The following is a 72,089-nucleotide window of genomic DNA, read 5'->3' on the forward strand; positions in this document are numbered from 1 at the left end:
ACTCACACTTTTAATCCCCATTTTACAAATGAGGTAACTGAGGCACAGATAAATTAAGTGACTTGCCCAAGGTCACACAGCAGACGTGTGGTGGAGGTAGGATTACAACCCACATCCTCTGACTCCCAAGCCCGGGCTCTTTCCACTAGGTCATGCTGCTTCTCCAAACCTACAGCACCAGTTGTGTGCTTAGCACCATGTGAAGCACATGGGAGAGTACAAAAGAGTTGGAAGGCCCATTTCCCATCTTCAAGCCACTTACTGTGTGTAGGTATATGATTTGTGAGCTCGTTGTTAGGTAGGGACCGTCTCTATATGTTGCCAACTTGTACTTCCCAAGCGCTTAGTACAGTGCTCTGCACACAGTAAATGCTCAATAAATAAGACTGGATGAATGAATGAATTTGTGTCTGTTTTCCCGTACTTCACTTCAGTGTCTGTCTTCCCGTGCTACATTGTAAACTCCTGGAGGGCAGGAATCATGTCTGCTAACTCTATTGTACTCATTGTAAAGGCTAGTACAGCGCTCTGCAGACTAAATGCCCAATAAAAGCAGCGTGGCTCAGTTGAAAGAGCCCGGACTCTGGAGTCAGAGGTCGTGGGTTCTAATCCCAGCTCTGCCACACATCTGCTGTGTGCTCTTGGGCAAGTCACTTAACTTCTCTGGGCCTAAATGACATCATCTATAAAATGGGGATTAAGACTGTGAGCTCCACATGAGACAACCTGGTTACCTTGTATCTACTCCAGTGCTTAGAACAGTGCTTGGCACATAGCGCTTAACATAAACCATCATTATTATTACTATTATTGTTATCTACCTAGTGTATGTATATATTCATTTCAGTCATTCAATCGTATTTATTTTGCACTTACTGTGTGCAGAGCACCGTACTAAATGCTTAGGAAGTACAGGTCGGCAACATATAGAGATGGTCATATATGTGTGTGTGTGTTTGTGTATGTGTGTGTGCGTGTGTGTGTGTGTGTGTACACATATATATACATATATATTTTAGAAGTAAAGTATTTATTAAGCACTTCCTGCCTCCAAAGTACTTTACTATTGTGAACCCTATATGGGATGGGGACTGTGTCCAACCTAATCACCTTATCCCTACACCAGCAGTTAGAAAAGTGCTTGGTACATAGTAGGAGCTTAACAAATATTATTACTATTAGTATGACTATTTTAACTATTATTATTATTATTATTACTAAGTTCTGAAGAGAATACCCAGGTGGGAACTGGAAATGGTCCCTCTTCTTTAGGGGGCTCAATAGACTATTAAAATATAGCATACACACACACACACATGCACAGATACATTTAATAATATATCAAACATATATATACATATCAGCATATATAATCTATATCTATCCTATGTGTCTCTATTATTGAATATAGTTTCTTTTTTGCTCTAATAGTTTATCCTGGGATTTTTTTGTTCTACTTCCATTTGATCCTTGTGCTTTCTACTGTAACCATTATTTGCAAATATGTTGCTGTCTGTGTCTCCTCATTTGACCATAAGCTCCTTCTGGAAAAGGAAGGTGCCTCTGGCTTCCGTGGTCCTTGTCCGAGGCTTAATAGAGTGAGCTGCCCTGAATAGCGTCAGCCTTTCTGGGTGAATGTTGGTCACTTTATACAGCTGAAGCTTAATCGTCCCTATAGACCGCTTCCTAAGGTTTGTATTTTGAGCTGGTGTCCCAAATGTCTTTAATGACAAATTTGTGCAGAAATGCTCTGGGCATGTTACTCCCCTCCTCAAAATCTCCAGTAGCTCTGTCAACATAGGCATCAAGCAAAAACTCCTCACCCTGGGCTTCAAGGCTGTCCATCCCCTCCCCGCCTCCTAACTCACCTCCCTTCTCTCCTTCTCCAGCACAACCCGTACCCTCAGCTCCTCTGCCACTGCTAACCTCCTCACTGTACCTCGTTTTTGCCTGTCCCTCCACCGACCCCCGGAAGTCCTCCCCACGGCCTGGAATAGCCTTCATCCACACATCCACCAAGTTAGCTCTCTTCCTCCCTTCAAAGCCCTACTGAGAGCTCACCTCTTCCAAGAGGCCTTCCCAGACTGAGCCCCTTTTTCCTCTCCTTCTCCCCATCGCTCCCACCCTACCTCCTTCCCCTCCCCACAGCACCTGTATATATGCTTGTACAGATTTATTACCCTATTTATTTTACTTGTACGTATTTACTATTGTATTAATTTTGTTAATGATGTGCATTTAACTTCCATTCTATTTGTTCTGACGACTTGACACTTGTCAAGTTTTGTTTAGTTTTGTTTAGTTTTGTTTAGTTGTCTGTCTCCCCTTTCTAGACTGTGAGCCCGTTGTTGGGTAGGGACCATCTCTATATGTTGCCAACTTGTGCTTCCCAAGCTCTTAGTACAGTGCTCTGCACACAGTAAGTGCTCAATAAATATGATTGAATGAATGAATGAATAATGATGCATACATTAATTTCATCACACCCGTCAGATCATCTCTGCTTAAAAGGCCAGTTTGCACCAACACCATTAGTCAGAGGAGTGGCAATATTCCCACTGCTGAACCTTTAACTATCCTTGGGAATAGATTGGAACAAATGTCTGATTCCCCCTTATAAATGGAGAATGTCTAAATCAACACAGTAGAAGAGTGGAAATAGGTGAGGATATATTCCTTTTTATTTGTTAGCTTAAAGTGACCTTCAACACGTCTATGACCGCAGAGAAGTCTATTAAATTGGGGGGATAAACAAAACGGTTGGTTCATTTCTTTGGGGATAGTGTTTTAACTGATGTTTTGTAAAATACTTTAACATATATTATCACCAATCAGCATATGAAAATGACAGACATTAAAACGTATTTTAGAAACCTATGGAAAGATCTAATTTCCATTTGAATGAATGTAAACTGTCTTTTGGATTATGAAATTATCAAATTGAGAAAGAAATCTGTCAAGCATTATTATTTGTAGTTTGTAGCACAACGATTATTAAGCTTAGCATTACTAATGAAAAAAAATACTTTCTTCTCCTGTCGTTTGTTTCTGCTACTTTTATTTATGAAATTTTTGATTCAAAGGCCAAAGCAATTAACATAGACCTGCCCCTAAAAAATAAAACGAGGGTAAAATTAAACCTTCCAAACCTTGCTTAAAAGCTGTGAAAAGCCTTCAAATAAGAATTAATCCAATTGTGTTTAAGGGTGCTGGTTCTCTTCACGCATCTTGAGAATTTGAATTTGGGGAGGAAGACATTAAATTTCTTTCCAGTGTCTTTTCAAATGAGGTGAGGCTAGGAATGAGAGTGGGTGAGCAAAGAATGTTTGCTACTGCTTTATATGAATTGCCTGCACTTCTCTGTTATCTACTGCAGGTATTTGTGACTTCATGAATATTAGCCCATGGAGGCTTCATGGATTTGGGGCATTTTAACTTTCACACTGATTTTCTCTTACACTTTTCAAGGAAAGATTTCTGAATATTGACCAGTGAGGAATATATCACCTTGCCAAGAACAAGGTTGGCAGAGCATCCCTTCAAGGCAGGGCCCTTCGAAACACTCTTAAATGTCCTAACAAACATTTTGCTTGAAAATAAGAAAATGATAGTAATAGAATTTTTCTAGGACAATCCATTTTAGTAAACATAGGAATGAGTTGCTGCTAAATATGATAGTGTGTGCTTTTCCCCTGAGATGCTATTTCTTTTTTCCTATTTCATCCACATCCAGTAATAAGTCATTATCCCAGGGAACAGTAAAATTCTGCTCTTGTTGATTTCACAGTAGAGAAGCAGTGTGATGTAGTGGAAAGAGCCTGGTTATCGGCAGACCTGGGTCTGTCAGGTCCCAGCTTCACCACATACCTGCTGTGTGACCTTAAGCTAGTGACTTTACTTTTCCATGCCTCAGTTTCCTCCTCTGCAAAACGGGGATTTGATACCTGTTCATTACAGAAGCAGCGTGGCTCAGTGGAAAGAGCCCGGGCTTTGGAGTCAGACGTCATGGGTTCTAACCCTAGCTCCGCCGCTTGTCAGCTGTGTGACTTTGGGCAATTCACTTCACTTCTCTGGGCTTCAGTTCCCTCATCTGTAAAATGGGGATTAAGACTGTGAGCCCCCGATGGGACAACATCATCACCTTGTAACCTCCCCAGCACTTAGAACAGTGCTTGGCACATAGTGAGCACTTAATAAATGCCATTATTATTATTATTATTTATTATTAGACTGTGAGCCCCATTTGGGACCTGATTAACTTCTATCTTGTGTTGTTTTATGCGGAGTCACCTCTAACCCACAGGGACACCACGGGCACATTTCTTCCAGAACGCCCCACCTCCATCTGCAATCATTTTGGCAGTGTTGCCACAGAGTTTTCCTGTGAAAAATACAGGACTGATTCACCATTGCCTCCTTCCATGTGGTAAACTCGAGTCGCCACCCTCGCATCTCTCCCATGCTGCTGTTGCCCAGAGCAGGTGAGTCGGTTGAGTTCCTTGGCCAATAGTCAGCATTTAACAAATGCCACAGTTATTATCTGTAGTATTCGCGAGAACTACTTTGCTGAATCTGGGCAATTTGGATAGAGACCGGGCCTGGGAGTAGGAAGGTCGAAGGTTCTAATCCTGCCTCCTCTACTTGTCTGCTGTGTGACCTTGGGCAAATCACTTCACTTCTCTGTGCCTCAGTTAATTCATCTGTCAAATGGGGATCGAAACTGGGAACTCCACATGGGACAGAGACTGTGTCCAACTTGATGTGCTTGTATCAAAACCAGTGCTGAGTACAGTGCCTGGTACATAGTAAGTGCTTAAACATTACTATAATAATATCATTATTATTATTGTTGCTGTTGTTGCTATTACAATGACCTTGATTCCACCATCAATCTGTCTTTGTTCTGAGCAGGTTTCTCACATTCTGTTTAACAACAAATCCTGAATAGGCAGTTTTTATAATTAATTAAGGCACTAATTAAGCAGTTACTATGGATTAGTCACTGGGGTCCTTTTAAACTGTGCAGTTCCCTGTGATGAGATAAAGCAGTAGCTTTCAAAGAGCCTGTAATATCCATAACGTGAAATTGGAAGACCAAAAGCTGGCTACCTGCCTGAATCTCCTTTCACCTGGCACCTCATCTTTTTTTAAATGGAATTTCTTAAGTGCTTAATATGAGCCAGGCCTTGTTCTAAGCACTGGGGTCAATAAAAGCTAATCAAGTTGGTCACAGTCCCTGTCTCACACGGAGCTCACACTTTAAATCCACATTTTAAAAATGAGGTAACTGAGGCACAGGTAAATTAAATGACTGGCCCGAGGTCGTACAAAAGACAAGTGGCAGAACCTGGATTAGAGCCCAGGTCCTTCTGACTCCCAGGCCTGTGAGATAAAATTTATATCACTGCATTTGAGATTGCAAGAAATGATTGAAATGGTCAAGTAGCATGGCCTGGTGGAAAGAGTACAGCGCTGAGAGTCAGAGGACCTGGATTTTTCTTCTGGTTCTGCCACCTGTCTCCTGGGTGACCTTGGGGAAGTCACTTCACTTATCTGGGACTCAATTCCCTCATCTGTAAAATAGGGATTAAGACTGTGAGACACACATTGGACAGGGATTGTGTCCAACCTGACTATTTTATATCTCCTCTCTGATCTCCCATCCTCCTGTCTCTCCCCACCTCAGTCTATACTTCACTCTGCTGCCCGGATTATCTTTTGTGCAGAAACGCTCTAGGCATGTTACTCACCTCCTCAAAAATCTCCAGTGGCTGCCTGTCAACCTACGAATCAAACAAAAACTCCTCACTCTCAGCTTCAAGGCTCTCCATCACTTCACTGCCACCTCCACCTCACCTCCCTTCTCTCCTTCTCCAGCCCAGCCCGCACCCTCTGCTCCTCTGCCACTAACTTCCTCATTGTACCTCATTCTCACCTGTCCTGCCATCAATCCCCAGCCCACGTCATCCCTGTGGCCTGGAATGCCCTCCCTCTGCCCATCCACCAAGCTAGCTCTCTTCCTCCCTTCAAATCCCTACTGAGAGCTCACCTCCTCCAGGAGGTCTTCCCAGACTGAGCCCCCTTTTTCATCTCCTCCTTCCCATCCCCCACTCGCCCTACATCCTTCCCCTCCCTTCAGCACTTCTATATATTTTTACAAAATGTATTTCTCTATTCATTTAACTTGCATAGATTTACTATTCTATTTATTTTGTTAATGATGTGCATATAACCTTAATTCCATTTGTTCTGACGATTTTGACACCTGTCTACATCATCATCATCATCATCAATCGTACTTATTGAGCGCTTACTATGTGCAGAGCACTGTATTAAGCGCTTGGGAAGTACAAATTGGTCTACATGTTTTGTTTTGTTGTCTGTCTCCCCCTTCTAGACTGTGAACCCTTTGTTGGATAGGGACCATCTCTATATGTTGCTGACTTGTACTTCCCAAGCGCTTAGTACGTTGCTCTGCACACAGTAAGCACTCAATAAATACCATTGAATTCATTCATTCATTCATTCAATCGTATTTATTGAGTGCTTACTGTGTGCAGAGCACTGAACTAAGAAGTTGGGAAGTACAAGTTGGCAACATATAGAGACGGTCCCTACCCAAAAACGGGCTCACAGTCTAGAGGGCAGAATGAATCTGCCCTAGGGCTTCATACAGTGCCTGGCACATAGTAAGTGTTTAACAAATTCCATTAAAAAGAAAATCAGAAAATATGACACACTAAACAAGAATAGCAATAATAATGACCTGGAATTTTCAGAAATATGTTACTAAGCACATAATAGGGTCTTAATAAATAGTCTTAAATCACTATTAGTATTTTGTGGTTATAGTGATAATTGTGGTACTTATTATGCCTTAATAACTGTACCAAGTTATTGGGAAGTGTGCCAAGCACTGTGCTAGTTTCTGGGGTGGAGACAATACAATCAGATCAGACATACTCCCTGAGACTGCCAGCCTGACAAAAGGCAGAACAGGTATTGAATTCTACTTTTACAGATGAAGAAACTGAAGAACAGAAAAGTTAAAAGGCTAGCTCAAGATCACAGAGTTGTCAAGTGATGGGACTTGCATTAGAACCCAGGTCTCCTGATTCCTAGTCCTGTGGTAATAACAATAATAATGATGATAATAATAATACTTGTTAAGTGCTTACTGTATGGCAGGCACTGTACTAAGCTCTGGGGTGAAAACAATCAAATTGGGTTGTACACAGTCCCTGTCCCATGTGGTGCTCACGATCTCAGTACCCATTTTACAATGGGTAAAATTGTAAAAAAATATGAGGCACAGAGAAGTGAAATGATTTGCCCAAGGCCACACGGCAGACAAGTGGTAGGTCAGGATTAGAACCCACGACCTTCTGACTCGCAGGCCCATCTTCTATCCTGTTGTTCGGTAGGGATTGTCTCTGTTGTCAGATTGCACTATCCAGGTGCTTAGTACAGTGCTCTGCACACAGTAAATGCTCAATAAATATAATTGAATGAATGAATGAAATTAGGCTATCTTTCCACTAGCCAACGCTGCTATATCTAAACAAGTTAATAGTATATCTGTCACAATATGCTTGGCTAGCATCCATTGATAAAATGCGTAAATATTAACTTAATTTTGAAAATTAAAGACAAAAATATAAAACACTCCCACATCTTATGCCGTGGAGTCGTCCCCGACCTTTATGGATGTCACTGACACATCTCTCCCAGAACGCCCCACCTCCATCTGCAATCATTCTGGTAGTGCAACCATAGAATTTTCTCGGTAAAACATCTGGAAGTGGTTTACCATTGCCTCCTTCCCTACAGGAAAATTGAGTCTCCACCCTTGACTCTCTCCCAGGCCGCTACTGCCCAGCATGGGTGAGTTTTGCCTTGAAGCAGATTGCCTTCCCCTCTCTAGCCACTGCTCAAGCTTGAAATGGAATGGGTACGCCTCTACTAACCTCCCACTCCCATAGCCCAGACTGGTAGAGGACTGGAAATTCTCCAGGTGTGACCCTGAGAGAGGAAGTACTCCCTTAAGAACAGAAAATACAAGTAAGGTGAGATCATTGAGCCGGGGGCCCGAGAGATGGAAATGACAAACATAGACAATGAACTCATTCATTCAATCGATCGTATGTATTGGCTGCTGAATGTGCACTATACTAAGCGCTTGGGAAGTCCAGGTCAGCAACATATAGAAACGGTCCCTACCCAACATCGGGCTCACAGTCTAGAAGGGGGAGACAGACGACAAAATGAAACGAAACAGGTGTCCAAATCGTCAGAACAAATAGAATTATAGCTATATGCACATCATTAATAAAATAAATAGAATAGTAAATATGTACAAGTAAAATAGAGTAATAAATCTGTACAAATATATAAAAGTGGGGGAGGGGAAGGAGATAGGGTGGGGGCGATGGGGAGGAGGAGAGGAAAAAGGGGGCTCAGTCTGGAAAGACTTTCTGGAGGAGGTGAGCTCTCAGTAGGGTTTTGAAGGGATTAAGAGAGCTAGTTTGGTGGATGTGTGGAGGGAGAGCATTCCAGGCCAGGGGAGGACGTGGGCTGGAGGTCGACGGAGGGACAGGCAAGAACAAGACCCAGTGAGGAGGTTAGCGGCGGCAGAGGATTGGAGGGTGTGGGCTGTGCTGCAGAAGGAGAGAAGGGAGGTGAGGTAGGAGGGGGTAAGGTGATGGAGAGCCTTGAAGCTGAGAGTGAGGAGCTTTTGCTTGATATGTAGGTTGACAGGCAGCCACTGGAGATTTTTGAGGTGGGGAGTAACATGCCCAGAGTGTTTCTGTACAAAGATCATCATCATCAATCGTATTTATTGAGTGCTTACTAAGTGCAGAGCACTGTACTAAGCGCTTGGGAAGTACAAATTGGCAACATATAGAGACAGTCCCTACCCAACAGTGGGCTCACAGTCTAAAAGATAATCCAGGCAGCAGAGTGAAGTATAGACTGAAGCGGGGAGAGACAGGAGGATGGGAGATCAGAGAGGAGGCTGATGCAGTAATCCAGTCGGGATAGGATGAGAGATTGAACCAGCAAGGTAGTGGTTTGGATGGAGAGGAAAGGGCAGATATTGGCGACGTTGTGGAGGTGAGACCGGCAGGTTTTGGTGATGGATCAGATGTGTGGGGTGAACGAGAGAGCGGAGTCGAGGATGACATCAAGGTTGCGGGCTTGTGAGAAGGAAAGGATGGTAGTGCCGTCCACAGTGATGATAATGATAATAATAATAATAATAATAACAATAATAATAATGGCATTTGTTAAGCACTTACTATGTGCAAAGCACTGTTCTAAGCCCTGGGAGGATACAAGGTGATCAGGTTGTCCCACATGGGGCTCACAGTCTTAATCCCCATTTTCCAGATGAGATAACTGAGGCCCAGAGAAGTTAAGAGAAGTTAAGAGAGTTGCCCAAGGTCACACAGCAGATATGTGGCGGAGCTCTTTCCCCTGAGCCAAGCTGCAGTCAGGAAGAGGACAGGCTTTGGGAGGGAAGAAAGTAAGAACATAGATATAAGATGTAAATCAGAAATATTTGATGAAGACAATATGTACTTGTAACTCACAAATTTCATTTCACCACATCTCTGAATCAGGAGACAAAAGACAGCCCACTTAGTTGAAATTGGGAGTTTACACGGTAAGCGTAAGTTTAGTATATTCAGCACCATAAAGGGCTTCTTCAGTGACTAAAACTCAACCTGTCTGTGATTTTGAAATAAATTCAGAAGGTTTGTTTCGAATGTGAATGTTGTATTTTCATGTCAGTAATTGAAAATCATCTAGATCGGGTTGTGAGCCAAAAATATTCCATTTTGAACCAAAAAAAAATTTTTTAAACACAATTATCTAAAAAAATGCGTTTATAAACTCAAGAAGTATGCTTATGATGGACAAGAGAATACCATCCTGTGTAATAGAAAGTGAGACTCTTCCTATTATTTCATTTTTGCAGATTTTCCACCATTAGCAATGCTTATTCCTGATACATTTATAATGAAGATGGACTTTCTTCATAAAATGAAATAGTTTGCCTGGGAATTTAAACTAGCCCAGGGAATTTATTATGGAAGACCCATGTCCCCGGAATTTCTTGTTTGTTTGACAGAAGTCAAATTAATCAATCGTATTTATTGAGCCCTTACTCTGTGCTGAGCACTCTACTAAGTGCTTGGGAATGTACAGTATAACAGAGTTGGTAGACATGTGCCCTGACCACAGCGGGCTTATATCTGACTTTTTGGAACCCAAAACAAGACAGCCCCTGGGGATCTAGTCTGTCCAAGTCTTGAGAAACATTGTGGCTCAGTGGAAAGAGCCCGGGCTTGGGAGACAGAGATCATGGGTTCTAATCCCGCCTCCGCCACTTGTCAGCTGTGTGATTTTGGGCAAGTCACTTTACTTCTCTGGGCCTCAGTTACCTCATCTGTAAAATGGGGATGAAAACTGTGAGCCCCACGTGGGACAACCTGATCACCTTGCATCTTCTCCAGTGCTTAGAACAGTGCCTGGCACTTACTAAGCGTTTAACAAATACCATCAACATTCATTCATTCAGACATTCTAGACTGTGAGCCCGTTGTTCGGTAGGGACCATCTCTATATGTTGCTAACTTGTACTTCCCAAGCGCTTAGTACAGTGCTCTGCACACAGTAAGCGCTCAATAAATATGATTGAATGAATGAATGAATACAATTGTATTTATTGAGCGCTTACTGTGTGCAGAGCACTGTACTAAGCGCTTGGGAAGTAAAATCATCATCCAACTCAGTGCATAAGAAGAGTACTCGCTGAAGTTGATTCGTTATAAATGATGTTAACTTTTAATGGATTTTACATACATGAACTTTGCGTGCCTTTGACTTGATGAATATGTCACAATGCCCATGTACTTCATTCATTCATTCACCCAATCGTTTTTATTAAGTGCTTACTTTGTTCAGAGCACTGTATTAAGTGCTTGCAAAGTACAAATCGGCAATGTATAGAGACGGTCCCTACCCAACAGTGGTGGGCTTACAGTCTAGAACGGGGAGACCAGTGGTAAGATATTGAATTACAAAAATGTATTCTTTATTAAAAAATTGTGGTGAATTAATTATAACAAGAATAATAATAATAAATGAATTTATATTCACAAAGTGCTCAAGAAAGGGATGCATTCTCATACCATCATTCTATAAGTATGGCTGAAACTTAGGCTTTTTCACTTGAACTGCATTTGAATTTAGAATTAGGGGTATAACGTTTTAAAATTGAAAAAAGGGTCACCTTGAATCACAGCCATTGTTTTTGTTCCACTTGTGAAACACAGGTTATCCACCTATAGCACGAGACAAGCTGCTCTTTGTGGACACCTTTCTTCCGCTTCCTAGAAACCTCTGAACAAAATGGTAGCCCCAAACCAGACAATGGTGACAGAGTTCATCTTACAGAGTTTCACCGAAAACCCTCGGCTTCAGGCTCTCTTCTTTACCCTCTTCCTGCTTCTCTTCATAATGGCTCTCACGGGAAATGTCCTCATCATCACTGCCATCCACGTCAGCAACAGACTCCACCTGCCCATGTATTTCTTCCTGGCCAACCTGGCCATTCTTGATATCATCTGCACCTCGTCGGTTTTGCCCAAAGTTCTGGAGAACCTGATCTCGGTGAAGAAAACCATCTCCTATGGTGGCTGTATGAATCAGATATTCTTCCTCAGTTGGTCCCTGAGTTCGGAGCTGGTACTCTTCACGGCGATGGCCTATGACCGCTATATGGCTATTTGTCAGCCTTTGCACTACAGCAAGATGGTGAGCAAGACAGTGTGTGTTGGGTTGGCTGCCTTCGTGTGGAGTGTCGGTTGGCTCAACTCTGTAATCTTCACGGGTCTGGTCCTCAGATTATCCTTCTGTGGGCCCAACTTCATCCCTCACTTCTTCTGCGAAATCCCCCCCGTACTGCTGCTTTCTTGTACCCCAACCTACTGGATCGACATCCTGACCATGACGGCAGATATGTTCCTGGTCGGCCTGAATTTCTTCCTCACCATGATGTCCTACAGCTTCATCATAGCCAGCATCATGAAGATCCGCACCAGGGAGGGAAAGAAGAGAGCTTTCAACACCTGTTCCTCCCATCTCACCGTGGTGACCCTCTATTACTCCACTGTGCTTTATACTTACATCCGTCCATTTCTGGGGACCTCGGGACCTCTGGACAAATTGGTGTCTGTATTGTACACTGTCTTGACTCCGTCTCTGAACCCGCTCATTTACACACTGAGAAATAAAGATGTCAAAGTGGCACTAAAGAAACTCTTCACATTTCCACCACCATAGCTGGAGTGTTTTGTGCAGAAACGCTCTGGGCATGTTACTGCCCTCAAAAATCTCCAGTGGTTGCCAACCTACGCATCAAGCAAAAACTCCTCACTCTCGGCTTCAAAGCTCTCCATCACCTCAACGCCACCTCCTACCACACCTCCCTACTCTCCTTCTAAAGTCCAGCCCACACCCTCTGCTCCTCTGCTGCTAACCTCCTCACTGTGCCTCATTCTCGCCTGTCCCCGCCATCAACCCCCGGCCCACATCCTCCCCCGGGCCTGGAATGCCCTCCCTCTGCCCATCCGCCAAGCTAGCTCTCTTCCTCCCTTCAAAGCCCTACTGAGAGCTCACCTCCTCCAAGAGGCCTTCCCAGACTGAGCCCCTTTTTCCTCTCCTCCTCCCCATCCATCCCACCCTACCTCCTTCCCCTCCCCACAGCACCTGTATATATGCTTGTACAGATTTATTATCCTATTTATTTTAGTTGTACGTATTTACTATTGTATTAATTTTGTTAATGATGTGCATTTAACTTCCATTCTATTTGTTCTGACTACTTGACACCTGTCCAGATGTTTTGTTTAGTTGTCTGTCTCCCCATTCTAGACTGTGAGCTTGTTGTTGGGTAGGGACCATCTCTACATGTTGCCAACTTGTGCTTCCCAATCTCTTAGTACAGTGCTCTGCACACAGTAAGTGCTCAATAAATATGATTGAATGAATGAACGAATAATGATGCATACATTAATTGCATCATACACTTCAGATCATCTCTGCTTAAAAGGCCAGTTTGCACCAACACCATTAGTCAGAGGAGTGGCAATATTCCCGCTGCTGAACCTTTAACTATCCTTGGGAATAGATGGGAACAAATGTCTGATTCCTCCTTGTAAATGGAGTAGAAGAGTGGAAATAGGTGAGGATATATTCCTTTTTATTTGTCGGCTTTAAATGACATTCAGCACGCCTATGACCGCAGAGAAGTCTATTAAATGTAGTGGATAAACAAAATGGTTTGTTCATTTCTTTGGGGATAGTGTTTTAACTAATGTTTTGTAAAATACTTTAACATATATTATCACCATTCAGTATATGAAAATGACAGACATTAAAACGTATTTTACTAACCTATGGAAAGATCTAGTTTCCATTTGAATGAATGTAAACTGTCTTTTGGATTATGAAATTATCATATTGAGAAAGAAATCTGTCAAGCATTATTATTTGTAGTTTGTAAGACAACGAGTATTAAGCTTAGCATTACTAATGAGAAAAATACTTTCTTCTCCTGTCATTTGTTTCTGCTACTTTTATTTATGAAATTTTTGATTCAAAGGCCAAAGCAATTAACATAGACCTGAACCAAAAAAATAAAATGAGGGTAAAATTAAACCTTCCAAACCTTGCTTAAAAGCTGTGAAAAGCCTTCAAATAAGAATTAATCCAATTGTTTAAGGGTGCTGGTTCTCTTCACGCATCTTTTTGGGGAGGAAGAGATTAAATTTCTTTCCAGTATCTTTTCAAATGAGGTGAGGCTAGGAATGAGAGTGGATTAGAGTGGATGAGCAAAGAATGTTTGCTACTGCTTTATATGAATTGCCTGCACTTCTCGGTTATCTACTGCAGGTATTTGTGACTTCAAGAATATTAGCCCATGGGGGCTTCATGGATTTGGGGCATTTTAACTTTCACACTGATTTTCTCTTACACTTTTCAAGGAAAGATTTCTGAATATTGACCAGTGAGGAATATATCACCTTGCCAAGAACAAGGTTGGCAGAGCATCCCTTCAAGGCAGGGCCCTTCGAAACACTCTTAAATGTCCTAACAAACATTTTGCTTGAAAATAAGAAAATGTTAGTAATAGAATTTTTCTAGGACAATCCGTTTTAGTAAACATAGGAATGAGATGCTGCTAAATATGATAGTGTGTGCTTTTCCCCTGAGATGCTATTTCTTTTTTCCTATTTCATCCACATCCAGTAATAAGTCATTATCCCAGGGAACAGTAAAATTCTGCTCTTGTTGGTTTCACAGTAGAGAAGCAATGTGATGTAGTGGAAAGAGCCTGGTTGTCGGCAGACCTGGGTCTGTCAGGTCCCAGCTCCACCACATACCTGCTGTGTGACCTTAAGCTAGTGACTTTACTTTTCCATGCCTCAGTTTCCTCCTCTGCAAAATGGGGATTTGATACCTGTTCATTACAGAAGCAGCGTGGCTCAGTGGAAAGAGCCCAGGCTTTGGAGTCAGACGTCATGGGTTCCAACCCTAGCTCTGCCGCTTGTCAGCTGTGTGACTTTGGGCAAGTCACTTCACTTCTCTGGGCTTCAGTTCCCTCATCTGTAAAATGGGGATTAAGACTGTGAGCCCGCCATGGGACAACACCATCACCTTGTAACCTCCCCAGTGCTTGGCACATAGTGAGCACTTAATAAATGCCACTATTATTATTATTATTTTTTATTATTAGACTGTGAGCCCCATGTGGGACCTGATTAACTTTTATCTTGTGTTGTCTTATGCGGTCAAGTCACCTCCAACCCAGAGGGACACCACAGGCACATTTCTTCCAGAACGCCCCACCTCCATCTGCAATCATTCTGGCAGTGTTGCCACAGAGTTTTCTTGGGAAAAATACGGGAGTGATTCACCGTTGCCTCCTTCCATGTGGTAAGGTCGAGAAGCCACCCTCACATCTCTCCCATGATGCTGCTCCCCTGCACGGGTGAGTCGGTTGAGTTCCTTGGCCAATAGTCAGCATTTAACAAATGCCACAGTTATTATCAGTAGTATTCTCGAGAACTACTTTGCTGAATCTGGGCTATTTGGATAGAGACCGGGCCTGGGAATAGGAAGGTCATAGGTTCTAATCCTGCCTCCTCTACTTGTCTGCTGTGTGACCTTGGGCAAATCGCTTCACTTCTCTGTGCCTCGGTTACTTCATCTGTCAAATGGGGATCGAAACTGGGAACTCCACATGGGACAGGGACTGTGTCCAACTTGATGTGCTTGTATCAACCCCAGTGCTGAGTACAGTGCCTGGCACATAGTAAGTGCTTAACCAGTCATATAATAATATCATTATTATTATTGTTGTTGTTGTTGTTATTACAATGACCTTGATTCCGCCATTAGTCTGTCTTTGATCGGAGCAGGTTTCTCACATTCTGATTAACAAAAAATCCTGAATAGGCAGTTTTTATAATTAATTAAGGCACTAATTAAGCACTTACTGTGGATTAGTCACTGGGGTCCTTATAAATTGTGCAGTTCCCTGTGATGAGATAAGGCAGTAGCTTTCAAAGAGCCTGTAATATCCATAATGTGAAATTGGAAGACCAAAACCTGGCTACCTGCCTGAATCTCCTTTTACTTGGCACCTCATCTTTTTTTAAATGGAATTTCTTAAGTGCTTAATATGAGCCAGGCCTTGTTCTAAGCACTGGGGTCAATAAAAGCTAATCAAGTTGGTCGCAGTCCCTGTCCCACATGGAGCTCACACTTTAAATCCACATTTTAAAACTGAGGTAACTGAGGCACAGATAAATTGAATGACTGGCCCGAGGCCGTACAAAAGACAAGTGGCAGAACCTGGATTAGAGCCCAGGTCCTTCTGACTCCCAGGCCTGTGAGATAAAATTTATATCACTGCATTTGAGATTGCAAGAAATGATTGAAATGGTCAAGCAGCATGGCCTGGTGGAAAGAGTACAGCGCTGAGAGTCAGAGGACCTGGATTTTTCTTCTGGGTCTGCCACCTGTCTCCTGGCTGGCCTTGGGGAAGTCACTTCACTTATCTGGGACTCAATTCCCTCATCTGTAAAATAGGGATTAAGAATGTGAGACACACATTGGACAGGGATTGTGTCCAACCTGACTATTTTATATCTCCTCTCTGATCTCCCATCCTCCTGTCTCTCCCCACCTCAGTCTATACTTCACTCTGCTGCCCGGATTATCTTTGTGCAGAAACGCTCTAGGCATGTTACTCACCTCCTCAAAAATCTCCAGTGGCTGCTTGTCAACCTACGAATCAAACAAAAACTCCTCACCCTCAGCTTCAAGACTGTCCATCCCCTCACCCCCTTCTACCTCACCTCCCTTCTCTCCTTCTCCAGCCCAGCCTGCACCCTCCGCTCCTCTGCCACTAACTTCCTCATTGTACCTCGTTCTCACCTGTCCTGCCATCAATCCCCGGCCCATGTCCTCCCCCTGGCCTGGAATGCCCTCCCTCCACACATCCGCCAAGCTAGCTCTCTTCCTCCCTTCAAATCCCTACTGAGAGCTCACCTCCTCCTCCAGGAGGTCTTCCCAGACTGAGCCCCCTTTTTCATCTCCTCCTCCCCATCCCACACTCGCCCTACATCCTTCCCCGCCCTGCAGTACTTCTATATATTTGCACAAAATTTATTGCTCTATTCATTTTACTTGTGTAGATTTACTATTCTATTTATTTTGTTAATGATGTGCATATAACCTTAATTCCACTTGTTCTGACGATTTTGACACCTGTCCACATGTTTTGTTTTGTTGTCTGTCTCCCCCTTCTAGATGGTGAGCCCTTTGTTGGGTAGGGACCATCTCTATATGTTGCTGACTTGTACTTCCCAAGCGCTTAGTACGGTGCTATGCACACAGGAAGCACTCAATAAATACCATTGAATTCATTCATTCATTCAATCGTATTTATTGAGCGCTTACTGTGTGCAGAGCACTGAACTAAGCGCTTGGGAAGTACAAACTGGCAACATATAGAGACGGTCCCTACCCAACAACAGGCTCACAGCCTAGAGGGCAGAATGAATCTACCCTAGGGCTTCGTACAGTGCCTGGCACATAGCAAGTGCTTAACAAATTCCATTAAAAAGAAAATCAGACAAAATGACTTACTAAACAAGAATAGAAATAATAATGACCTGGAATTTTCAGAAATATGTTACTAAGCACATGATAGGGTCATAATAAATAGTCTTAAATCACTACTGTTAGTATTTTGTGGTTATAATGATAATTGTGGTACTTATTATGCCTTAATAACTGTGCCAAGTTATTGGGAAGTGTGCTAAGCACTGTGCTAGTTTCTGGGGTGGAGACAATGCAATCAGATCAGACATACTCCCTGGGACTCCCAGCCTGACAAAAGGCAGAATGGGCATTGAATTCTAATTTTACAGATGAAGAAACTGAAGTACAGAAAAGTTAAAAGGCTAGCTCAAGATCTCAGAGTTGCCAAGTGATGGGACTTGGATTAGAACCCAGGTCTCCTGATTCCTAGTCCTGTGGTAATAGCAATAATAATGATGATAATAATAATACTTGTTAAGTGCTTACTGTATACCAGGCACTGTACTAAGCTCTGGGGTGAAAACAATCAAATCGGGTTGTACACAGTCCCTGTCCCATGTGGGGCTCACGGTCTCAATACCTATTTTACAATGGGTAAAATTGTAAAAAAAATGAGGCACAGAGAAGTGAAGTGATTTGCCCAAGGCCACATGGCAGACAAGTGGTAGGACAGGATTAGAACCCACGACCTTCTGACTTTTAGGCCCATGCTCTATCCTGTTGTTCGGTAGGGATTGTCTCTGTTGTCAAATTGCACTAGCCAGGTGATTAGTACAGTGCTCTGCACACAGTAAGCGCTCAATAAATATAATTGAATGAATGAATGAAATTAGGCTACGCCGTGATCTTTCCACTAGCCAACGCTGCTATAGCTAAACAAGCTAGTAGTATATCTGTCACAATATGCTTGGCTAACATCCATTGATAAAATGTGTAGATATTACTTTAATTTTGAAAATAAAAGACAAAAATATAAAACACTCCCATGTCTTATGCCGTGGAGTCATCTCCAACCTATACGGATGTCACTGACACATCTCTCCCAGAACGCCCCACCTCCATCTGCAATCATTCTGGTAGTGCAACCATTGAATTTTCTCGGTAAAAAATCTGGAAGTGGTTTACCATTGCCTCCTTCCCTACGGGAAAATTGAGTCTCCACCCTTGACTCTCTCCCAGGCCACTACTGCCCAGCATGGGTGAGTTTTGCCTTGAAGCAGATTGCCTTCCCCTCTCTAGCCACTGCCCAAGCTTGGAATGGAATGGGTAGGTCTCTCCTACCCTCCCACCCCTGTAGCCCAGACTGGTAGAGGACTGGAAATTCTCCAGGTGTGACCCTGAGAGGGGAAGTACTCCCTTAAGAACAAAAAATACAAGTAAGATGAGATCTTTGCGCCAGGGGCCCGAGAGATGGAAATGACAAACATAGACAATGAATTCATTCATTCAATCAATCGTATGTATTGGGTGCTGAATGTGCACTATACTAAGCGCTTGGGAAGTCCAGGTCAGCAACATATAGAGACGGTCCCTACCCAACATCAGGCTCACAGTCTAGAAGGGGGAGACAGACGACAAAACAAAACATGTAGACAGGTGTCCAAATCGTCAGAACAAATAGAATTATAGCTATATGCACATCATAAATAAAATAAATAGAATAGTAAATACGTACAAGTAAAATAGAGTAATAAATCTGTACAAATATACACAAGTGGGGGAGGGGAAGGAGATAGGGTTGGGGGGACGGGGAAGAGGAGAGGGAAAAGGGGGCTCAGTCTGGAAAGACTTTCTGGAGGAAGTGAGCTCTCAGTAGGGTTTTGAAGGGAGGAAGAGAGCTAGCTTGGCGGATGTGTGGAAGGAGGGCATTTCAGGCCGGGGGAGGATGTGGGCTGGAGATCGACGGAGGGACAGGCAAGAACAAGACCCAGTGAGGAGGTTAGTGGAGGCAGTGGAGCAGAGGGTGTGGGCTGGGCTGCAGAAGGAGAGAAGATATGTGAGGTAGAAGGGGGTAAGGTTATGGAGAGCTTTGAAGCTGAGAGTGAGGAGTATTTGCTTGATTTGTAGGTTGACAGGCAGCCACTGGAGATTTTTGAAGAGGGGAGTGACATGCCCAGAGCGTTTCTGTACAAAGATAATCCGGGCAGCAGAGTGAAGTATAGACTGAAGCGGGGAGAGACAGGAGGATGGGAGATCAGAGAGGTGGCTGATGCAGTAATCCAGTTGGGATAGGATGAGAGATTGAACCAGCAAGGTAGCGGTTTCGATGGAGAGGAAAGGGCGGATCTTGGCGATGTTCTGGAGGCGAGATCGGCAGGTTTTGGTGATGGATCAGATGTGTGGGGTGAACGAGAGAGCAGAGTCGAGGATGACATCAAGGTTGCGGGCTTGTGAGAAGGTAAGGATGGTAGTGTCATCTACAGTGATGCAAAAGTCAGGAAGAGGACAGGCTTTGGGAGGGAAGAAAGGAAGAACATAGATATAAGATGTAAATCAGAAATATTTGATGAAGAAATACGTAGTTGTAACTCGCAAATTTCATTTCACCATATCTCTGAATCAGGAGACAAAAGACAGCCCACTTAGTTGAAATTGGGAGTTTACATGGTAAGCGTAAGTTTAGTATATTCAGCACCATAAAGGATTTCTTCAGTGACTAAAACAAGCTGTCTGTGATTTTGAAATAAATTCAGAAGTTTTTTTTAGAATGTAAATGTTGTATTTTCATGTCAGTAATTGAAAATCATCTAGATAGGGTTGTGAGCCTAAAATATTCCATTTTGAACAAAAAAAAATATTTTTAAAACACAATTATCTAAAAAAATGCATTTATACACTCAAGAAGTATGCTTATGATGGACAAGAGAATACCATCCTGTGTAATAGAAAGTGAGACTCTTCCTATTATTTCATTGTTTGCAGATTTTCCACCATTAGTAATGCTTACTCCTGCTACATTTATAATGAAGATGGACTTTCTTCATAAAATACAATATTTTGCCTGGGAATTTAAAATAGCCCGGGGAATTTATTATGGAAGACCCATATCCCCTGAATTTCTTCTTTGTTTGACAGAAGTCAAATTAATCAATCGTATTTATTGAGCACTTACTCTGTGCTGAGCACTCTACTAAGTGCTTGGGAATGTACAGTATAACAGAGTTGGTAGACATGTGCCCTGACACCAGCGGGCTTATATGCGACTTTTTAGAACCCAAAACAAGACCTCCCCTGGGGATCTACTCTGTCCAAGTCTTGAGAAACAGCGTGGCCCAGTGGAAAGAGCCCGGGCTTGGGAGACAGAGATCATGGGTTCTAATCCCGCCTCCGCCACTTGTCAGCTGTATGACTTTGGGCAAGTCACTTTACTTCTCTGGGCCTCAGTTACCTCATCTGTAAAATGGGGATGAAAACTGTGAGCCCCAAGTGGGACAACCTGATCACCTTGCAGCTTCTCCAGTGCTTAGAACAGTGCTTGGCACTTACTAAGCGTTTAACAAATACCATCATCATTCATTCATTCATACATTCTAGACTATGAGCCCGTTGTTGGGTAGGGACCATCTGTATATGTTGCTAACTTGTACTTCCCAAGCGCTTAGTATAGTGCTCTGCACACAGTAAGCACTCAATAAATATGATTGATTGAATGAATGAATGAATACAATCGTATTTATTGAGCGCTTACTGTGTGCAGAGCAATGTACTAAGCACTTGGGAGGTAAAATCATCATCCAACAGTGCGTAAGAAGAGTACTCGCTGAAGTTGATTCGTTATAAATGATGTTAAATTTTAATGGATTTTACATACGTGAACTTTGCGTGCCTTTGACTTGATGAATATGTCACAATGCCCATGTACTTCATTCATTCATTCACTCAATCGTTTTTATTGAGTGCTTATTGTGTTCACAGCACTGTATTAAGCGCTTGCAAAGTACAAATCGGCAATATATAGAGATGGTCCCTACCCAACAATGGGCTTACAGTCTAGAACGGGGAGACCAATGGTTAGATATTGAATTACAAAAATGTATTCTCTATTTAAAAAATCGTGGTGAATTAATTATAACGAGAAGAATAATAACAATAATAATAATAACTGAATTTGTATTCAAAAGGGCTCAAGAAAGGGATGCATTCTCATACCATCATTCTATATGTATGGATGAAACTTAGGCTCTTTCACTTGAACTGCATATGAATTTAGAATTAGGGGTATGACATTTTAAAATTGAAAAAAAGGTCACCTTGAATCACAGCCATTGTTTTTGTTTCACTTGTGAAACACAGGTTATCCACCTATAGCACGAGACAAGCTGCTCTTTGGGGACACCTTTCTTCCGCTTCCTAGAAATCTCTGAACAAAATGGTAGCCCCAAACCAGACAATGGTGACAGAGTTCATCTTACAGAGTTTCACCGAAAACCCTCGGCTTCAGGCTCTCTTATTTAGCCTCTTCCTGCTTCTCTTCGTAATGGCTCTCACGGGAAATGTCCTCATCATCACTGCCATCCACGTTAGCACCGGACTCCACCTGCCCATGTATTTCTTCCTGGCCAATCTGGCCATTCTCGATATCATCTGCACCTCGTCGGTTTTGCCCAAAATTCTGGAGAACCTGATCTCGGCGAAGAAAACCATCTCCTATGGTGGCTGCATGAATCAGATATTCGTCCTCAGTTGGTCCCTGAGTTCGGAGGTGGTACTCTTCACGGCGATGGCCTATGACCGCTATATGGCTATTTGTCAGCCTTTGCACTACAGCAAGATGGTGAGCAAGACAGTGTGTGTTGGGTTGGCTGCCTTCGTGTGGAGTGTCGGTTGGCTCAACTCTGTAATCTTCACGGGTCTGGTCCTCAGATTATCCTTCTGTGGGCCCAATTTCATCCCTCACTTCTTCTGCGAAATGCCCCCCATACTGCCGCTTTCTTGTACCCCAACCTACTGGATCGACATCCTGACCATGACGGCAGATATGTTCCTGGCCGGCCTGAATTTTTTCCTCACCATGATATCCTACTGCTTCATCATAGCCAGCATCATGAAGATCCGCACCAGGGAGGGAAAGAAGAGAGCTTTCAACACCTGCTCCTCCCATCTCACCGTGGTGACCCTGTTTTACTCCACCGTGCTTTATACTTACATCCGTCCATTTCTGGGGACCTCGGGATCTCTGGACAAATTGGTGTCTGTATTGTACACTGTCTTGACTCCGTCTCTGAATCCGCTCATTTACACACTGAGAAATAAAGATGTCAAACTGGCACTAAAGAAACTCTTCACATTTCCACCACCATAGCTGGAGTGTTTTGTGCAGAAACGCTCTGGGCATGTTACTGCCCTCAAAAATCTCCAGTGGTTGCCAACCTATGCATCAAGCAAAAACTCCTCACTCTCGGCTTCCAAGCTCTCCATCACCTCACTGTCACCTCCTACCTCACCTCCCTACTCTCCTTCTAAAGCCCAGCCCACACACTCTGCTCCTCTGCTGCTAACCTCCTCACTGTGCCTCATTCTCGCCTGTCCCGCCATCAACCCCCGGCCCACATCCTCCCCCTGGCCTGAATGCCCTCCCTCCGCCCAAACCCGCCAAGCTAGCTCTCTTCTTCCCTTCAAAGCCCCTACTGAGAGCTCACCTCCTTGAGGATGCCTTCCCAGACTGAGCCCCCCATTTTCCTCTCCTCCTCCCCATCCCCCCCGTCGTACCTCCTTCCCCTCCCCACAGTACCTGTATATATGTTTGTACATATTTAGTACTCTATTTATTTTACTTGTACATATTTACTATTCTATTTATTTTGTTAATGATGTGCATCTAGCTTTATCTCTATTCATTCTGATGGCTTGACACCTGTCCACATGTTTTGTTTTGTTGTCTGTCTCCCCCTTCTAGACTGTGATCCCGTTGTTGGGTGGGGACCATCTCTATATGTTGCCAACTTGTACTTCCCAAGTGCTTAGTAGAGTGCTCTGCACACAGTAAGCACTCAATAAATATGACTGAATGAACGAATGAATGAACTGTGTGACAAACTGGCTCTGTCACTTGTCTATTGTGTGACCTTTGGCAATTCACTTAACTTCTCTGTGACTCAGTCTCCTCATCTGTAAGCATAGGGATGAAATACTGCTTTCTTGCTTACTTAGACTGTGAGCCCCATATGGGGCTGGAAGTGTGTCTGATCTGCTAATATTTTATCTACCCTAGTTCTTAGTACAGTGCTTGGCGCATAGTAAAGGCTTGACAAATACTATTATTATTATTGTTATGAATGTTATAAAGGAAAGCATGGAAGGCTTCTCCACTGGAGTGTAAGCTCCTGATGGACAGGGCATATTCCTTTTTACTTTGTTGTACTTCCCCAGAGTCTTACTACGGGGCCTGTATTCACTGAGTATTCACTGTATTCAATAATGGCACTACCACCACAATTACATTGATCATGTTTAGGATTTTGAAAGGGCTCAATTATTTTGCTTCTGGTAGCGTTGCAAAAGGAGACTGAGAATGAACAGCCGGAGAGATAAGAGGAGAACCAGGAGAGGACAGAGTCTGTGAAGCCAAGGTTGGATAGCGTGTTGAGGAGAAGGGGGTGGTCCACAGTGTCAAAGGCAGCTGATAGGTCGAGGAGGATTAGGATAGAGTAGGAGCCATTGGATTTGGCAAGAAGAGGTCATTGGTGACCTTTGAGAGGGCAGTTTCGGTGGAGTGTAAGGGACGGAAGCCAGATTGGAGGGGTGAAGGAGACAGTTGACATTGAGGAATTCGAGGCAGTGAGTGTAGACGACTCATTCTAGGAGTTTGGAAAGGAAGGATAGGAGGGAGATAGGGAGATAACTAGAAGGGGAGTTGGGTCAAGAGAGTGTTTTTCAGAATAGGGGAGATGTGGGCATGTTTGAAGGCAGAGGGGAAGGAACCAGTGGAGAGTGAGTGGTTGAAGATGGAAGTTAAGGAGGGGAGGAGGAAAGGGGCAAGAGATTTCATAAGATGAGAGGGAATGGGGTCTGACGTCCAAGTGGATGGAGTAGCACTTGAGAGGAGGGAGGAGATCTCATCTGAAGATACTGCTGGAAAGGATGGGAGAGTAGCAGAGAGGGTTGAGAGCTGGGGGAATGGAGAAGGGTGAAGGGTGACTTTGAGGAGCTCAGACCTGTTGGAGTTAATTTTCCTAATGAAGTACGAGGCCAGATCGTTGGGGGTGAGGGATGGAGGAGGGGGAGGAATAGGGGGCCTGAGAAGGGAGTTAAACGTACAGACCTGCTGACGGGGATGATGGGCATGGGTGTCAATAAGGGAGGAAAACTAGTTTTGCCTGGCAAAGGAGAGGGCAGAGTTAAAGCGGGAAAGGATAAAATTAAAGTGAAGAAGTAAACTGCATTAACTGAGTGGACTGTGTTAATTGCACTGCATTAACATTATGAACAAGTGTTAATCTCAGACGAATCAAGACTAATGTGTGAAAATACTCAAATTCAATAATTAAAGATGTTTCGTCAGTGTGGGGTTTAATATACAGTATACTCATTTTGTCATATTCTCCCAAGCATCCAGGACGGTGCCTTGAAACTAGGAAGTGATCAATAAATGTTGCCGCTGCTGATGATGATTAAAAGTAAATACTGAAAGGCTAGAATTCAGGCATGCTATTATGGAGATTCATTGGCTCTGAGAAAACCACTCATTTCCCTCTAATTGGAAAAGGAAAGCTCCAGAAATTTAGTTGTCAAACCTTGGGGATATAACCACAGAATTTCAGAATTTAGCAGGACCAGCACCAGGAGTTTGGCAAGCTAGCAGGGCAAGAGGGGTGAGACTGTAAGCTTGTTGTGGGAAGAGAACATGATTACCGTCTCTGTCACACGTTTAGTTCAGTGTTCAGCACACAGGAAAGTGCTCAATAAAGTGCACTGATTGATGGATTGATTGAGTTGAAAAGTAGAATGGCTCACCACTGTTCTGCATGCAACAGTTCTGCTCCTTGTACCACCTCCTGAACGATAGAATTAATTACTACTACTAAAAATAATAATAATAATAGTGTTTGTTAAGTACTTACTATGTGCTAAGCACTGTTCTAAGTGCTGGGGTAGATATAAGGTCATCAGGTTGTCCCACGTGGGGCTCACAGTCTTAATTCCCATTTTACAGATGAGATAACTGAGGCACAGAGAAGTTAAGTGACTTGCCCAAGGTCACACAGCGGACAAGTAGTGGAGCCGGGATAAGAACCCATGACCTCTGACTCCCAAGCCCGGGCTCTTTCCACCGAGCCACGCTGCTTCAAATAATATTGACTGGCGTCTGCTCTTGCAGAACACTATACTAAGCATTTGGGAGAGTACAAAGATGTGGGAAATGTGACCCCTGCCCTCAAGGAGCTTACAGTCTACTATGTGTAGAGTACTGTACTAAGCACTTTTGCAGAGTCCAAACGATGTGGAAGACATGATCCCTTCTTTCAAGGAACTTTCAACACTGCGGGAGGTGAAAAGGTTGGAATACTGTAGCCCCAGGACTGACTTCCCTGTTCTGCTCTCCAAGGAGAACCAAAGAAGAGAAAGTGCAAAACAACTGCGTCTTTTGATTAGACATAAAAAAAAAATCTGTACTCAAATGGAAGCTTTATTAAACTGGTTGGGGAATCATCCCAAAAGATCTTTAAAAATGAGGTGGAAAACCTTTCTAGGCTTTATTATTAATGATAATAATAATGGTAATAATTGTGAAGCATTTATTATGTGCTAACCACCGTACTAACTGTTGGTGTAGATACAAGATAGTCAGGTCAGACACAGTCCCTGTCCCACATTCATTCATTCATTCAATCATATTTATTGAGTGCTTATTGTGTGCAGAGCACTGTACTGGACCAGCAGTCTAAGTAGGAGGGAGGAGGATGTAATTCCCTATTTTCAGATGAGGAAACTGAGGCCCAGAGAAGTTGAGTGACTTCCCCAAGATCAGGCAGCAGACAAGTGGTGGAATCAGGATTAGAACACAGGGCCTCCGACTCCGAGGCCAAGACCCTTTCCTTTAGGCTATGTTACTTTGATTATTTCGATACTCAATGGAGGCAGGGGGCTGAGGAAAGTCCCCAAGCGGCACTTTGCAGCTCTAGAATCCTTCACTCATTGTCTGTCATCTTTACCTTACATCGGTCACAGATGTCCCCCCACCTTTGGGCTGGTACTCCCTCCTCCTTCATACCCGACAGACCATCACTCTCCCCTTCTTCAAAGCCCTGAGAGAAGCAGGGTTTAGTGGACAGAGCACGGGCTTGGGAGTCACAGGTCATGGTTTCTGATCCCGGCTCCGTTGACATGGTTTGACAGCTGTGGGAATTTGGGCAAGTTACTTAACTTCACTCTGCTAAAGGAATAAGGAGAGGACAGTCTCTAATAATAAAAAATGAATAATACCATTTATTGAGGATTTTTACTGTGTGCAGAGCACTTTGCTGAGCATTTGGGACAGGACGATATAACGGGGTTGGTAGACATGTTCCCACAGCAAGCTTACAGTCTAGAGGGGGAGACAGACATTAATATCAATAAATAGGTGAAAGAAGCTGAGATTCTAAAAAAGAAGAAATGGAGCTATGTATTATAAATGAGGGATGGTCTATGGAGAATGGGAAACCACTATTCTCTAGCTGCAGTGAGGATCGAGTGAGAAGTGAATGTTCCCCAAAGAGAAGCAGCGTGGCTCAATGGAAAGAGCCCGGGCTTTGGAGTCAGAGGTCATGGGTTCAAGTTCCGGCTCCACCACTTGTCAGCTGTGTGACTTTGGGCAAGTCACTCAACTTCTCTGGGCCTCAATTCCCTCCACAGTAAAATGGGGATTAAGACTGTGAGCCCCCTGTGGGACAACCTGATCACCTTGTAACCTCCCCAGCGCTTAGAACAGTGCTTTGCACATAGTAAGTGCTTAATAAATGCCATTATTATTATTATTATTAGAAGTATCATGAAGGATTAATTTGAATCCATGGAATATCAGCTCATCCAGGAGACCTCACTAAGCAATAGAGCAATTCTCCCAATCTCGGTTAGGTGTTTTTGACTTGGTAATCTTTTCAAAATGCCACTGAGCTGTTAGTGTAATCATCCACTGTCAATGCCTTAACAATCCTTTAATAATAAAAATAATAACAGTAATAGTATTCGTTAAGCACTTACTACATGCCAGGCACTGTACTAAGTGCAGGGGGGGAGACAAACAAATCAAGTTGGACACAATCCCTGCCCCCCATGGGGCTCACCGTCTCAATTCCCATTTTACAGATGAGGTAACTGAGGCACAGAGAAGTGAAGTGACTTGCCCAAAGTCACACAGCAGATAGTGCTTAAAACAGTGCTTGGCACATAGTAAGCGCTTAATAAATACTATTATTATTATTATCATTACTATTATTATTATTATTATCAAGTGGCAGATCAGGGATTAGAACCCATGACCCTCTGACTCCCAGCCCATACTCTGTTCTCTACACCCTGCTGTTTCCTTGTGATCCTGTCCCCAACTCTAGAATGGCAGAGCTGGTGTTTATCTCTGTCAAAGTGCATTTTTCCAGAAACATTCCTCTAAGACTCTGGAAGTTTCCCTTCCATTAATTGGTCTCCCGTAGGACAGGTAAGGCAACATTTATTCACGAGTTCCACCACCACCACTGTGACAAGTTCCAAGCCTGAGACTAAAGGCCTACCCACGGGGGATTCCCCCAAAGCTCTAGTCTCTGGGGACTCTGGACTAGACTCCCTTTGGCCTGACACGCCAGCATTGCTTGCCAAAAAATGTCTCTACAGAGGGAAACTTCTTCTTTACTTGATCATTATGCCCTTGAGGAAAATCAACAACGCCTCCTCTTCCTGTCTCCCTCCATGAAACTTTTAATGGAAAATTAACATCTTGGGAAAAGACTGAAGGAAAGCAGATTATTACGCAACAGAAATCCCAGCTCTGCCACTTGTCAGCTGTGTGACCTTGGACAAGCCACTTCACTTCTCAGTTACCTCATCTGAAAAATGGGAATTAAGACTGTGAGCCTCAAGTGGGATAACCTCGTCACCTTGTATCCCCCAGGGCTTAGAACAGTGCTTGACACATAGTAAGCGCTTAACAAATACCATTGGGCTGCCAGCCTTTTTTTAAAAATGGTATTTGTTACACACTATGTGCCAAGCAATGTACTAAACACTGGGGTAGATACAAGCTAATCAGGTTGGACACAGTCCATGTTCCTTATGGGGCTCAGTTTTCATCTCCATTTTACAGATCAGGTAAATGAGTCAGAGAAGTGACTTCCCCAAGGATAGGTGGCAGAGCTGGGAATAGAACCCAGGTCCTTCTGATTCCCGGCCTACGCTCTATCTAGTAGGCCACACTGCTTTTCACATTTTGAGGCTGCTTTTCAATGTTACTATTAAAATGAACCACCAATGACTTTGGGGAGCACCCGCCATTCTGCCCCGCTCTTTAAGGTTTAGCTTTGTTGCCCTTTAAAGTACCATGTTTACAATTATTCTACTAGATTCAATCCATTGGACAGATTTATTGAGCACTCACTGTATGCAGAGCAGTGTGCTAAGCGCTTGGGACAGCAGCATGGCATAATGAGAGCAGCATGCTGTAGTGGGTAGAGCATCGGCCTGGAAATCAGAATGTCAGGGGTTCTAATCCCAGCTCCTCCATTTGTCTGCTGTGTGACCTTAAGCAAGTCACTTAACTCTTCTATGCCTCAGTTACCTCATCTATAAAATGGGGGCTGAGATTCTCAGCCCCACATGAGACAGGAACTGTGTCCAGCCCGATTTTCTTGTATTGGTGCTTAGTATGGTGCCTGGCACATAGTAAGCGCTTAACAGATACCATTATTAATATTATTACATTATAGAGATGATAGACTTGTTCCCTACCCACAGTGAGCTTACAGTTTATATGGGGAGACATATATTAATATCAATAAATGCATTACGGATCTGTACATAAATCCTGTGGGGCTGAGGGAAGTTGGAGTAAAGTTTGCAAATCCAAGTACAAGTGTGTAGAAGGGAATGGGAGAAGAGGAAATGAGGGCTTAGCTGGGGAAGGCCTCTTGGAGGAGATTCATTCATTCATTCTTTCAATCGTATTTATTGGGCACTTACTGTGTGCAAAGCAATGTACTAAGTACCTGGAAAGTACAAGTCGACAACATATAGAGACGGTCCCTACCCAGCAATGGGGAGATGTGCCTTCAATAAGGCTTTGAAGGTGGGGAGAGTGATCTTCTCTCGGACATGAAGGGGGAGAAAGTTCCAGGCCAGAGGAAGGACGTGGGCGAGAGGTCGCTGGTGAGAGATATGAGATCAAGTAGAGCGAGAAGGTTAGCATCAGAGGAGTAAAGTGTATGGGATGGGTTGTAGAAGAGAGTAGCGAAGTGAGGTAGGAGGGGACAAGGTGATCGAGTGCTTTAAAGTCAGTGATTAGGAGTTTCTGTTTGATGCAGCGGTGGATGGGCAATAATTGGAGGAGTTTGAGGAGTGGGGAAATGTGGCCTTAATGTTTTTCTAGAAAAATTATCTGACCAGCAGAGCGAAGTTTGGACTTGAGTGGGGAGAGACAAGACAGAGGCAGGGAGGTCAGAGAGGAGGCTGATGCAGTAATCCAGTCAGGATAGGATAAGTGATTGTATTACCATGGTAGCAGTTTAGATTTAGAGGAAAGAGCAGATTTTATTCATCAATCAATCAATCAATCAATCGTATTTATTGAGCGCTTACTATGTGCAGAGCACTGTACTAAGCGCTTGGAAAGTACAAATTGGCATCACATAGAGACAGTCCCTACCCAACAGTGGGCTCACAGTCTAAAAGGGGGAGACAGAGAACAGACCCAAACATACCAACAAAATAAAATAAGTAGGATAGAAGTGTACAAGTAAAATAAATAAATAAATAAATAAATAGAGTAATAAATATGTACAACCATATATACATATATACAGGTGCTGTGGGGAAGGGAAGGAGGTAAGACGGGGGGATGGAGAGGGGGACGAGGGAGAGAGGAAAGAAGGGGCTCAGTCTGGGAAGGCCTCCTGGAGGAGGTGAGCTCTCAGCAGGGCCTTGAAGGGAGGAAGAGAGCTAGCTTGGCGGATGGGCAGAGGGAGGGCATTCCAGGCCCGGGGGATGACGTGGGCCGGGGGTCGATGGCTGGACAGGCGAGAGCGAGGTACAGTGAGGAGATTAGTGGTGGAGGAGCGGAGGGTGCGGGCTGGGCAGTAGAAGGAGAGAAGGGAGGTGAGGTAGGAGGGGGCGAGGTGATGGAGAGCCTTGAAGCCCAGGGTGAGGAGTTTCTGCTTGATGCGCAGATTGATCGGTAGCCATTGGAGGTTTTTGAGGAGGGGAGTAATATGTCCAGAGCGTTTCTGGACAAAGATAATCCGGGCAGCAGCATGAAGTATGGATTGAAGTGGAGAGAGACACGAGGATGGGAGATCAGAGAGAAGGCTAGTGCAGTAGTCCAGACGGGATAGGATGAGAGCTTGAATTAGCAGGGTAGCGGTTTGGATGGAGAGGAAAGGGCGGATCTTGGCAATGTTGCGGAGCTGAGACCGGCAGGTTTTGGTGACGGCTTGGATGTGAGGGGTGAATGAGAGAGCGGAGTCGAGGATGACACCAAGGTTGCGGGCTTGTGAGACGGGAAGGATGGTAGTGCCGTCAACAGAGATGGGAAAGTCAGGGAGAGGACAAGGTTTGGGAGGGAAGACAAGGAGCTCAGTCTTTGACATGTTGAGCTTTAGGTGGCGGGCGGACATCCAGATGGAGATGTCCTGAAGGCAGGAGGAGATGCGAGCCTGGAGGGAGGGGGAGAGAGCAGGGGCAGAGATGTAGATCTGGGTGTCATCAGCGTAGAGATGATAGTTGAAGCCGTGGGAGCGAATGAGGTCACCAAGGGAGTGAGTGTATATTGAGAACAGAAGGGGACCAAGCACTGAACCTTGGGGAACCCCCACAGTAAGAGGATGGGAGGGGGAGGAGGAGCCTGCAACCGGAGAGATAAGAGGAGAACCAGGAGAGGACGGAGTCTGTGAAGCCAAGGTCAGATAACGTGTTGAGGAGAAGGGGGTGGTCCACAGTGTCGAAGGCAGCTGAGAGGTCGAGGAGGATTAGGACAGAGTATGAGCCGTTGGATTTGGCAAGCAGGAGGTCATTGGTGACCTTTGAGAGCGCAGTTTCCGTGGAATGAAGGGGACGGAAGCCAGACTGGAGGGGGTCGAGGAGAGAGTTGTTGTTGAGGAATTCTAGGCAGCGCGTGTAGACAACTCGTTCAAGGAGTTTGGAAAGGAATGGTAGGAGGGAAATGGGACGATAACTAGAAGGTGAGGTGGGGTCAAGAGAGGGTTTTTTTAGGATGGGAGAGACATGGGCTTAGTACAGTGCTCATGTGTTCAGAGCACTGTACTAAGCGCTTGGAATCGGCAACATACAGAGGTGGTCCCTACCCAACAATGGACTCACAGTGTAGAAGTGGGAGACAGACAACAAAACAAAACAAGTAGACAGGTGTCAATACCATAAAAATAAAAAATATTGTAGCCATATACACATCATTAATAAAATACAGTAATAAATATGTACAAATATACACAAGTGCTGTGGGGAGGGGAAAGGGGTGGGGCAGAGGGAGGTAGTGGGGGCAAAGAGGAGGGGAGGAGGAGGAGAGCAAAAGGGGGCTCAGTCTGGGAAGGTCTCCTGGAGGAGGTGAGCTCTCAGTAGGGCTATTGAAGGGAGGAGGAGAGCTAGTTTGGTGGATGTGTGGAGGGAGGGCATTCCAGGCCAGAGTTGGAATGTGGGCCAGGTGTCGATGGCAGGATAGGTGAGAACGAGACCCAGTGAAGAGGTTAGTGGTGACAGAGGAGTGGAGGGTGTGGGCTGGGCTGGAGAAGGAGGGAAGGGAGGGGAGATAGGAGGGCGCGAGGGGATGGATAGCTTTGAAGGTAATAGTGAGGAATTGTTGCTTCATGTGAAGGTTGATAGGCAATCACTGGAGATTTTTGATAAGGGGGTTGAAATGCCTAGAGCGCTTCTGAAGAAAGATAATCCGGGCAGCAGACGTGAAGAATAGACCGAAGTGGGGAGAGACAGGAGGATGAAGATCAGAAAGGATTTTAGTGATGTCGTGAAGGTTGAACCAAGAGGAGTTAGTTATGGATTTAATATGTAGGTTGAATGAGAGAGAAGAGTTAAGGATAATGCCAAGGTTATGGGCTTGCGAGACAGGAAGGGTGATGGTGTCACCTATATTGATGGGAAAGTCAGGAGAAGGGCTAGGTTTGAGCAGGAAGATGAGAAGCTCTGTTTCAGACATGTTAAGTTTGAGGTGACGGGAGGACATCCAAGTAGAGATGTCTTGAAGGGAGGAAGAAATGCGAGACTACAGAGAGGGAGAGATATCAGAGCTGGAGATGGAGATTTGGGCATCACCAGCAGAGAGGTGGTCTTTGAAGTCATGTGAGTGACTTCAGTTCTCCATTTATCTCCATCTCCTTCTAATCTCCATCTACACCTACTCCTTTGGAGAACTTGAACCTTGAGGGACCCCCACAGTTAACGGGTGGGAGGCAGAAGAGGAGGCCACAAAAGAGACTGAGAATGAATGGCCAGAGGGATGGGAAGAGAACCAGGAGAGGCCAGAGTCAGCGAAGTCAAGGTTGGATAATGTTTCCGGGAGAAGGGGGTGTTTGACTATGTTGAAGGCAGCTGAGAGGATAGGATGGAGCTGAAGTCAATAGATTTGGCAAGAAAGCCATCATTGGTGACGTTTATGGCACGGTTCATAAGGAGTTAAGGGGATGGAAACCAGATTGGAGGGAGTTAAGAAGAGATTTGGAGGAGAGGAACGCCAACCCTCAGTTCTTCAGCATTTATGCACATATCTGTAATTCATTTTAATGTCTCCCTCCCTCCTGTATCATCATCATGGTATTTCTTAAGCACATACTATGTGTCAAGAACCATTTAAGTGCTGATAATAATAATAATGATGTTGATAGTATCTGTTAAGTACTTACTATGTGCCAAGCACTGTTCTTAGCACTGGGGAAGATCCAAGGTAATCAGGTTGCCCCACATGGGGCTCGCAATCTTAATCCCTATTTTACTGATAAGGTAACTGAAGCACGGAGAAGTGTCTAGCGAAGGTCACACAGCGGACTAGTGGTGGAGCCAATATTAGAACACACATCATCTGACTCCCAAGCCTGTGCTCTTTCCACTAAGCCACACTGCTTCACATTTTCCTGGTACAACTGGATCTTACAGTTTAAGTAGAGGGGAGAATAGGTCTGGAATCCCCACTTTTCAGGTGAGGCAACTGAGGCACAGAGGAGTTAAGTGACTTGCCCAAGATCACCCAGCAGACAACTGGTAGAGCTGGGGTTAGAATCCAGGTGCTCTGACTCCCAGTCTCACGGTCTTTCCACTGAACAATTCACTCAAAGAGTTTGGTGGGGAATTGGTCAATGCCAGGCACTGTATTAAGTACTGGGGTAGATACAAGCTAGTCAGGTCAAGGTCTTAATCCCCATTCTACAGAAGAGGTAAATGTGGCCCAGAGAAGTGAAGTAACTTGCCCGAGTTCAAGCAGCAGACAAGTGGCAAAGTAGGGATTAGAACCCAAGTCCTTCTGGCTCCCAGGCACTGGCTCTATAATCATAATAATAATAATCATGGTATTTGTTAAGTGTTGACTATGTGCCAAGCACTGATCTAAGCGCTGGGGTAGATAGGGGTGATCAGGTTGTCCCACTTCGGACTCACACTTTTAATCCCCATTTTACAAATGAGGTAACTGAGGCACAGATAAATTAAGTGACTTGCCCAAGGTCACACAGCAGACGTGTGGTGGAGGTAGGATTACAACCCACATCCTCTGACTCCCAAGCCCGGGCTCTTTCCACTAGGTCATGCTGCTTCTCCAAACCTACAGCACCAGTTGTGTGCTTAGCACCATGTGAAGCACATGGGAGAGTACAAAAGAGTTGGAAGGCCCATTTCCCATCTTCAAGCCACTTACTGTGTGTAGGTATATGATTTGTGAGCTCGTTGTTAGGTAGGGACCGTCTCTATATGTTGCCAACTTGTACTTCCCAAGCGCTTAGTACAGTGCTCTGCACACAGTAAATGCTCAATAAATAAGACTGAATGAATGAATGAATTTGTGTATGTTTTCCCGTACTTCACTTCAGTGTCTGTCTTCCCGTGCTACATTGTAAACTCCTGGAGGGCAGGAATCATGTCTGCTAACTCTATTGTACTCATTGTAAAGGCTAGTACAGCGCTCTGCAGACTAAATGCCCAATAAAAGCAGCGTGGCTCAGTTGAAAGAGCCCGGACTCTGGAGTCAGAGGTCGTGGGTTCTAATCCCAGCTCTGCCACACATCTGCTGTGTGCTCTTGGGCAAGTCACTTAACTTCCCTGGGCCTAAATGACATCATCTATAAAATGGGGATTAAGACTGTGAGCTCCACATGAGACAACCTGGTTACCTTGTATCTACTCCAGTGCTTAGAACAGTGCTTGGCACATAGCGCTTAACATAAACCATCATTATTATTACTATTATTGTTATCTACCTAGTGTATGTATATATTCATTTCAGTCATTCAATCGTATTTATTTTGCACTTACTGTGTGCAGAGCACCGTACTAAATGCTTAGGAAGTACAGGTCGGCAACATATAGAGATGGTCATATATGTGTGTGTGTGTTTGTGTGTGTGTGTGTGCGTGTGTGTGTGTGTGTGTACACATATATATACATATATATTTTAGAAGTAAAGTATTTATTAAGCACTTCCTGCCTCCAAAGTACTTTACTATTGTGAACCCTATATGGGATGGGGACTGTGTCCAACCTAATCACCTTATCCCTACACCAGCAGTTAGAAAAGTGCTTGGTACATAGTAGGAGCTTAACAAATATTATTACTATTAGTATGACTATTTTAACTATTATTATTATTATTATTACTAAGTTCTGAAGAGAATACCCAGGTGGGAACTGGAAATGGTCCCTCTTCTTTAGGGGGCTCAATAGACTATTAAAATATAGCATACACACACACACACACATGCACAGATACATTTAATAATATATCAAACATATATATACATATCAGCATATATAATCTATATCTATCCTATGTGTCTCTATTATTGAATATACTTTCTTTTTTGCTCTAATAGTTTATCCTGGGATTTTTTTGTTCTACTTCCATTTGATCCTTGTGCTTTCTACTGTAACCATTATTTGCAAATATGTTGCTGTCTGTGTCTCCTCATTTGACCATAAGCTCCTTCTGGAAAAGGAAGGTGCGTCTGGCTTCCGTGGTCCTTGTCCGAGGCTTAATAGAGTGAGCTGCCCTGAATAGCGTCAGCCTTTCTGGGTGAATGTTGGTCACTTTATACAGCTGAAGCTTAATCGTCCCTATAGACCGCTTCCTAAGGTTTGTATTTTGAGCTGGTGTCCCAAATGTCTTCAATGACAAATTTGTGCAGAAATGCTCTGGGCATGTAACTCCCCTCCTCAAAATCTCCAGTAGCTCTGTCAACATAGGCATCAAGCAAAAACTCCTCACCCTGGGCTTCAAGGCTGTCCATCCCCTCCCCGCCTCCTACCTCACCTCCCTTCTCTCCTTCTCCAGCACAACCCGTACCCTCAGCTCCTCTGCCACTGCTAACCTCCTCACTGTACCTCGTTTTTGCCTGTCCCTCCGCCGACCCCCGGAAGTCCTCCCCACGGCCTGGAATAGCCTTCATCCACACATCCACCAAGTTAGCTCTCTTCCTCCCTTCAAAGCCCTATTGAGAGCTCACCTCTTCCAAGAGGCCTTCCCAGACTGAGCCCCTTTTTCCTCTCCTTCTCCCCATCGCTCCCACCCTACCTCCTTCCCCTCCCCACAGCACCTGTATATATGCTTGTACAGATTTATTACCCAATTTATTTTACTTGTACGTATTTACTATTGTATTAATTTTGTTAATGATGTGCATTTAACTTCCATTCTATTTGTTCTGACGACTTGACACCTGTCAAGTTTTGTTTAGTTTTGTTTAGTTTTGTTTAGTTGTCTGTCTCCCCATTCTAGACTGTGAGCCCGTTGTTGGGTAGGGACCATCTCTATATGTTGCCAACTTGTGCTTCCCAAGCTCTTAGTACAGCGCTCTGCACACAGTAAGTGCTCAATAAATATGATTGAATGAATGAATGAATAATGATGCATACATTAATTGCATCACACCCGTCAGATCATCTCTGCTTAAAAGGCCAGTTTGCACCAACACCATTAGTCAGAGGAGTGGCAATATTCCCACTGCTGAACCTTTAACTATCCTTGGGAATAGATTGGAACAAATGTCTGATTCCCCCTTATAAATGGAGAATGTCTAAATCAACACAGTAGAAGAGTGGAAATAGGTGAGGATATATTCCTTTTTATTTGTTAGCTTAAAGTGACCTTCAACACGTCTATGACCGCAGAGAAGTCTATTAAATTGGGGGGATAAACAAAACGGTTGGTTCATTTCTTTGGGGATAGTATTTTAACTGATGTTTTGTAAAATACTTTAACATATATTATCACCAATCAGCATATGAAAATGACAGACATTAAAACGTATTTTAGAAACCTATGGAAAGATCTAATTTCCATTTGAATGAATGTAAACTGTCTTTTGGATTATGAAATTATCAAATTGAGAAAGAAATCTGTCAAGCATTATTATTTGTAGTTTGTAGCACAACGATTATTAAGCTTAGCATTACTAATGAAAAAAAATACTTTCTTCTCCTGTCGTTTGTTTCTGCTACTTTTATTTATGAAATTTTTGATTCAAAGGCCAAAGCAATTAACATAGACCTGCCCCTAAAAAATGAAACGAGGGTAAAATTAAACCTTCCAAACCTTGCTTAAAAGCTGTGAAAAGCCTTCAAATAAGAATTAATCCAATTGTGTTTAAGGGTGCTGGTTCTCTTCACGCATCTTGAGAATTTGAATTTGGGGAGGAAGACATTAAATTTCTTTCCAGTGTCTTTTCAAATGAGGTGAGGCTAGGAATGAGAGTGGGTGAGCAAAGAATGTTTGCTACTGCTTTATATGAATTGCCTGCACTTCTCTGTTATCTACTGCAGGTATTTGTGACTTCATGAATATTAGCCCATGGAGGCTTCATGGATTTGGGGCATTTTAACTTTCACACTGATTTTCTCTTACACTTTTCAAGGAAAGATTTCTGAATATTGACCAGTGAGGAATATATCACCTTGCCAAGAACAAGGTTGGCAGAGCATCCCTTCAAGGCAGGGCCCTTCGAAACACTCTTAAATGTCCTAACAAACATTTTGCTTGAAAATAAGAAAATGATAGTAATAGAATTTTTCTAGGACAATCCATTTTAGTAAACATAGGAATGAGTTGCTGCTAAATATGATAGTGTGTGCTTTTCCTCTGAGATGCTATTTCTTTTTTCCTATTTCATCCACATCCAGTAATAAGTCATTATCCCAGAGAACAGTAAAATTCTGCTCTTGTTGATTTCACAGTAGAGAAGCAGTGTGATGTAGTGGAAAGAGCCTAGTTATCGGCAGACCTGGGTCTGTCAGGTCCCAGCTTCACCACATACCTGCTGTGTGACCTTAAGCTAGTGACTTTACTTTTCCATGCCTCAGTTTCCTCCTCTGCAAAACGGGGATTTGATACCTGTTCATTACAGAAGCAGCGTGGCTCAGTGGAAAGAGCCCGGGCTTTGGAGTCAGACGTCATGGGTTCTAACCCTAGCTCCGCCGCTTGTCAGCTGTGTGACTTTGGGCAAGTCACTTCACTTCTCTGGGCTTCAGTTCCCTCATCTGTAAAATGGGGATTAAGACTGTGAGCCCCCGATGGGACAACATCATCACCTTGTAACCTCCCCAGCACTTAGAACAGTGCTTGGCACATAGTGAGCACTTAATAAATGCCATTATTATTATTATTATTTATTATTAGACTGTGAGCCCCATTTGGGACCTGATTAACTTCTATCTTGTGTTGTTTTATGCCGAGTCACCTCTAACCCACAGGGACACCACGGGCACATTTCTTCCAGAACGCCCCACCTCCATCTGCAATCATTTTGGCAGTGTTGCCACAGAGTTTTCCTGTGAAAAATACAGGACTGATTCACCATTGCCTCCTTCCATGTGGTAAACTCGAGTCGCCACCCTCGCATCTCTCCCATGCTGCTGTTGCCCAGAGCAGGTGAGTCGGTTGAGTTCCTTGGCCAATAGTCAGCATTTAACAAATGCCACAGTTATTATCTGTAGTATTCGCGAGAACTACTTTGCTGAATCTGGGCAATTTGGATAGAGACCGGGCCTGGGAGTAGGAAGGTCGAAGGTTCTAATCCTGCCTCCTCTACTTGTCTGCTGTGTGACCTTGGGCAAATCACTTCACTTCTCTGTGCCTCAGTTAATTCATCTGTCAAATGGGGATCGAAACTGGGAACTCCACATGGGACAGAGACTGTGTCCAACTTGATGTGCTTGTATCAAAACCAGTGCTGAGTACAGTGCCTGGTACATAGTAAGTGCTTAAACATTACTATAATAATATCATTATTATTATTGTTGCTGTTGTTGCTATTACAATGACCTTGATTCCACCATCAATCTGTCTTTGTTCTGAGCAGGTTTCTCACATTCTGTTTAACAACAAATCCTGAATAGGCAGTTTTTATAATTAATTAAGGCACTAATTAAGCAGTTACTATGGATTAGTCACTGGGGTCCTTTTAAACTGTGCAGTTCCCTGTGATGAGATAAAGCAGTAGCTTTCAAAGAGCCTGTAATATCCATAACGTGAAATTGGAAGACCAAAAGCTGGCTACCTGCCTGAATCTCCTTTCACCTGGCACCTCATCTTTTTTTAAATGGAATTTCTTAAGTGCTTAATATGAGCCAGGCCTTGTTCTAAGCACTGGGGTCAATAAAAGCTAATCAAGTTGGTCACAGTCCCTGTCTCACACGGAGCTCACACTTTAAATCCACATTTTAAAAATGAGGTAACTGAGGCACAGGTAAATTAAATGACTGGCCCGAGGTCGTACAAAAGACAAGTGGCAGAACCTGGATTAGAGCCCAGGTCCTTCTGACTCCCAGGCCTGTGAGATAAAATTTATATCACTGCATTTGAGATTGCAAGAAATGATTGAAATGGTCAAGTAGCATGGCCTGGTGGAAAGAGTACAGCGCTGAGAGTCAGAGGACCTGGATTTTTCTTCTGGTTCTGCCACCTGTCTCCTGGGTGACCTTGGGGAAGTCACTTCACTTATCTGGGACTCAATTCCCTCATCTGTAAAATAGGGATTAAGACTGTGAGACACACATTGGACAGGGATTGTGTCCAACCTGACTATTTTATATCTCCTCTCTGATCTCCCATCCTCCTGTCTCTCCCCACCTCAGTCTATACTTCACTCTGCTGCCCGGATTATCTTTTGTGCAGAAACGCTCTAGGCATGTTACTCACCTCCTCAAAAATCTCCAGTGGCTGCCTGTCAACCTACGAATCAAACAAAAACTCCTCACTCTCAGCTTCAAGGCTCTCCATCACTTCACTGCCACCTCCACCTCACCTCCCTTCTCTCCTTCTCCAGCCCAGCCCGCACCCTCTGCTCCTCTGCCACTAACTTCCTCATTGTACCTCATTCTCACCTGTCCTGCCATCAATCCCCAGCCCACGTCATCCCTGTGGCCTGGAATGCCCTCCCTCTGCCCATCCACCAAGCTAGCTCTCTTCCTCCCTTCAAATCCCTACTGAGAGCTCACCTCCTCCAGGAGGTCTTCCCAGACTGAGCCCCCTTTTTCATCTCCTCCTTCCCATCCCCCACTCGCCCTACATCCTTCCCCTCCCTTCAGCACTTCTATATATTTTTACAAAATGTATTTCTCTATTCATTTAACTTGCATAGATTTACTATTCTATTTATTTTGTTAATGATGTGCATATAACCTTAATTCCATTTGTTCTGACGATTTTGACACCTGTCTACATCATCATCATCATCATCAATCGTACTTATTGAGCGCTTACTATGTGCAGAGCACTGTATTAAGCGCTTGGGAAGTACAAATTGGTCTACATGTTTTGTTTTGTTGTCTGTCTCCCCCTTCTAGACTGTGAACCCTTTGTTGGATAGGGACCATCTCTATATGTTGCTGACTTGTACTTCCCAAGCGCTTAGTACGTTGCTCTGCACACAGTAAGCACTCAATAAATACCATTGAATTCATTCATTCATTCATTCAATCGTATTTATTGAGTGCTTACTGTGTGCAGAGCACTGAACTAAGAAGTTGGGAAGTACAAGTTGGCAACATATAGAGACGGTCCCTACCCAAAAACGGGCTCACAGTCTAGAGGGCAGAATGAATCTGCCCTAGGGCTTCATACAGTGCCTGGCACATAGTAAGTGTTTAACAAATTCCATTAAAAAGAAAATCAGAAAATATGACACACTAAACAAGAATAGCAATAATAATGACCTGGAATTTTCAGAAATATGTTACTAAGCACATAATAGGGTCTTAATAAATAGTCTTAAATCACTATTAGTATTTTGTGGTTATAGTGATAATTGTGGTACTTATTATGCCTTAATAACTGTACCAAGTTATTGGGAAGTGTGCCAAGCACTGTGCTAGTTTCTGGGGTGGAGACAATACAATCAGATCAGACATACTCCCTGAGACTGCCAGCCTGACAAAAGGCAGAACAGGTATTGAATTCTACTTTTACAGATGAAGAAACTGAAGAACAGAAAAGTTAAAAGGCTAGCTCAAGATCACAGAGTTGTCAAGTGATGGGACTTGCATTAGAACCCAGGTCTCCTGATTCCTAGTCCTGTGGTAATAACAATAATAATGATGATAATAATAATACTTGTTAAGTGCTTACTGTATGCCAGGCACTGTACTAAGCTCTGGGGTGAAAACAATCAAATTGGGTTGTACACAGTCCCTGTCCCATGTGGTGCTCACGATCTCAGTACCCATTTTACAATGGGTAAAATTGTAAAAAAATATGAGGCACAGAGAAGTGAAGTGATTTGCCCAAGGCCACACGGCAGACAAGTGGTAGGTCAGTATTAGAACCCACGACCTTCTGACTCGCAGGCCCGTCTTCTATCCTGTTGTTCGGTAGGGATTGTCTCTGTTGTCAGATTGCACTATCCAGGTGCTTAGTACAGTGCTCTGCACACAGTAAATGCTCAATAAATATAATTGAATGAATGAATGAAATTAGGCTATCTTTCCACTAGCCAACGCTGCTATATCTAAACAAGTTAATAGTATATCTGTCACAATATGCTTGGCTAGCATCCATTGATAAAATGCGTAAATATTAACTTAATTTTGAAAATTAAAGACAAAAATATAAAACACTCCCACATCTTATGCCGTGGAGTCGTCCCCGACCTTTATGGATGTCACTGACACATCTCTCCCAGAACGCCCCACCTCCATCTGCAATCATTCTGGTAGTGCAACCATAGAATTTTCTCGGTAAAACATCTGGAAGTGGTTTACCATTGCCTCCTTCCCCACAGGAAAATTGAGTCTCCACCCTTGACTCTCTCCCAGGCCGCTACTGCCCAGCATGGGTGAGTTTTGCCTTGAAGCAGATTGCCTTCCCCTCTCTAGCCACTGCTCAAGCTTGAAATGGAATGGGTACGCCTCTACTAACCTCCCACTCCCATAGCCCAGACTGGTAGAGGACTGGAAATTCTCCAGGTGTGACCCTGAGAGAGGAAGTACTCCCTTAAGAACAGAAAATACAAGTAAGGTGAGATCATTGTGCCGGGGGCCCGAGAGATGGAAATGACAAACATAGACAATGAATTCATTCATTCAATCGATCGTATGTATTGGCTGCTGAATGTGCACTATACTAAGCGCTTGGGAAGTCCAGGTCAGCAACATATAGAGACGGTCCCTACCCAACATCGGGCTCACAGTCTAGAAGGGGGAGACAGACGACAAAATGAAATGAAACAGGTGTCCAAATCGTCAGAACAAATAGAATTATAGCTATATGCACATCATTAATAAAATAAATAGAATAGTAAATATGTACAAGTAAAATAGAGTAATAAATCTGTACAAATATATAAAAGTGGGGGAGGGGAAGGAGATAGGGTGGGGGCGATGGGGAGGAGGAGAGGAAAAAGGGGGCTCAGTCTGGAAAGACTTTCTGGAGGAGGTGAGCTCTCAGTAGGGTTTTGAAGGGATTAAGAGAGCTAGTTTGGCGGATGTGTGGAGGGAGAGCATTCCAGGCCAGGGGGAGGACGTGGGCTGGAGGTCGACGGAGGGACAGGCAAGAACAAGACCCAGTGAGGAGGTTAGCGGCGGCAGAGGATTGGAGGGTGTGGGCTGTGCTGCAGAAGGAGAGAAGGGAGGTGAGGTAGGAGGGGGTAAGGTGATGGAGAGCCTTGAAGCTGAGAGTGAGGAGCTTTTGCTTGATTTGTAGGTTGACAGGCAGCCACTGGAGATTTTTGAGGTGGGGAGTAACATGCCCAGAGTGTTTCTGTACAAAGATCATCATCATCAATCGTATTTATTGAGTGCTTACTAAGTGCAGAGCACTGTACTAAGCGCTTGGGAAGTACAAATTGGCAACATATAGAGACAGTCCCTACCCAACAGTGGGCTCACAGTCTAAAAGATAATCCAGGCAGCAGAGTGAAGTATAGACTGAAGCGGGGAGAGACAGGAGGATGGGAGATCAGAGAGGAGGCTGATGCAGTAATCCAGTCGGGATAGGATGAGAGATTGAACCAGCAAGGTAGTGGTTTGGATGGAGAGGAAAGGGCAGATATTGGCGACGTTGTGGAGGTGAGACCGGCAGGTTTTGGTGATGGATCAGATGTGTGGGGTGAACGAGAGAGCGGAGTCGAGGATGACATCAAGTCTGCGGGCTTGTGAGAAGGAAAGGATGGTAGTGCCGTCCACAGTGATGATAATGATAATAATAATAATAATAATGGCATTTGTTAAGCACTTACTATGTGCAAAGCACTGTTCTAAGCGCTGGGAGGATACAAGGTGATCAGGTTGTCCCACATGGGGCTCACAGTCTTAATCCCCATTTTCCAGATGAGATAACTGAGGCCCAGAGAAGTTAAGAGAAGTTAAGAGAGTTGCCCAAGGTCACACAGCAGATATGTGGCGGAGCTCTTTCCCCTGAGCCAAGCTGCAGTCAGGAAGAGGACAGGCTTTGGGAGGGAAGAAAGTAAGAACATAGATATAAGATGTAAATCAGAAATATTTGATGAAGACAATATGTACTTGTAACTCACAAATTTCATTTCACCACATCTCTGAATCAGGAGACAAAAGACAGCCCACTTAGTTGAAATTGGGAGTTTACACGGTAAGCGTAAGTTTAGTATATTCAGCACCATAAAGGGCTTCTTCAGTGACTAAAATTCAACCTGTCTGTGATTTTGAAATAAATTCAGAAGGTTTGTTTCGAATGTGAATGTTGTATTTTCATGTCAGTAATTGAAAATCATCTAGATCGGGTTGTGAGCCAAAACTATTCCATTTTGAACCAAAAAAAATTTTTTTAAACACAATTATCTAAAAAAATGCGTTTATAAACTCAAGAAGTATGCTTATGATGGACAAGAGAATACCATCCTGTGTAATAGAAAGTGAGACTCTTCCTATTATTTCATTTTTGCAGATTTTCCACCATTAGCAATGCTTATTCCTGATACATTTATAATGAAGATGGACTTACTTCATAAAATGCAATATTTTGCCTGGGAATTTAAACTAGCCCAGGGAATTTATTATGGAAGACCCATGTCCCCGGAATTTCTTGTTTGTTTGACAGAAGTCAAATTAATCAATCGTATTTATTGAGCCCTTACTCTGTGCTGAGCACTCTACTAAGTGCTTGGGAATGTACAGTATAACAGAGTTGGTAGACATGTGCCCTGACCACAGCGGGCTTATATCTGACTTTTTGGAACCCAAAACAAGACAGCCCCTGGGGATCTAGTCTGTCCAAGTCTTGAGAAACATTGTGGCTCAGTGGAAAGAGCCCGGGCTTGGGAGACAGAGATCATGGGTTCTAATCCCGCCTCCGCCACTTGTCAGCTGTGTGACTTTGGGCAAGTCACTTTACTTCTCTGGGCCTCAGTTACCTCATCTGTAAAATGGGGATGAAAACTGTGAGCCCCACGTGGGACAACCTGATCACCTTGCATCTTCTCCAGTGCTTAGAACAGTGCCTGGCACTTACTAAGCGTTTAACAAATACCATCAACATTCATTCATTCAGACATTCTAGACTGTGAGCCCGTTGTTCGGTAGGGACCATCTCTATATGTTGCTAACTTGTACTTCCCAAGCGCTTAGTACAGTGCTCTGCACACAGTAAGCGCTCAATAAATATGATTGAATGAATGAATGAATACAATTGCATTTATTGAGCGCTTACTGTGTGCAGAGCACTGTACTAAGCGCTTGGGAAGTAAAATCATCATCCAACTCAGTGCATAAGAAGAGTACTCGCTGAAGTTGATTCGTTATAAATGATGTTAACTTTTAATGGATTTTACATACATGAACTTTGCGTGCCTTTGACTTGATGAATATGTCACAATGCCCATGTACTTCATTCATTCATTCACCCAATCGTTTTTATTAAGTGCTTACTTTGTTCAGAGCACTGTATTAAGTGCTTGCAAAGTACAAATCGGCAATGTATAGAGACGGTCCCTACCCAACAGTGGTGGGCTTACAGTCTAGAACGGGGAGACCAGTGGTAAGATATTGAATTACAAAAATGTATTCTTTATTAAAAAATTGTGGTGAATTAATTATAACAAGAATAATAATAATAAATGAATTTATATTCACAAAGTGCTCAAGAAAGGGATGCATTCTCATACCATCATTCTATAAGTATGGCTGAAACTTAGGCTTTTTCACTTGAACTGCATTTGAATTTAGAATTAGGGGTATAACGTTTTAAAATTGAAAAAAGGGTCACCTTGAATCACAGCCATTGTTTTTGTTCCACTTGTGAAACACAGGTTATCCACCTATAGCACGAGACAAGCTGCTCTTTGTGGACACCTTTCTTCCGCTTCCTAGAAACCTCTGAACAAAATGGTAGCCCCAAACCAGACAATGGTGACAGAGTTCATCTTACAGAGTTTCACCGAAAACCCTCGGCTTCAGGCTCTCTTCTTTACCCTCTTCCTGCTTCTCTTCATAATGGCTCTCACGGGAAATGTCCTCATCATCACTGCCATCCACGTCAGCAACAGACTCCACCTGCCCATGTATTTCTTCCTGGCCAACCTGGCCATTCTTGATATCATCTGCACCTCGTCGGTTTTGCCCAAAGTTCTGGAGAACCTGATCTCGGTGAAGAAAACCATCTCCTATGGTGGCTGCATGAATCAGATATTCTTCCTCAGTTGGTCCCTGAGTTCGGAGCTGGTACTCTTCACGGCGATGGCCTATGACCGCTATATGGCTATTTGTCAGCCTTTGCACTACAGCAAGATGGTGAGCAAGACAGTGTGTGTTGGGTTGGCTGCCTTCGTGTGGAGTGTCGGTTGGCTCAACTCTGTAATCTTCACGGGTCTGGTCCTCAGATTATCCTTCTGTGGGCCCAACTTCATCCCTCACTTCTTCTGCGAAATCCCCCCCGTACTGCTGCTTTCTTGTACCCCAACCTACTGGATCGACATCCTGACCATGACGGCAGATATGTTCCTGGCCGGCCTGAATTTCTTCCTCACCATGATGTCCTACAGCTTCATCATAGCCAGCATCATGAAGATCCGCACCAGGGAGGGAAAGAAGAGAGCTTTCAACACCTGTTCCTCCCATCTCACCGTGGTGACCCTCTATTACTCCACTGTGCTTTATACTTACATCCGTCCATTTCTGGGGACCTCGGGACCTCTGGACAAATTGGTGTCTGTATTGTACACTGTCTTGACTCCGTCTCTGAACCCGCTCATTTACACACTGAGAAATAAAGATGTCAAAGTGGCACTAAAGAAACTCTTCACATTTCCACCACCATAGCTGGAGTGTTTTGTGCAGAAACGCTCTGGGCATGTTACTGCCCTCAAAAATCTCCAGTGGTTGCCAACCTACGCATCAAGCAAAAACTCCTCACTCTCGGCTTCAAAGCTCTCCATCACCTCAACGCCACCTCCTACCACACCTCCCTACTCTCCTTCTAAAGTCCAGCCCACACCCTCTGCTCCTCTGCTGCTAACCTCCTCACTGTGCCTCATTCTCGCCTGTCCCGCCATCAACCCCCGGCCCACATCCTCCCCCGGGCCTGGAATGCCCTCCCTCTGCCCATCCGCCAAGCTAGCTCTCTTCCTCCCTTCAAAGCCCTACTGAGAGCTCACCTCCTCCAAGAGGCCTTCCCAGACTGAGCCCCTTTTTCCTCTCCTCCTCCCCATCCATCCCACCCTACCTCCTTCCCCTCCCCACAGCACCTGTATATATGCTTGTACAGATTTATTATCCTATTTATTTTAGTTGTACGTATTTACTATTGTATTAATTTTGTTAATGATGTGCATTTAACTTCCATTCTATTTGTTCTGACTACTTGACACCTGTCCAGATGTTTTGTTTAGTTGTCTGTCTCCCCATTCTAGACTGTGAGCTTGTTGTTGGGTAGGGACCATCTCTACATGTTGCCAACTTGTGCTTCCCAATCTCTTAGTACAGTGCTCTGCACACAGTAAGTGCTCAATAAATATGATTGAATGAATGAACGAATAATGATGCATACATTAATTGCATCATACACTTCAGATCATCTCTGCTTAAAAGGCCAGTTTGCACCAACACCATTAGTCAGAGGAGTGGCAATATTCCCGCTGCTGAACCTTTAACTATCCTTGGGAATAGATGGGAACAAATGTCTGATTCCTCCTTGTAAATGGAGTAGAAGAGTGGAAATAGGTGAGGATATATTCCTTTTTATTTGTTGGCTTTAAATGACATTCAGCACGCCTATGACCGCAGAGAAGTCTATTAAATGTAGTGGATAAACAAAATGGTTTGTTCATTTCTTTGGGGATAGTGTTTTAACTAATGTTTTGTAAAATACTTTAACATATATTATCACCATTCAGTATATGAAAATGACAGACATTAAAACGTATTTTACTAACCTATGGAAAGATCTAGTTTCCATTTGAATGAATGTAAACTGTCTTTTGGATTATGAAATTATCATATTGAGAAAGAAATCTGTCAAGCATTATTATTTGTAGTTTGTAACACAACGAGTATTAAGCTTAGCATTACTAATGAGAAAAATACTTTCTTCTCCTGTCATTTGTTTCTGCTACTTTTATTTATGAAATTTTTGATTCAAAGGCCAAAGCAATTAACATAGACCTGAACCAAAAAAATAAAATGAGGGTAAAATTAAACCTTCCAAACCTTGCTTAAAAGCTGTGAAAAGCCTTCAAATAAGAATTAATCGAATTGTTTAAGGGTGCTGGTTCTCTTCACGCATCTTTTTGGGGAGGAAGAGATTAAATTTCTTTCCAGTATCTTTTCAAATGAGGTGAGGCTAGGAATGAGAGTGGATTAGAGTGGATGAGCAAAGAATGTTTGCTACTGCTTTATATGAATTGCCTGCACTTCTCGGTTATCTACTGCAGGTATTTGTGACTTCAAGAATATTAGCCCATGGGGGCTTCATGGATTTGGGGCATTTTAACTTTCACACTGATTTTCTCTTACACTTTTCAAGGAAAGATTTCTGAATATTGACCAGTGAGGAATATATCACCTTGCCAAGAACAAGGTTGGCAGAGCATCCCTTCAAGGCAGGGCCCTTCGAAACACTCTTAAGTGTCCTAACAAACATTTTGCTTGAAAATAAGAAAATGTTAGTAATAGAATTTTTCTAGGACAATCCGTTTTAGTAAACATAGGAATGAGATGCTGCTAAATATGATAGTGTGTGCTTTTCCCCTGAGATGCTATTTCTTTTTTCCTATTTCATCCACATCCAGTAATAAGTCATTATCCCAGGGAACAGTAAAATTCTGCTCTTGTTGGTTTCACAGTAGAGAAGCAATGTGATGTAGTGGAAAGAGCCTGGTTGTCGGCAGACCTGGGTCTGTCAGGTCCCAGCTCCACCACATACCTGCTGTGTGACCTTAAGCTAGTGACTTTACTTTTCCATGCCTCAGTTTCCTCCTCTGCAAAATGGGGATTTGATACCTGTTCATTACAGAAGCAGCGTGGCTCAGTGGAAAGAGCCCGGGCTTTGGAGTCACACGTCATGGGTTCCAACCCTAGCTCTGCCGCTTGTCAGCTGTGTGACTTTGGGCAAGTCACTTCACTTCTCTGGGCTTCAGTTCCCTCATCTGTAAAATGGGGATTAAGACTGTGAGCCCGCCATGGGACAACACCATCACCTTGTAACCTCCCCAGTGCTTGGCACATAGTGAGCACTTAATAAATGCCATTATTATTATTATTTATTATTAGTCTGTGAGCCCCATGTGGGACCTGATTAACTTTTATCTTGTGTTGTCTTATGCGGTCAAGTCACCTCCAACCCAGAGGGACACCACAGGCACATTTCTTCCAGAACGCCCCACCTCCATCTGCAATCATTCTGGCAGTGTTGCCACAGAGTTTTCTTGGGAAAAATACGGGAGTGATTCACCGTTGCCTCCTTCCATGTGGTAAGGTCGAGAAGCCACCCTCACATCTCTCCCATGATGCTGCTCCCCTGCACGGATGAGTCGGTTGAGTTCCTTGGCCAATAGTCAGCATTTAACAAATGCCACAGTTATTATCAGTAGTATTCTCGAGAACTACTTTGCTGAATCTGGGCTATTTGGATAGAGACCGGGCCTGGGAATAGGAAGGTCATAGGTTCTAATCCTGCCTCCTCTACTTGTCTGCTGTGTGACCTTGGGCAAATCGCTTCACTTCTCTGTGCCTCGGTTACTTCATCTGTCAAATGGGGATCGAAACTGGGAACTCCACATGGGACAGGGACTGTGTCCAACTTGATGTGCTTGTATCAACCCCAGTGCTGGGTACTGTGCCTGGCACATAGTAAGTGCTTAACAATTACTATAATAATATCATTATTATTGTTGTTGCTGTTGTTGTTGTTACAATGACCTTGATCCCGCCAGCAGTCTGTCCTTGTTCTGAGCAGGTTTCTATCATTCTGATTAACAGCAAATCTTGAATAGGCAGTTTTTATAATTAATTAAGGCACTAATTAAGCACTTACTGTGGATTAGTCACTGGGGTCCTTATAAATTGTGCAGTTCCCTGTGATGAGATAAGGCAGTAGCTTTCAAAGAGCCTGTAATATCCATAATGTGAAATTGGAAGACCAAAACCTGGCTACCTGCCTGAATCTCCTTTTACTTGGCACCTCATCTTTTTTTAAATGGAATTTCTTAAGTGCTTAATATGAGCCAGGCCTTGTTCTAAGCACTGGGGTCGAGAAAAGCTAATCAAGTTGGTCGCAGTCCCTGTCCCACATGGAGCTCACACTTTAAATCCACATTTTAAAACTGAGGTAACTGAGGCACAGATAAATTGAATGACTGGCCCGAGGCCGTACAAAAGACAAGTGGCAGAACCTGGATTAGAGCCCAGGTCCTTCTGACTCCCAGGCCTGTGAGATAAAATTTATATCACTGCATTTGAGATTGCAAGAAATGATTGAAATGGTCAAGCAGCATGGCCTGGTGGAAAGAGTACAGCGCTGAGAGTCAGAGGACCTGGATTTTTCTTCTGGGTCTGCCACCTGTCTCCTGGCTGGCCTTGGGGAAGTCACTTCACTTATCTGGGACTCAATTCCCTCATCTGTAAAATAGGGATTAAGAATGTGAGACACACATTGGACAGGGATTGTGTCCAACCTGACTATTTTATATCTCCTCTCTGATCTCCCATCCTCCTGTCTCTCCCCACCTCAGTCTATACTTCACTCTGCTGCCCGGATTATCTTTGTGCAGAAACGCTCTAGGCATGTTACTCACCTCCTCAAAAATCTCCAGTGGCTGCTTGTCAACCTACGAATCAAACAAAAACTCCTCACCCTCAGCTTCAAGACTGTCCATCCCCTCACCCCCTCCTACCTCACCTCCCTTCTCTCCTTCTCCAGCCCAGCCTGCACCCTCCGCTCCTCTGCCACTAACTTCCTCATTGTACCTCGTTCTCACCTGTCCTGCCATCAATCCCCGGCCCATGTCCTCCCCCTGGCCTGGAATGCCCTCCCTCCACACATCCGCCAAGCTAGTTCTCTTCCTCCCTACTGAGAGCTCACCTCCTCCTCCAGGAGGTCTTCCCAGACTGAGCCCCCTTTTTCATCTCTTCCTCCCCATCCCACACTCGCCCTACATCCTTCCCCGCCCTGCAGTACTTCTATATATTTGCACAAAATTTATTTCTCTATTCATTTTACTTGTGTAGATTTACTATTCTATTTATTTTGTTAATGATGTGCATATAACCTTAATTCCACTTGTTCTGACGATTTTGACACCTGTCCACATGTTTTGTTTTGTTGTCTGTCTCCCCCTTCTAGATGGTGAGCCCTTTGTTGGGTAGGGACCATCTCTATATGTTGCTGACTTGTACTTCCCAAGCGCTTAGTACGGTGCTATGCACACAGGAAGCACTCAATAAATACCATTGAATTCATTCATTCATTCAATCGTATTTATTGAGCGCTACTGTGTGCAGAGCACTGAACTAAGCGCTTGGGAAGTACAAATTGGCAACATATAGAGACGGTCCCTACCCAACAACAGGCTCACAGCCTAGAGGGCAGAATGAATCTACCCTAGGGCTTCGTACAGTTCCTGGCACATAGCAAGTGCTTAACAAATTCCATTAAAAAGAAAATCAGACAAAATGACATACTAAACAAGAATAGAAATAATAATGACCTGGAATTTTCAGAAATATGTTACTAAGCACATGATAGGGTCATAATAAATAGTCTTAAATCACTACTGTTAGTATTTTGTGGTTATAATGATAATTGTGGTACTTATTATGCCTTAATAACTGTGCCAAGTTATTGGGAAGTGTGCTAAGCACTGTGCTAGTTTCTGGGGTGGAGACAATGCAATCAGATCAGACATACTCCCTGGGACTCCCAGCCTGACAAAAGGCAGAATGGGCATTGAATTCTAATTTTACAGATGAAGAAACTGAAGTACAGAAAAGTTAAAAGGCTAGCTCAAGATCTCAGAGTTGCCAAGTGATGGGACTTGGATTAGAACCCAGGTCTCCTGATTCCTAGTCCTGTGGTAATAGCAATAATAATGATGATAATAATAATACTTGTTAAGTGCTTACTGTATACCAGGCACTGTACTAAGCTCTGGGGTGAAAACAATCAAATCGGGTTGTACACAGTCCCTGTCCCATGTGGGGCTCACGGTCTCAATACCTATTTTACAATGGGTAAAATTGTAAAAAAAATGAGGCACAGAGAAGTGAAGTGATTTGCCCAAGGCCACATGGCAGACAAATGGTAGGACAGGATTAGAACCCACGACCTTCTGACTTTTAGGCCCATGCTCTATCCTGTTGTTCGGTAGGGATTGTCTCTGTTGTCAAATTGCACTAGCCAGGTGATTAGTACAGTGCTCTGCACACAGTAAGCGCTCAATAAATATAATTGAATGAATGAATGAAATTAGGCTACACCGTGATCTTTCCACTAGCCAACGCTGCTATAGCTAAACAAGCTAGTAGTATATCTGTCACAATATGCTTGGCTAACATCCATTGATAAAATGTGTAGATATCACTTTAATTTTGAAAATAAAAGACAAAAATATAAAACACTCCCATGTCTTATGCCGTGGAGTCATCTCCAACCTATACGGATGTCACTGACACATCTCTCCCAGAACGCCCCACCTCCATCTGCAATCATTCTGGTAGTGCAACCATTGAATTTTCTCGGTAAAAAATCTGGAAGTGGTTTACCATTGCCTCCTTCCCTACGGGAAAATTGAGTCTCCACCCTTGACTCTCTCCCAGGCCACTACTGCCCAGCATGGGTGAGTTTTGCCTTGAAGCAGATTGCCTTCCCCTCTCTAGCCACTGCCCAAGCTTGGAATGGAATGGGTAGGCCTCTCCTACCCTCCCACCCCTGTAGCCCAGACTGGTAGAGGACTGGAAATTCTCCAGGTGTGACCCTGAGAGGGGAAGTACTCCCTTAAGAACAAAAAATACAAGTAAGATGAGATCTTTGCGCCAGGGGCCCGAGAGATGGAAATGACAAACATAGACAATGAATTCATTCATTCAATCAATCGTATGTATTGGGTGCTGAATGTGCACTATACTAAGCGCTTGGGAAGTCCAGGTCAGCAACATATAGAGACGGTCCCTACCCAACATCAGGCTCACAGTCTAGAAGGGGGAGACAGACGACAAAACAAAACATGTAGACAGGTGTCCAAATCGTCAGAACAAATAGAATTATAGCTATATGCACATCATAAATAAAATAAATAGAATAGTAAATACGTACAAGTAAAATAGAGTAATAAATCTGTACAAATATACACAAGTGGGGGAGGGGAAGGAGATAGGGTTGGGGGGACGGGGAAGAGGAGAGGGAAAAGGGGGCTCAGTCTGGAAAGACTTTCTGGAGGAAGTGAGCTCTCAGTAGGGTTTTGAAGGGAGGAAGAGAGCTAGCTTGGCGGATGTGTGGAAGGAGGGCATTACAGGCCGGGGGAGGATGTGGGCTGGAGATCGACGGAGGGACAGGCAAGAACAAGACCCAGTGAGGAGGTTAGTGGAGGCAGTGGAGCGGAGGGTGTGGGCTGGGCTGCAGAAGGAGAGAAGATATGTGAGGTAGAAGGGGGTAAGGTTATGGAGAGCTTTGAAGCTGAGAGTGAGGAGTATTTGCTTGATTTGTAGGTTGACAGGCAGCCACTGGAGATTTTTGAAGAGGGGAGTGACATGCCCAGAGCGTTTCTGTACAAAGATAATCCGGGCAGCAGAGTGAAGTATAGACTGAAGCGGGGAGAGACAGGAGGATGGGAGATCAGAGAGGTGGCTGATGCAGTAATCCAGTTGGGATAGGATGAGAGATTGAACCAGCAAGGTAGCGGTTTGGATGGAGAGGAAAGGGCGGATCTTGGCGATGTTCTGGAGGCGAGATCGGCAGGTTTTGGTGATGGATCAGATGTGTGGGGTGAACGAGAGAGCAGAGTCGAGGATGACATCAAGGTTGCGGGCTTGTGAGAAGGTAAGGATGGTAGTGTCATCTACAGTGATGCAAAAGTCAGGAAGAGGACAGGCTTTGGGAAGGAAGAAAGGAAGAACATAGATATAAGATGTAAATCAGAAATATTTGATGAAGAAATACGTAGTTGTAACTCGCAAATTTCATTTCACCATATCTCTGAATCAGGAGACAAAAGACAGCCCACTTAGTTGAAATTGGGAGTTTACATGGTAAGCGTAAGTTTAGTATATTCAGCACCATAAAGGATTTCTTCAGTGACTAAAACAAGCTGTCTGTGATTTTGAAATAAATTCAGAAGTTTTTTTTAGAATGTAAATGTTGTATTTTCATGTCAGTAATTGAAAATCATCTAGATAGGGTTGTGAGCCTAAAATATTCCATTTTGAACCAAAAAAATATTTTTAAAACACAATTATCTAAAAAAATGCATTTATACACTCAAGAAGTATGCTTATGATGGACAAGAGAATACCATCCTGTGTAATAGAAAGTGAGACTCTTCCTATTATTTCATTGTTTGCAGATTTTCCACCATTAGTAATGCTTACTCCTGCTACATTTATAATGAAGATGGACTTTCTTCATAAAATACAATATTTTGCCTGGGAATTTAAAATAGCCCGGGGAATTTATTATGGAAGACCCATATCCCCTGAATTTCTTCTTTGTTTGACAGAAGTCAAATTAATCAATCGTATTTATTGAGCACTTACTCTGTGCTGAGCACTCTACTAAGTGCTTGGGAATGTACAGTATAACAGAGTTGGTAGACATGTGCCCTGACACCAGCGGGCTTATATGCGACTTTTTAGAACCCAAAACAAGACCTCCCCTGGGGATCTACTCTGTCCAAGTCTTGAGAAACAGCGTGGCCCAGTGGAAAGAGCCCGGGCTTGGGAGACAGAGATCATGGGTTCTAATCCCGCCTCGGCCACTTGTCAGCTGTATGACTTTGGGCAAGTCACTTTACTTCTCTGGGCCTCAGTTACCTCATCTGTAAAATGGGGATGAAAACTGTGAGCCCCAAGTGGGACAACCTGATCACCTTGCAGCTTCTCCAGTGCTTAGAACAGTGCTTGGCACTTACTAAGCGTTTAACAAATACCATCATCATTCATTCATTCATACATTCTAGACTATGAGCCCGTTGTTGGGTAGGGACCATCTCTATATGTTGCTAACTTGTACTTCCCAAGCGCTTAGTATAGTGCTCTGCACACAGTAAGCACTCAATAAATATGATTGATTGAATGAATGAATAAATACAATCGTATTTATTGAGCGCTTACTGTGTGCAGAGCAATGTACTAAGCACTTGGGAGGTAAAATCATCATCCAACAGTGCGTAAGAAGAGTACTCGCTGAAGTTGATTCGTTATAAATGATGTTAAATTTTAATGGATTTTACATACGTGAACTTTGCGTGCCTTTGACTTGATGAATATGTCACAATGCCCATGTACTTCATTCATTCATTCACTCAATCGTTTTTATTGAGTGCTTATTGTGTTCACAGCACTGTATTAAGCGCTTGCAAAGTACAAATCGGCAATATATAGAGATGGTCCCTACCCAACAATGGGCTTACAGTCTAGAACGGGGAGACCAATGGTTAGATATTGAATTACAAAAATGTATTCTCTATTTAAAAAATCGTGGTGAATTAATTATAACGAGAAGAATAATAACAATAATAATAATAACTGAATTTGTATTCAAAAGGGCTCAAGAAAGGGATGCATTCTCATACCATCATTCTATATGTATGGATGAAACTTAGGCTCTTTCACTTGAACTGCATATGAATTTAGAATTAGGGGTATGACATTTTAAAATTGAAAAAAAGGTCACCTTGAATCACTGCCATTGTTTTTGTTTCACTTGTGAAACACAGGTTATCCACCTATAGCACGAGACAAGCTGCTCTTTGGGGACACCTTTCTTCCGCTTCCTAGAAACCTCTGAACAAAATGGTAGCCCCAAACCAGACAATGGTGACAGAGTTCATCTTACAGAGTTTCACCGAAAACCCTCGGCTTCAGGCTCTCTTCTTTACCCTCTTCCTGCTTCTCTTCATAATGGCTCTCACGGGAAATGTCCTCATCATCACTGCCATCCACGTTAGCACCGGACTCCACCTGCCCATGTATTTCTTCCTGGCCAATCTGGCCTTTCTCGATATCATCTGCACCTCGTCGGTTTTGCCCAAAATTCTGGAGAACCTGATCTCGGCGAAGAAAACCATCTCCTATGGTGGCTGCATGAATCAGATATTCGTCCTCAGTTGGTCCCTGAGTTCGGAGGTGGTACTCTTCACGGCGATGGCCTATGACCGCTATATGGCTATTTGTCAGCCTTTGCACTACAGCAAGATGGTGAGCAAGACAGTGTGTGTTGGGTTGGCTGCCTTCGTGTGGAGTGTCGGTTGGCTCAACTCTGTAATCTTCACGGGTCTGGTCCTCAGATTATCGTTCTGTGGGCCCAATTTCATCCCTCACTTCTTCTGCGAAATGCCCCCCATACTGCCGCTTTCTTGTACCCCAACCTACTGGATCGACATCCTGACCATGACGGCAGATATGTTCCTGGCCGGCCTGAATTTTTTCCTCACCATGATATCCTACTGCTTCATCATAGCCAGCATCATGAAGATCCGCACCAGGGAGGGAAAGAAGAGAGCTTTCAACACCTGCTCCTCCCATCTCACCGTGGTGACCCTGTTTTACTCCACCGTGCTTTATACTTACATCCGTCCATTTCTGGGGACCTCGGGATCTCTGGACAAATTGGTGTCTGTATTGTACACTGTCTTGACTCCGTCTCTGAATCCGCTCATTTACACACTGAGAAATAAAGATGTCAAACTGGCACTAAAGAAACTCTTCACATTTCCACCACCATAGCTGGAGTGTTTTGTGCAGAAACGCTCTGGGCATGTTACTGCCCTCAAAAATCTCCAGTGGTTGCCAACCTATGCATCAAGCAAAAACTCCTCACTCTCGGCTTCCAAGCTCTCCATCACCTCACTGTCACCTCCTACCTCACCTCCCTACTCTCCTTCTAAAGCCCAGCCCACACACTCTGCTCCTCTGCTGCTAACCTCCTCACTGTGCGTCATTCTTGCCTGTCCCGCCATCAACCCCCGGCCCACATCCTCCCCCTGGCCTGAATGACCTCCCTCCGCCCAAACCCGCCAAGCTAGCTCTCTTCTTCCCTTCAAAGCCCTACTGAGAGCTCACCTCCTTGAGGATGCCTTCCCAGACTGAGCCCCCATTTTCCTCTCCTCCTCCCCATCCCCCCCGTCGTACCTCCTTCCCCTCCCCACAGTACCTGTATATATGTTTGTACATATTTAGTACTCTATTTATTTTACTTGTACATATTTACTATTCTATTTATTTTGTTAATGATGTGCATCTAGCTTTATCTCTATTCATTCTGATGGCTTGACACCTGTCCACATGTTTTGTTTTGTTGTCTGTCTCCCCCTTCTAGACTGTGATCCCGTTGTTGGGTGGGGGACCATCTCTATATGTTGCCAACTTGTACTTCCCAAGTGCTTAGTAGAGTGCTCTGCACACAGTAAGCACTCAATAAATATGACTGAATGAACGAATGAATGAACTGTGTGACAAACTGGCTCTGTCACTTGTCTATTGTGTGACCTTTGGCAATTCACTTAACTTCTCTGTGACTCAGTCTCCTCATCTGTAAGCATAGGGATGAAATACTGCTTTCTTGCTTACTTAGACTGTGAGCCCCATATGGGGCTGGAAGTGTGTCTGATCTGCTAATATTTTATCTACCCTAGTTCTTAGTACAGTGCTTGGCGCATAGTAAAGGCTTGACAAATACTATTATTATTATTGTTATGAATGTTATAAAGGAAAGCATGGAAGGCTTCTCCACTGGAGTGTAAGCTCCTGATGGACAGGGCATATTCCTTTTTACTTTGTTGTACTTCCCCAGAGTCTTACTACGGGGCCTGTATTCACTGAGTATTCACTGTATTCAATAATGGCACTACCACCACAATTACATTGATCATGTTTAGGATTTTGAAAGGGCTCAATTATTTTGCTTCTGGTAGCGTTGCAAAAGGAGACTGAGAATGAACAGCCGGAGAGATAAGAGGAGAACCAGGAGAGGACAGAGTCTGTGAAGCCAAGGTTGGATAGCGTGTTGAGGAGAAGGGGGTGGTCCACAGTGTCAAAGGCAGCTGATAGGTCGAGGAGGATTAGGATAGAGTAGGAGCCATTGGATTTGGCAAGAAGAGGTCATTGGTGACCTTTGAGAGGGCAGTTTCGGTGGAGTGTAAGGGACGGAAGCCAGATTGGAGGGGTGAAGGAGACAGTTGACATTGAGGAATTCGAGGCAGTGAGTGTAGACGACTCATTCTAGGAGTTTGGAAAGGAAGGATAGGAGGGAGATAGGGAGATAACTAGAAGGGGAGTTGGGTCAAGAGAGTGTTTTTCAGAATAGGGGAGATGTGGGCATGTTTGAAGGCAGAGGGGAAGGAACCAGTGGAGAGTGAGTGGTTGAAGATGGAAGTTAAGGAGGGGAGGAGGAAAGGGGCAAGAGATTTCATAAGATGAGAGGGAATGGGGTCTGAAGTCCAAGTGGATGGAGTAGCACTTGAGAGGAGGGAGGAGATCTCCTTTGAAGATACTGCTGGAAAGGATGGGAGAGTAGCAGAGAGGGTTGAGAGCTGGGGGAATGGAGAAGGGTGAAGGGTGACTTTGAGGAGCTCAGACCTGTTGGAGTTAATTTTCCTAATGAAGTACGAGGCCAGATCGTTGGGGGTGAGGGATGGAGGAGGGGGAGGAATAGGGGGCCTGAGAAGGGAGTTAAACGTACAGACCTGCTGACGGGGATGATGGGCATGGGTGTCAATAAGGGAGGAAAACTAGTTTTGCCTGGCAAAGGAGAGGGCAGAGTTAAAGCGGGAAAGGATAAAATTAAAGTGAAGAAGTAAACTGCATTAACTGAGTGGACTGTGTTAATTGCACTGCATTAACATAATGAACAAGTGTTAATCTCAGACGAATCAAGACTAATGTGTGAAAATACTCAAATTCAATAATTAAAGATGTTTCGTCAGTGTGGGGTTTAATATACAGTATACTCATTTTGTCATATTCTCCCAAGCATCCAGGACGGTGCCTTGAAACCAGGAAGTGATCAATAAATGTTGCCGCTGCTGATGATGATTAAAAGTAAATACTGAAAGGCTAGAATTCAGGCATGCTATTATGGAGATTCATTGGCTCTGAGAAAACCACTCATTTCCCTCTAATTGGAAAAGGAAAGCTCCAGAAATTTAGTTGTCAAACCTTGGGGATATAACCACAGAATTTCAGAATTTAGCAGGACCAGCACCAGGAGTTTGGCAAGCTAGCAGGGCAAGAGGGGTGAGACTGTAAGCTTGTTGTGGGAAGAGAACATGATTACCGTCTCTGTCACACGTTTAGTTCAGTGTTCAGCACACAGGAAAGTGCTCAATAAAGTGCACTGATTGATGGATTGATTGAGTTGAAAAGTAGAATGGCTCACCACTGTTCTGCATGCAACAGTTCTGCTCCTTGTACCACCTCCTGAACGATAGAATTAATTACTACTACTAAAAATAATAATAATAATAGTGTTTGTTAAGTACTTACTATGTGCCAAGCACTGTTCTAAGTGCTGGGGTAGATATAAGGTCATCAGGTTGTCCCACGTGGGGCTCACAGTCTTAATTCCCATTTTACAGATGAGATAACTGAGGCACAGAGAAGTTAAGTGACTTGCCCAACGTCACACAGCGGACAAGTAGTGGAGCCGGGATAAGAACCCATGACCTCTGACTCCCAAGCCCGGGCTCTTTCCACCGAGCCACGCTGCTTCAAATAATATTGACTGGCGTCTGCTCTTGCAGAACACTATACTAAGCATTTGGGAGAGTACAAAGATGTGGGAAATGTGACCCCTGCCCTCAAGGAGCTTACAGTCTACTATGTGTAGAGTACTGTACTAAGCACTTTTGCAGAGTCCAAACGATGTGGAAGACATGATCCCTTCTTTCAAGGAACTTTCAACACTGCGGGAGGTGAAAAGGTTGGAATACTGTAGCCCCAGGACTGACTTCCCTGTTCTGCTCTCCAAGGAGAACCAAAGAAGAGAAAGTGCAAAACAACTGCGTCTTTTGATTAGACATAAAAAAAAAATCTGTACTCAAATGGAAGCTTTATTAAACTGGTTGGGGAATCATCCCAAAAGATCTTTAAAAATGAGGTGGAAAACCTTTCTAGGCTTTATTATTAATGATAATAATAATGATAATAATTGTGAAGCATTTATTATGTGCTAACCACCGTACTAACTGTTGGTGTAGATACAAGATAGTCAGGTCAGACACAGTCCCTGTCCCACATTCATTCATTCATTCAATCATATTTATTGAGTGCTTATTGTGTGCAGAGCACTGTACTGGACCAGCAGTCTAAGTAGGAGGGAGGAGGATGTAATTCCCTATTTTCAGATGAGGAAACTGAGGCCCAGAGAAGTTGAGTGACTTCCCCAAGATCAGGCAGCAGACAAGTGGTGGAATCAGGATTAGAACACAGGGCCTCCGACTCCGAGGCCAAGACCCTTTCCTTTAGGCTATGTTACTTTGATTATTTCGATACTCAATGGAGGCAGGGGGCTGAGGAAAGTCCCCAAGCGGCACTTTGCAGCTCTAGAATCCTTCACTCATTGTCTGTCATCTTTACCTTACATCGGTCACAGATGTCCCCCCACCTTTGGGCTGGTACTCCCTCCTCCTTCATACCCGACAGACCATCACTCTCCCCTTCTTCAAAGCCCTGAGAGAAGCAGGGCTTAGTGGACAGAGCACGGGCTTGGGAGTCACAGGTCATGGTTTCTGATCCCGGCTCCATTGACATGGTTTGACAGCTGTGGGAATTTGGGCAAGTTACTTAACTTCACTCTGCTAAAGGAATAAGGAGAGGACAGTCTCTAATAATAAAAAATGAATAATACCATTTATTGAGGATTTTTACTGTGTGCAGAGCACTTTGCTGAGCATTTGGGACAGGACGATATAACGGGGTTGGTAGACATGTTCCCACAGCAAGCTTACAGTCTAGAGGGGGAGACAGACATTAATATCAATAAATAGGTGAAAGAAGCTGAGATTCTAAAAAAGAAGAAATGGAGCTATGTATTATAAATGAGGGATGGTCTACGGAGAATGGGAAACCACTATTCTCTAGCTGCAGTGAGGATCGAGTGAGAAGTGAATGTTCCCCAAAGAGAAGCAGCGTGGCTCAATGGAAAGAGCCCGGGCTTTGGAGTCAGAGGTCATGGGTTCAAGTTCCGGCTCCACCACTTGTCAGCTGTGTGACTTTGGGCAAGTCACTCAACTTCTCTGGGCCTCAATTCCCTCCACAGTAAAATGGGGATTAAGACTGTGAGCCCCCCGTGGGACAACCTGATCACCTTGTAACCTCCCCAGCGCTTAGAACAGTGCTTTGCACATAGTAAGTGCTTAATAAATGCCATTATTATTATTATTATTAGAAGTATCATGAAGGATTAATTTGAATCCATGGAATATCAGCTCATCCAGGAGACCTCACTAAGCAATAGAGCAATTCTCCCAATCTCGGTTAGGTGTTTTTGACTTGGTAATCTTTTCAAAATGCCACTGAGCTGTTAGTGTAATCATCCACTGTCAATGCCTTAACAATCCTTTAATAATAAAAATAATAACAGTAATAGTATTCGTTAAGCACTTACTACATGCCAGGCACTGTACTAAGTGCAGGGGGGGATACAAACAAATCAAGTTGGACACAATCCCTGTCCCCCATGGGGCTCACCGTCTCAATTCCCATTTTACAGATGAGGTAACTGAGGCACAGAGAAGTGAAGTGACTTGCCCAAAGTCACACAGCAGATAGTGCTTAAAACAGTGCTTGGCACATAGTAAGCGCTTAATAAATACTATTATTATTATTATCATTACTATTATTATTATTATTATCAAGTGGCAGATCAGGGATTAGAACCCATGACCCTCTGACTCCCAGCCCATACTCTGTTCTCTACACCCTGCTGTTTCCTTGTGATCCTGTCCCCAACTCTAGAATGGCACAGCTGGTGTTTATCTCTGTCAAAGTGCATTTTTCCAGAAACATTCCTCTAAGACTCTGGAAGTTTCCCTTCCATTAATTGGTCTCCCGTAGGACAGGTAAGGCAACATTTATTCACGAGTTCCACCACCACCACTGTGACAAGTTCCAAGCCAGAGACTAAAGGCCTACCCACGGGGGATTCCCCCAAAGCTCTAGTCTCTGGGGACTCTGGACTAGACTCCCTTTGGCCTGACACGCCAGCATTGCTTGCCAAAAAATGTCTCTACAGAGGGAAACTTCTTCTTTACTTGATCATTATGCCCTTGAGGAAAATCAACAACGCCTCCTCTTCCTGTCTCCCTCCATGAAACTTTTAATGGAAAATTAACATCTTGGGAAAAGACTGAAGGAAAGCAGATTATTACGCAACAGAAATCCCAGCTCTGCCACTTGTCAGCTGTGTGACCTTGGACAAGCCACTTCACTTCTCAGTTACCTCATCTGAAAAATGGGAATTAAGACTGTGAGCCTCAAGTGGGATAACCTCGTCACCTTGTATCCCCCAGGGCTTAGAACAGTGCTTGACACATAGTAAGCGCTTAACAAATACCATTGGGCTGCCAGCCTTTTTTTAAAAATGGTATTTGTTACACACTATGTGCCAAGCAATGTACTAAACACTGGGGTAGATACAAGCTAATCAGGTTGGACACAGTCCATGTTCCTTATGGGGCTCAGTTTTCATCTCCATTTTACAGATCAGGTAAATGAGTCAGAGAAGTGACTTCCCCAAGGATAGGTGACAGAGCTGGGAATAGAACCCAGGTCCTTCTGATTCCCGGCCTACGCTCTATCTAGTAGGCCACACTGCTTTTCACATTTTGAGGCTGCTTTTCAATGTTACTATTAAAATGAACCAACAATGACTTGGGGGAGCACCCACCATTCTGCCCCGCTCTTTAAGGTTTAGCTTTGTTGCCCTTTAAAGTACCATGTTTACAATTATTCTACTAGATTCAATCCATCGGACAGATTTATTGAGCACTCACTGTATGCAGAGCAGTGTGCTAAGCGCTTGGGACAGCAGCATGGCATAATGAGAGCAGCATGCTGTAGTGGGTAGAGCATCGGCCTGGAAATCAGAATGTCAGGGGTTCTAATCCCAGCTCCGCCACTTGTCTGCTGTGTGACCTTAAGCAAGTCACTTAACTCTTCTATGCCTCAGTTACCTCATCTATAAAATGGGGGCTGAGATTGTCAGCCCCACGTGGGACAGGGGCTGTGTCCAGCCCTATTTTCTTGTATCGGCACTTAGTATGGTGCCTGGCACATAGTTAGTGCTTAACAAATACCATTATTAATATTATTGCATTACAGAGTTGATGGACTTGTTCCCTGCCCACAGTGAGCTTACAGTTTATATGGGGAGACATATATTAATATCAATAAATGCATTACGGATCTGTACATAAATGTTGTGGGGCTGAGGGAAGTTGGAGTAAAGTTTGCAAATCCAAGTACAGGGGTGTAGAAGGGAATGGGAGAAGAAGAAATGAGGGCTTAGTTGGGGAAGGCCTCTTGGAGGAGATTCATTCATTTATTCATTCAATCATATTTATTGGGCGCTTACTGTGTGCAAAGCAATGTACTAAGTACCTGGAAAGTACAAGTCGGCAACATATAGAGACGGTCCCTACCCAACAATGGGGAGATGTGCCTTCAATAAGGCTTTGAAGGTGGGGAGAGTGATCTTCTCTTGGACATGAAGGGGGAGAAAGTTCCAGGCCAGAGGAAGGACGTGGGCGAGAGGTCGCTGGTGAGAGATATGAGATCAAGTAGAGCGAGAAGGTTAGCATCAGAGGAGTAAAGTGTATGGGATGGGTTGTAGAAGAGAGTAGCGAAGTGAGGTAGGAGGGGACAAGGTGATCGAGTGCTTTAAAGTCAGTGATTAGGAGTTTCTGTTTGATGCAGCGGTGGATGGGCAATAATTGGAGGATTTTGAGGAGTGGGGAAATGCGGCCTTAATGTTTTTCTAGAAAAATGATCTGACCAGCAGAGCGAAGTTTGGACTTGAGTGGGGAGAGACAAGACAGAGGCAGGGAGGTCAGAGAGGAGGCTGATGCAGTAATCCAGTCAGGATAGGATAAGTGATTGTATTACCATGGTAGCAGTTTAGATTTAGAGGAAAGAGCAGATTTTATTCATCAATCAATCAATCAATCAATCGTATTTATTGAGCGCTTACTATGTGCAGAGCACTGTACTAAGCGCTTGGGAAGTACAAATTGGCATCACATAGAGACAGTCCCTACCCAACAGTGGGCTCACAGTCTAAAAGGGGGAGACAGAGAACAGAACCAAACATACCAACAAAATAAAATAAGTAGGATAGAAGTGTACAAGTAAAATAAATAAATAAATAAATAAATAGAGTAATAAATATGTACAACCATATATACATATATATAGGTGCTGTGGGGAAGGGAAGGAGGTAAGATGGGGGATGGAGAGGGGGGACGAGGGGGAGAGGAAAGAAGGGGCTCAGTCTGGGAAGGCCTCCTGGAGGAGGTGAGCTCTCAGCAGGGCCTTGAAGGGAGGAAGAGAGCTAGCTTGGCGGATGGGCAGAGGGAGGGCATTCCAGGCCCGGGGGATGACGTGGGCCGGGCGTCGATGGCGGGACAGGCGAGAGCGAGGTACAGTGAGGAGATTAGTGGTGGAGGAGCGGAGGGTGCGGGCTGGGCAGTAGAAGGAGAGAAGGGAGGTGAGGTACGAGGGGGCGAGGTGATGGAGAGCCTTGAAGCCCAGGGTGAGGAGGTTCTGCTTGATGCGCAGATTGATCGGTAGCCATTGGAGGTTTTTGAGGAGGGGAGTAATATGTCCAGAGCGTTTCTGGACAAAGATAATCCGGGCAGCAGCATGAAGTATGGATTGAAGTGGAGAGAGACACGAGGATGGGAGATCAGAGAGAAGGCTAGTGCAGTAGTCCAGACGGGATAGGATGAGAGCTTGAATTAGCAGGGTAGCGGTTTGGATGGAGAGGAAAGGGCGGATCTTGGCAATGTTGCGGAGCTGAGACCGGCAGGTTTTGGTGACGGCTTGGATGTGAGGGGTGAATGAGAGAGCGGAGTCGAGGATGACACCAAGGTTGCGGGCTTGTGAGACGGGAAGGATGGTAGTGCCGTCAACAGAGATGGGAAAGTCAGGGAGAGGACAAGGTTTGGGAGGGAAGACAAGGAGCTTAGTCTTCGACATGTTGAGCTTTAGGTGGCGGGCGGACATCCAGATGGAGATGTCCTGAAGGCAGGAGGAGATGCGAGCCTGGAGGGAGGGGGAGAGAGCAGGGGCAGAGATGTAGATTTGGGTGTCATCAGCGTAGAGATGATAGTTGAAGCCGTGGGAGCGAATGAGGTCACCAAGGGAGTGAGTGTATATTGAGAACAGAAGGGGACCAAGCACTGAACCTTGGGGAACCCCCACAGTAAGAGGATGGGAGGGGGAGGAGGAGCCTGTAAAAGAGACTGAGAAAGAACGACCGGAGAGATAAGAGGAGAACCAGGAGAGGACGGAGTCTGTGAAGCCAAGGTCAGATAACGTGTTGAGGAGAAGGGGGTGGTCCACAGTGTCGAAGGCAGCTGAGAGGTCGAGGAGGATTAGGACAGAGTATGAGCCGTTGGATTTGGCAAGCAGGAGGTCATTGGTGATCTTTGAGAGCGCAGTTTCCGTGGAATGAAGGGGACGGAAGCCAGACTGGAGGGGGTCGAGGAGAGAGTTGTTGTTGAGGAATTCTAGGCAGCGCGTGTAGACAACTCGTTCAAGGAGTTTGGAAAGGAATGGTAGGAGGGAAATGGGACGATAACTAGAAGGTGAGGTGGGGTCAAGAGAGGGTTTTTTTAGGATGGGAGAGACATGGGCTTAGTACAGTGCTCATGTGTTCAGAGCACTGTACTAAGCGCTTGGAATCGGCAACATACAGAGGTGGTCCCTACCCAACAATGGACTCACAGTGTAGAAGTGGGAGACAGACAACAAAACAAAACAAGTAGACAGGTGTCAATACCATAAAAATAAAAAAAATTGTAGCCATATACACATCATTAATAAAATACAGTAATAAATATGTACAAATATACACAAGTGCTGTGGGGAGGGGAAAGGGGTGGGGCAGAGGGAGGTAGTGGGGGCAAAGAGGAGGGGAGGAGGAGGAGAGCAAAAGGGGGGCTCAGTCTGGGAAGGTCTCCTGGAGGAGGTGAGCTCTCAGTAGGGCTATTGAAGGGAGGAGGAGAGCTAGTTTGGTGGATGTGTGGAGGGAGGGCATTCCAGGCCAGAGTTGGAATGTGGGCCAGGTGTCGATGGCAGGATAGGTGAGAACGAGACCCAGTGAAGAGGTTAGTGGTGACAGAGGAGTGGAGGGTGTGGGCTGGGCTGGAGAAGGAGAGAAGGGAGGGGAGATAGGAGGGCGCGAGGGGATGGATAGCTTTGAAGGTAATAGTGAGGAATTGTTGCTTCATGTGAAGGTTGATAGGCAATCACTGGAGATTTTTGATAAGGGGGTTGAAATGCCTAGAGCGCTTCTGAAGAAAGATAATCCGGGCAGCAGACGTGAAGAATAGACCGAAGTGGGGAGAGACAGGAGGATGAAGATCAGAAAGGATTTTAGTGATGTCGTGAAGGTTGAACCAAGAGGAGTTAGTTATGGATTTAATATGTAGGTTGAATGAGAGAGAAGAGTTAAGGATAATGCCAAGGTTATGGGCTTGCGAGACAGGAAGGGTGATGGTGTCACCTATATTGATGGGAAAGTCAGGAGAAGGGCTAGGTTTGAGCAGGAAGATGAGAAGCTCTGTTTCAGACATGTTAAGTTTGAGGTGACAGGAGGACATCCAAGTAGAGATGTCTTGAAGGGAGGAAGAAATGCGAGACTACAGAGAGGGAGAGATATCAGAGCTGGAGATGGAGATTTGGGCATCACCAGCAGAGAGGTGGTCTTTGAAGTCATGTGAGTGACTTCAGTTCTCCATTTATCTCCATCTCCTTCTAATCTCCATCTACACCTACTCCTTTGGAGAACTTGAACCTTGAGGGACCCCCACAGTTAACGGGTGGGAGGCAGAAGAGGAGGCCACAAAAGAGACTGAGAATGAATGGCCAGAGGGATGGGAAGAGAACCAGGAGAGGCCAGAGTCAGCGAAGTCAAGGTTGGATAATGTTTCCGGGAGAAGGGGGTGTTTGACTATGTTGAAGGCAGCTGAGAGGATAGGATGGAGCTGAAGTCAATAGATTTGGCAAGAAAGCCATCATTGGTGACGTTTATGGCATGGTTCATAAGGAGTTAAGGGGATGGAAACCAGATTGGAGGGAGTTAAGAAGAGATTTGGAGGAGAGGAACGCCAACCCTCAGTTCTTCAGCATTTATGCACATATCTGTAATTCATTTTAATGTCTCCCTCCCTCCTGTATCATCATCATGGTATTTCTTAAGCACATACTATGTGTCAAGAACCATTTAAGTGCTGATAATAATAATAATGATGTTGATAGTATCTGTTAAGTACTTACTATGTGCCAAGCACTGTTCTTAGCACTGGGGAAGATCCAAGGTAATCAGGTTGCCCCACATGGGGCTCGCAATCTTAATCCTTATTTTACTGATAAGGTAACTGAAGCACGGAGAAGTGTCTAGCGAAGGTCACACAGCGGACTAGTGGTGGAGCCAATATTAGAACACACATCATCTGACTCCCAAGCCTGTGCTCTTTCCACTAAGCCACACTGCTTCACATTTTCCCGGTACAACTGGATCTTACAGTTTAAGTAGAGGGGAGAATAGGTCTGGAATCCCCACTTTTCAGGTGAGGCAACTGAGGCACAGAGGAGTTAAGTGACTTGCCCAAGATCACCCAGCAGACAACTGGTAGAGCTGGGGTTAGAATCCAGGTGCTCTGACTCCCAGTCTCACGATCTTTCCACTGAACAATTCACTCAAAGAGTTTGGTGGGGAATTGGTCAATGCCAGGCACTGTATTAAGTACTGGGGTAGATACAAGCTAGTCAGGTCAAGGTCTTAATTCCCATTCTACAGAAGAGGTAAATGTGGCCCAGAGAAGTGAAGTAACTTGCCCGAGTTCAAGCAGCAGACAAGTGGCAAAGTAGGGATTAGAACCCAAGTCCTTCTGGCTCCCAGGCACTGGCTCTATAATCATAATAATAATAATCATGGTATTTGTTAAGTGTTGACTATGTGCCAAGCACTGATCTAAGCGCTGGGGTAGATAGGGGTGATCAGGTTGTCCCACTTCGGACTCACACTTTTAATCCCCATTTTACAAATGAGGTAACTGAGGCACAGATAAATTAAGTGACTTGCCCAAGGTCACACAGCAGACGTGTGGTGGAGGTAGGATTACAACCCACATCCTCTGACTCCCAAGCCCGGGCTCTTTCCACTAGGTCATGCTGCTTCTCCAAACCTACAGCACCAGTTGTGTGCTTAGCACCATGTGAAGCACATGGGAGAGTACAAAAGAGTTGGAAGGCCCATTTCCCATCTTCAAGCCACTTACTGTGTGTAGGTATATGATTTGTGAGCTCCTTGTTAGGTAGGGACCGTCTCTATATGTTGCCAACTTGTACTTCCCAAGCGCTTAGTACAGTGCTCTGCACACAGTAAATGCTCAATAAATAAGACTGAATGAATGAATGAATTTGTGTCTGTTTTCCCGTACTTCACTTCAGTGTCTGTCTTCCCGTGCTACATTGTAAACTCCTGGAGGGCAGGAATCATGTCTGCTAACTCTATTGTACTCATTGTAAAGGCTAGTACAGCGCTCTGCAGACTAAATGCCCAATAAAAACAGCGTGGCTCAGTTGAAAGAGCCCGGACTCTGGAGTCAGAGGTCGTGGGTTCTAATCCCAGCTCTGCCACACATCTGCTGTGTGCTCTTGGGCAAGTCACTTAACTTCTCTGGGCCTAAATGACATCATCTATAAAATGGGGATTAAGACTGTGAGCTCCACATGAGACAACCTGGTTACCTTGTATCTACTCCAGTGCTTAGAACAGTGCTTGGCACATAGCGCTTAACATAAACCATCATTATTATTACTATTATTGTTATCTACCTAGTGTATGTATATATTCATTTCAGTCATTCAATCGTATTTATTTTGCACTTACTGTGTGCAGAGCACCGTACTAAATGCTTAGGAAGTACAGGTCGGCAACATATAGAGATGGTCATATATGTGTGTGTGTGTTTGTGTGTGTGTGTGTGCGTGTGTGTGTGTGTGTGTACACATATATATACATATATATTTTAGAAGTAAAGTATTTATTAAGCACTTCCTGCCTCCAAAGTACTTTACTATTGTGAACCCTATATGGGATGGGGACTGTGTCCAACCTAATCACCTTATCCCTACACCAGCAGTTAGAAAAGTGCTTGGTACATAGTAGGAGCTTAACAAATATTATTACTATTAGTATGACTATTTTAACTATTATTATTATTATTATTACTAAGTTCTGAAGAGAATACCCAGGTGGGAACTGGAAATGGTCCCTCTTCTTTAGGGGGCTCAATAGACTATTAAAATATAGCATACACACACACACACATGCACAGATACATTTAATAATATATCAAACATATATATACATATCAGCATATATAATCTATATCTATCCTATGTGTCTCTATTATTGAATATAGTTTCTTTTTTGCTCTAATAGTTTATCCTGGGATTTTTTTGTTCTACTTCCATTTGATCCTTGTGCTTTCTACTGTAACCATTATTTGCAAATATGTTGCTGTCTGTGTCTCCTCATTTGACCATAAGCTCCTTCTGGAAAAGGAAGGTGCCTCTGGCTTCCGTGGTCCTTGTCCGAGGCTTAATAGAGTGAGCTGCCCTGAATAGCGTCAGCCTTTCTGGGTGAATGTTGGTCACTTTATACAGCTGAAGCTTAATCGTCCCTATAGACTGCTTCCTAAGGTTTGTATTTTGAGCTGGTGTCCCAAATGTCTTTAATGACAAATTTGTGCAGAAATGTTCTGGGCATGTTACTCCCCTCCTCAAAATCTCCAGTAGCTCTGTCAACATAGGCATCAAGCAAAAACTCCTCACCCTGGGCTTCAAGGCTGTCCATCCCCTCCCCGCCTCCTAACTCACCTCCCTTCTCTCCTTCTCCAGCACAACCCGTACCCTCAGCTCCTCTGCCACTGCTAACCTCCTCACTGTACCTCGTTTTTGCCTGTCCCTCCACCGACCCCCGGAAGTCCTCCCCACGGCCTGGAATAGCCTTCGTCCACACATCCACCAAGTTAGCTCTCTTCCTCCCTTCAAAGCCCTATTGAGAGCTCACCTCTTCCAAGAGGCCTTCCCAGACTGAGCCCCTTTTTCCTCTCCTTCTCCCCATCGCTCCCACCCTACCTCCTTCCCCTCCCCACCGCACCTGTATATATGCTTGTACAGATTTATTACCCAATTTATTTTACTTGTACGTATTTACTATTGTATTAATTTTGTTAATGATGTGCATTTAACTTCCATTCTATTTGTTCTGACGACTTGACACCTGTCAAGTTTTGTTTAGTTTTGTTTAGTTTTGTTTAGTTGTCTGTCTCCCCATTCTAGACTGTGAGCCCGTTGTTGGGTAGGGACCATCTCTATATGTTGCCAACTTGTGCTTCCCAAGCTCTTAGTACAGTGCTCTGCACACAGTAAGTGCTCAATAAATATGATTGAATGAATGAATGAATAATGATGCATACATTAATTGCATCACACCCGTCAGATCATCTCTGCTTAAAAGGCCAGTTTGCACCAACACCATTAGTCAGAGGAGTGGCAATATTCCCACTGCTGAACCTTTAACTATCCTTGGGAATAGATTGGAACAAATGTCTGATTCCCCCTTATAAATGGAGAATGTCTAAATCAACACAGTAGAAGAGTGGAAATAGGTGAGGATATATTCCTTTTTATTTGTTAGCTTAAAGTGACCTTCAACACGTCTATGACCGCAGAGAAGTCTATTAAATTGGGGGGAGAAATAAAACGGTTGGTTCATTTCTTTGGGGATAGTGTTTTAACTGATGTTTTGTAAAATACTTTAACATATATTATCACCAATCAGCATATGAAAATGACAGACATTAAAACGTATTTTAGAAACCTATGGAAAGATCTAATTTCCATTTGAATGAATGTAAACTGTCTTTTGGATTATGAAATTATCAAATTGAGAAAGAAATCTGTCAAGCATTATTATTTGTAGTTTGTAGCACAACGATTATTAAGCTTAGCATTACTAATGAAAAAAAAATACTTTCTTCTCCTGTCGTTTGTTTCTGCTACTTTTATTTATGAAATTTTTGATTCAAAGGCCAAAGCAATTAACATAGACCTGCCCCTAAAAAATAAAACGAGGGTAAAATTAAACCTTCCAAACCTTGCTTAAAAGCTGTGAAAAGCCTTCAAATAAGAATTAATCCAATTGTGTTTAAGGGTGCTGGTTCTCTTCACGCATCTTGAGAATTTGAATTTGGGGAGGAAGACATTAAATTTCTTTCCAGTGTCTTTTCAAATGAGGTGAGGCTAGGAATGAGAGTGGGTGAGCAAAGAATGTTTGCTACTGCTTTATATGAATTGCCTGCACTTCTCTGTTATCTACTGCAGGTATTTGTGACTTCATGAATATTAGCCCATGGAGGCTTCATGGATTTGGGGCATTTTAACTTTCACACTGATTTTCTCTTACACTTTTCCAGGAAAGATTTCTGAATATTGACCAGTGAGGAATATATCACCTTGCCAAGAACAAGGTTGGCAGAGCATCCCTTCAAGGCAGGGCCCTTCGAAACACTCTTAAATGTCCTAACAAACATTTTGCTTGAAAATAAGAAAATGATAGTAATAGAATTTTTCTAGGACAATCCATTTTAGTAAACATAGGAATGAGTTGCTGCTAAATATGATAGTGTGTGCTTTTCCCCTGAGATGCTATTTCTTTTTTCCTATTTCATCCACATCCAGTAATAAGTCATTATCCCAGGGAACAGTAAAATTCTGCTCTTGTTGATTTCACAGTAGAGAAGCAGTGTGATGTAGTGGAAAGAGCCTGGTTATCGGCAGACCTGGGTCTGTCAGGTCCCAGCTTCACCACATACCTGCTGTGTGACCTTAAGCTAGTGACTTTACTTTTCCATGCCTCAGTTTCCTCCTCTGCAAAACGGGGATTTGATACCTGTTCATTACAGAAGCAGCGTGGCTCAGTGGAAAGAGCCCGGGCTTTGGAGTCAGACGTCATGGGTTCTAACCCTAGCTCCGCCGCTTGTCAGCTGTGTGACTTTGGGCAATTCACTTCACTTCTCTGGGCTTCAGTTCCCTCATCTGTAAAATGGGGATTAAGACTGTGAGCCCCCGATGGGACAACATCATCACCT

The 72,089-nt window shown here is 43.9% G+C and overlaps 4 protein-coding genes across 4 annotated transcripts; all 4 read left to right on the forward strand.

Annotated features, from left to right (window-relative positions):
• The first annotated feature begins 11,418 nt into the window (after window positions 1-11,418).
• On the forward strand, window positions 11,419-12,351 carry LOC119925233 (olfactory receptor 13A1-like). The gene has a single exon (XM_038743335.1). The coding sequence runs from the start codon at window positions 11,419-11,421 to the stop codon at window positions 12,349-12,351; it is 933 nt and encodes a 310-aa protein (XP_038599263.1).
• A 9,199-nt stretch (window positions 12,352-21,550) lies between these two features.
• Window positions 21,551-22,483, forward strand: LOC119925234 (olfactory receptor 13A1-like). Its single transcript, XM_038743336.1, has one exon. It carries the CDS (start codon window positions 21,551-21,553, stop codon window positions 22,481-22,483), a length of 933 nt encoding a protein of 310 aa, XP_038599264.1.
• Window positions 22,484-45,384: 22,901 nt separating this feature from the next.
• Window positions 45,385-46,317, forward strand: LOC119925235 (olfactory receptor 13A1-like). Its single transcript, XM_038743338.1, has one exon. The coding sequence runs from the start codon at window positions 45,385-45,387 to the stop codon at window positions 46,315-46,317; it is 933 nt and encodes a 310-aa protein (XP_038599266.1).
• Window positions 46,318-55,497: 9,180 nt separating this feature from the next.
• LOC119925236 (olfactory receptor 13A1-like) lies at window positions 55,498-56,430 on the forward strand. Its single transcript, XM_038743339.1, has one exon. It carries the CDS (start codon window positions 55,498-55,500, stop codon window positions 56,428-56,430), a length of 933 nt encoding a protein of 310 aa, XP_038599267.1.
• The last annotated feature ends 15,659 nt before the right edge of the window (window positions 56,431-72,089 follow it).

Source organism: Tachyglossus aculeatus, chromosome 3 (assembly GCF_015852505.1).
Source record: "Tachyglossus aculeatus isolate mTacAcu1 chromosome 3, mTacAcu1.pri, whole genome shotgun sequence".
Taxonomy (NCBI): domain Eukaryota; kingdom Metazoa; phylum Chordata; class Mammalia; order Monotremata; family Tachyglossidae; genus Tachyglossus; species Tachyglossus aculeatus.

Coding starts and splice junctions, on each gene's coding strand:
- LOC119925233 (XM_038743335.1), top strand. CDS start 11,419: ATGGTAGCCCCAAACCAGACAATGGTGACAGAGTTCATCTTACAGAGT.
- LOC119925235 (XM_038743338.1), top strand. CDS start 45,385: ATGGTAGCCCCAAACCAGACAATGGTGACAGAGTTCATCTTACAGAGT.
- LOC119925236 (XM_038743339.1), top strand. CDS start 55,498: ATGGTAGCCCCAAACCAGACAATGGTGACAGAGTTCATCTTACAGAGT.
- LOC119925234 (XM_038743336.1), top strand. CDS start 21,551: ATGGTAGCCCCAAACCAGACAATGGTGACAGAGTTCATCTTACAGAGT.